The following is a 72,089-nucleotide window of genomic DNA, read 5'->3' on the forward strand; positions in this document are numbered from 1 at the left end:
GAAGATGAATGGAACCTTGAGTGGCACATGAACAGCAGCAAGAACATCAGGTTGAGCCACATGGCTTAATTCTGTGCCATATATCCTATGTGAAAGCAAGGAACAATCTGAAGTAGAACCTCAAGATTGAAAAAGGGTGAATTTCAGTGGGATGAACGAGTATTGAGGCAAGATAGAATGGAATCAAAAGTTAACAGGAAGAACTAACAAAAGTACAGGCATTCGTTAAACAAAATAAGGCTGTATGGTGCATGTCAGGCAAATCCTTCAAAAAGAATCACACCAAATACATTTAAGTTGAGAGAAGTGCAGAGAAAATAACACTGGCACAGGGAGAATATGAGAGCAGAATAGCAATTAACATAAAATGGATATCAAACTTCTTATATCAGCTTGTAACAAGTAAGCAAACTTGAATGGTGGCCTGGGTCTTCTTGTGACAAAAGAGGTGCAGAGCAAGGATAGAGTATTTAAAGAGTACTTCATGTCAATGTTCACTGGTGGTGACTGGTAAAAGCAGTTAGTAGAAGTAATCGATTGGCCAAAGATTGATAGGTGTCTGTGAAGGTGAGGTAAGTCTTTGAATCATCCTCCTGTGCCAGATGTCCTATGTGAAAGCAAGCAACAATCTGAAGTAGAACCTCAAAATTGAAAAGGGGTGAATTTCGGTGGGATGATCGAGTATTGATGCAAGATTGAACGGAATCAAAAGTTAACAGGAAAAACGACATTCTTTAAACAAAATATGGTGCATGTCACATGAATTCTTGAAAAAGAATTGCATTAAATACATTTGAATTGAGAGAAGTGGTGGCACGATGGCTAAGTGGTTAGCACTGGAGCCTCACAGTGCCAGGGACATGGGTTCAATTCCTGCCTCAGGTGATTGTCTGTGTGGAGTTCATACATTCTCTCTGTGTCAGCGTGGGTTTCCTCCTGGTGCTCTGGTTTCCTCCCACAGTCCACAAAGATGTGCAGGTCAGGTGGATTGGCCATGCTAAATTGCCCATAGTGTTAGGTGCATTAGTCAGAGGGAAATGGGTCTGGGTGGGTTATTCTTCGGAGGGTTGGTGTCGACTTGTCAGGCCAAAGGGCCTGTTTCCATACTGTAGAGAATCTAATCTAATCACTATCCCTGGATATCTCCTGTCCCATTGGCAATTCAGACCCAGCAGAGGTGATGGCATAGTGGTATACAGTCAGGAGAGATTTGCTCTGGAGTCCTCAATATTGACTCCAGATCCCATGAGTCTCATGGCTTCAGGTTAAACGTGGACAAGGAAACCTCCCATTGATTACCATGTCTTGTCTTCCCCAGGCTGATGAATTAGTGCTTCCTCCATGCTAAACATCACTTGGAGGAAGCACTGAGGGCGGCAAGGGTGCAGAATGTACTCTGGGTGGGAGATTTCAAAGCTCTGTATCATTGTTGCCCTACGACACCATATTTACTCTTCTTTAAATAGTGCTTCTTGCCTTTAATTGATATTAACCTCGCATAAGCTTGGGGCTCCTGACGAGAAATGCAGCCCCATTGAATACTGGGTTGCACAAGACTATTTTTTGAACTAGTAAGTCTCAGGGAAGTTTGTGTGCTGCCTGCATCACTATTATTGGATGCAGGTTAATTGTGATGTGCACTTTATCTCCAGGAGGATACCTTTACATGATGCAGCAATGCGTATGTTATCGCTCATAATTTAAGAAACTGGGACATGGGTAACATAGTATTAAAAGAACCAATGAATGTTTATTACAGCTCATTAATACAGATGCCAATATTACGTTCACAGGGAAATCCATGCCTGGACAAATAATGAACTGTTCAGTTACAGGGGACAGCATACTTCCACCAATAGGTCAAACTTCAAGTGACTCAGGTTAAAATGGGGTATGTGACTTTTATACCCTAAGATCATATAGTATGATATAGATTGAGCATGTCTCTTAGGGATATACTGACTTGCTGTCTACGACACATGACATAGCAAATTGCACATTGTGATCCCAGTGCCTGATATTGGTCCGATTTTCCCCAAATTGTCTATTCCCATTTGTTCCATGTTCATTTACTGCCCACTAGTCTGTGCTATTGCAGCATTAATTGACTACAGTAAATCAAACTTTCTTATATAGCTGCAAAAATGCAACACTTCTCTGTGAATACCACAATTTTTTATGAGCTTTAAAATAATGAAGTAACTAATTAGAAGCCAAAATTCTTCTTCAGCGAAAAACAGAAAAATCCTTTTATTGCAGGAATCATGATCATCAGCAATCCTATTTCCATGAACTATATTTCAAAGCTGCATATCTTTATGATTTGATTATCGATTTGTAATTACTAAGAAGGATTTGCATTGTCCTGTTTTCTCATTCAAACAGATAACAGACTTAGTTCCTTTGCTTCCAAAAATTCCCAACTTCGATCACAGGTCAAGCTAAATGGGTTTAATCCAGCAATTACAGTTGATCACAATGCTTGTGGACCAGAGGAAAGGAAAAGAAACCTGGGTTCCTGATCAATAATCCTGCCGGTGAGGGTGCATATCATCTCTGGCTGAGATCTCTTAACCAATGGAGTATCTGTGCTGTGTCTTTCTTTTTCCCAGCAGGGGTCTCTGGGTACTGCTGGAAAGCAGGACATATGCCAGACCCAACCCAATTTCCTGTTGCTCTCTCACTATAGAAACCAAGCTTTACATTCACCAGTCCAGTAGAGATCAGAAACAAAAAGAATGTCTTGTGTTCATATCGCCTCTTACCATGGAGTTGAGATGTCCTGTTGTGCTTCACAGCCAACAAAGTACATATGAAATGTAGGGCTGGATTTTTAGGTGCCCCACCCCCACCAGGTGGGTTATTGGCAGGGGACATGTTAAATGGGTCAGGTGATTAACCCACCACCTTCCCACTCACCTCAGAGCTTCACCCTTATAATCAGCTAAGTGGACTGGTGCCAACATCAGCAGCCAAACTGACAGGTTTAAACTAATTATTAAAGGTCGAAGAGCCTCGTTAACAAGCCCATTGCCCTGAATAATAAACTACCATTGGCATGGGCAGCCGGTCAGGAGTGAGCAGACCATTTCTAAAAAACAGTTTTCATAAAGGTGGGTGGGAAAAGGGGTGACCATCTTTACCGGGATGTGCTTTGCAAATTGCACGCAACCCCTAGTGGGAGCATAGAAGATAATGACACCCTTTCTTCCTGACCACTTGCTCTCCAAACCATTCCTCTACTCCGCTACCACCCACTCCAAATGCCTCAACTCCTCCCTGTGATAGCCAAACCCTCTGCACCCAATTCCTGAAATACCTCACTTTGTAATCTATTGAACCTTTTTCACAGGGCTAGGCACAGTCCTAGCAGTGCCTATTATGGTGATCATGTCCAACTAGACACCTCAAAGGGTGGGCTTTCTCCCCCCGAGGGGAAGAGATTGTGTTAACAACAGGCAGAAGTGCACTTCCACATGGTCATCTAGCTGCTGAAAATCCTGGGTGGGGATGCAGAACAAGCAATCTGTTTCGCGTCCAGAGAACTCTGCCTGTCATCTGTGCTGTAACACAGGCTATATGCCAGCCACATTCAGTAATGTGACATTGATCAGAAATTCAGGGCTGGTTGAGAGTCAAACATTGATCAAGAGAGCAGAGAAAACCCCTGCATTTCAGGTAGTCAGCATAGTCCACGATTAACCTGAGACAACTTTTCATGGTGCAGCTTCACAGCCAGTTGTTGACCAGCACCTTGGATATTAAAGGTGGGGTTTAGGAGGTGGGAGGCAGCCGAAGGCTGTGCACAGCATTTATTTTTCAAATGCACATGTTTGGGTACAGAAGTAGCTTTGATGAAACAATTATTGTTGGTAAAATATACTAATATTTTTACTTCCACTTCCACAAAATACGTTACTTTGTAATCTATTGAACCTTCTTCACAGGGTTTGAATTCAGAAAAGGTCAATTGAGGTAGGTGTTCTCAAACTGTCAGTTGTTTATGATGGCGCTCTTCCTGAATATTAACTGAAGTATTCACTGTGATCATACCATGGAAATGTACCTGGCTTGCCAACTGGTACATTTCCCAGTCTTCCACACTCTTAAAGCTGTGTGGCAGGCTCCATGAGGACAATCAATTTGAGCGGACACGGCCAAGGGTGATGTGGTTCAGAGAGAATATGTCCAATCAAAAGTTCTCCAACAGAAGGTTAAACCTGCCCCAGTGCATTTATTAAACTGTTGGGAGATTGCAGGTCAAAGGACAGAAATTATAATTAAATACGGTGGGCTGAATTTAATGTTTTTTAGCCAAGTCTGTGTTGCTTTGCATTTTTAGGAGAGATTTTCATCATGAGATCTTACAGAATTTCTGTCTGTATTTTCCCACCCCACCTCATTAACTATTTACCCCATTCCCATGTTCCAATTCTACCTCCATCTTAGCATGTGCCATTCCCAGAACAACTTATCAGTTACCAAAAACTGCCAAGAGACCAGTATCCCTGGTGCCCCCGCCATCTTTAAAACTGCACCCAGACAAGCATTGGCATTCTGAAATTGGTCTGCTCGGTGAAAAACAGTAATAGAAAAGTTTGGAAAGGGGAAGATGGCACCACACTTCTCTGTTGGAGATCTGAGGTCGAGGTGGAGGGAGTGGCACAGAGGAAGAGCATCCTCTTCCCAAAGGACTGGCAGAGGGACCATGTTACCAGATGTTGGCAGCACTGTCTGAGGTCACTGTCCTTCATGGTGATGAGGAACAGTCATCAGTGCTGTGAGAAAATCATTGACCTGCTCTACTCCACCAGGGTAAATGCCACATTCTTCTCCCTGCTATCTATCTCTGTTACTGTATCCAGCTCCCACCAAGACTCATCTTCTGCCACTCTCACTGCTGCCTGTAACAATGCTTCCTCACTCTCTCTCAACCCGCCAACTTCCCACACCAGTAGTTCTGCATGGTCTGTGCGCTATCTCCTCACTCAAGTTCATAGATCATAGAATAAAATCCCTACAGTGTAGAAGAAGGCCATTTGGCCCGTCAAGTCCACAATGACCTTCTGAAGAGTATCCCACCCAGACCCACCATAACCCTGCATTTCCCATGGCCAATCCACCTAAGCTGCACATTGTTGGACTATGGGAAGAAACTCACGCAGACACAGGGAGAATGTGCAAACTCCACACAGTCACCTAAGGCTGGAATTGAACTTGGGTTCCTGGTGTTGTGAGGCAGCAGTGCTAACCATAGAGCCACCATACCTTTGAGTTACCAAAACAACATTTCCCACCTGCACCAGCTACGTCACCCACTTCTAGTTCTCAGTACTTTTCTCTCATTCCAGGTGAAGACAGCCCAGAATAGGGCAGAAAGATCTTGATGAGTAGTGGGGAATGCCCGACATCAGACTCCTTACTCCTAATAGAAGAAAACTCTGCAGGGTAGGAATGCTGATACATCCATATCCCTCTAACCCAGTGAGTACCTCTCTTTATTCCACTGCAGTTCTTACATTAACCCCACTGTCAGTCTCACTCATTGCAAACCATTTCCACCAGTTGTTTAGATGCCTTCTCTCCCCTGTGTCTTGTAGTTGCTGCCAGTATCTCCAGCACCACTGCGGTGAAATGGCCAGTTTCCTCCTTCTCAAGATTAGAGTGTTGAGGAAGCATTGGCAAGGCTACCTCTTTCTCCGCCACCAGCTCAGATAGTGACCCCCGTGGTGTGAACATTAGGATTAGAAAGTGCGAGGGTCCACAATCTGGTGAGCACCTCACCGTGACAGCTCTGCTGCTGGCTGAGGAAGGAACGCTCCAGGCAGCTGGCACTCGGAGGCTCACTGGAGACCAAGCACCTGCTCAGGCTCAGGCAGGAGAGGGCCCTGTGTGGTGTCAGTAATCAGAGAGCTGACCCCCAGGCACAGGGAGGAACAGGAGCAACAGACAGGTTGGTAAAACCCTGAATATCTAGATCCTCTTCCAGTTTGCCATTCCCATCGGCCATGCACCTCCCCAGGTCCCAGTCCAATCATCCACCTGAGCCTGCCCCTACCCACCTTGCCCTCCAGGCCTGGCATATGAGTTGATCATGCCATGGTATGGTCAAACACTGTCCCCACCCACCCTTGAAACTAAGGTGCTCCTGACAGCCAATAAACCCCCCTCCCACATTACCTCCTTCCCATTCACCCTTTATCGTATAGCTGCCCTTGCAGATACTGTAGGTCCTTAACAATTGCCATCCTGTCCCCTCCAGCATTGAGCCCCCAGAAGAATAGGTTGGTGAATCTCCTTTCCAGGGCAGTAGGCCTCCTTATCTCTCAGGCTAAGATAAAAGGTAGGGAGGAGGGACTTGGGGGAGGGGTGTCGGAAATCCGACGCCCCTCCCCCAAGTCCCTCCTCCCTACCTTTTATCTTAGTCTGCTGGACACACTTTCTTCATTCCTGAAGAAGGGCTTATGCCCGAAACGTCGATTTTCCTGTTCCCTGGATGCTGCCTGACCTGCTGCGCTTTTCCAGCAACACATTTTCAGCTCTGATCTCCAGCATCTGCAGACCTCACTTTCTCCTCCTTATCTCTCTCCAAGCCGCTTTGCCTCAGATTCTGTGGATGGACTGACCTTGGCTTACCCCTCATGGCTGTACATCTGCCCAACCATACTAACCCTGCGGCTCACCTCTGCTGACTGGGCACTTTTGAGCCATTGGACAGATGGTGACCCACTCACTTACTGCTGAGGCATGGGACTACACACTGAGAAAACTGTGACAGGGTGCCTGACTAGGCCAAGTCCAGGCACTTGGAACTGAGGCTGCCCTCGACTTACTTTGCTGGGACCTCCTGACTATGGGTGCCTCCATGATTTTCAGTAAGGACTACTCCCCTGAGCCTTTGCGACCTGGCTGTGTGCATGCTAAGTTTTCAGTGTGTCTGCCATCGGTAACATCAGGAGAAGATTGGGTTATTACCATGGACTCCTCACATCTCAAAATAAATGCCATGCTGCTGGACCAATAATTATCAACAAATCATATTTTAAAGTGATTTGATTCAGAAGTGCTATGATTCAGAAAGAAAATAAATCAGCTGTTGGAAGTTACACAATCTTCATTAAAATTGAAGACTGAACCAAAGTCAAAATTTCAGTGTGGAATTTTAAATCTACTGACTGAGTAAAAACTGGGTCAAAGGGCATTTCTAATCACACAGATCAATTATCCACACTGTAGTCACCACGAGCTGATGACTGGCAATTTTAACTGCAGATGGAACATAGAACATTGCTACACAGTACAGACCCTTTGGCCCGTGATGTTGCCATCCTGTGAAACCAACTGAAGCCCATCTAACCTATTCCATTTTCATCCATATATTTATCCAATGACTATTTAAATGCCATTAATGATGGTGAGTCCACTACTGTTGCAGGCAGGACATTCCCCACCCTTACTACTCTCTGAGTAAAGAACCTACCTCTGACATCTGTCTTATATCTGTCACCCCTCAATTTAAAGATATCTCCCTCATGCCAGCCATCACCATCCGAGGAAAAAGGCTCTCGCCCTATCTAATCCTCTGTTCATCTTGTATGTCTCTATTAAGTCATCTGTTAACCTTCTCTCTAATGAAAGTAGCCTCAAGTTCCTCAGCCTTTCCTCATAAGACCTTTCCTCCATACCAGGAAACATCCTGGTAAATCTCCTCTGCAGCCTTTTTAACGCTTCCACATCCTTCCTATAATGTGGCGACCAGAACTGCAATATTCCAAGGGCAACCGGCCAGAGTTTTGTACAGCTGCAATATGACCTCATGGCTCTGAAACTTAATCCCTCTACCAATGAAAGCTAACACATCGTACACCGTCATAAAACCCTACCAACCTGGGTGGCAACTTTCAGGGACCTATGCACATGGACACTGAGATCTCTCTGCTCAGCAACACTACCAAGAATTTTACCATTAGCTCAGCACTCTGTATTCCTGTTACTTCTTCCAAATTGAAACACCTCACACTTTTCCACATTAAACTCCACTTGCCACTTCTCAGCCCAGCTCTGCAGCTTATCTATGTCTCACTGTAACCTGAACATCCTTCCACACTGTCTACAACTCCACCTAGCTTAGTGTCATCCGCAAATTTACTAACCCATCCTTCCATGCCCTCATCCAGGTCATTTATAAAAATGACAAATAGCAGTGGCCCCAAATCAGATCCTTGCGGTACACCACTAGTAACTGAACTCAAGGATGAACATTTCCCATCACCACCACCCTCTGTCTTCATCCAGGTAGCTAATTTCTCATCCAAACTACTAAATCACCCTCAATCATGCCTCTGTATTTTGTGCAATAGCCTACCGTGGGGAATTTTGTCAAACGCCATACTGAAATCCATATACAACAAATAACCTTTTTACCCTCATCCATCTGTTTGGTCACCATCTCAAAGAACTCAACAAGGTTTGTGAGGCACAACCTACCCTTCACAAAACCATGTTGACTGTCATAGAGTCATAGAGACATTGAGATGTACAGCACGGAAACAGACCCTTTGGTCCACCACGTTCATGCCAACCAGTTATCTCAACCCAATCTAGTCCCAGCTGCCAGCACCTGGCCCATATCCCTCCAAACCCTTCCTACTCAAATACCCATCCAAATGCCTTTTAAATGTGCAATGTACCAGCCTCCACCACTTCCTCTGGTAACTCATTCCATATATGTACCACCCTCTGTGTGAAACAGTTGCCCCTTAGGTCCCTTTTATATCTTTCCACTCTCATTCTAAACCTATGCCCTCTAGTTGTGGACTCCCCCAACCAGGAAAAGACTTTGTCTATTTATCCTATCCATGCCCCTCATAATTTTGTAAACTTTTATAAGGTCACCCCTCAGCCTCCGACATTCCAGGGAAAACAGCATCAGCCTGTTTAGCCTCTTCCTATAGCTCAAATCCTCCAACTCTGGCAACATCTTTGTAAATCTTTTCTGAACTCTTTCAAGTTTCACAACATCTTTCTGATAGGAAGGGGACCAGAATTGCACGCAATATTTCAACAGAGGCCTAACCAATGTCCTGTACAGCCGCAACTTGACCTTCCAAATCCTGTACTCAAAACTCTGACCGATAAAGGAAAGTATACCAAACGCCTTCTTCACTATCCTATCTACCTGTGACTCCACTTTCAAGAAGCTATGAACCTGCACTCCAAGGTCTCTTTGTTCAGCAACACTCCCTAGGACCTTATCATTAAGTTTATAAGTCCTGCTAAGATTTGCTTTCTCAAAATGCAGCACCTCACATTTATCTAAATTAAACTCCATCTGCCACTTCTCAGCCCATTGACCTATCTGATCAATTCACCTGCACCTCCACACCTGCACCTCCACACACATCATTTACTGTATCCGCTGCACCCGATGTGGTCTCCTCTACATTGGGGAGACAGGCCACCCACTTGCGGAACGTTTCAGGGAACACCTCTGGGACACCCGCACCAACCAACCCAGCCGCCCCGTGGCTGAACACTTTAACTCCCCCTCCCACTCTGCCAAGGACATGCAGGTCCTTGGCCTCCTCTATCGCCAGACCCTGGCCACACAATGCCTGAAGGAAGAGAGCCTCATCTTCCGCCTAGGAATCCTCCAACCACACGGGGTGAATGTAGATTTCTCCAGCTTCCTCATTTCCCCTCCCCCCACCTTATCTCAGTCCCAACCCCTGGATTCAGCACCGTCCTCTTGACCTGCAATCTTCTTCCCGACCTCTCCGCCCCCACCCCCTCTCCGGCCTATCACCTTCACCCTCACCTCCTTCCACCTACCGTATTCCCAGCGCCCCTCCCCCAAATTCTCACCCCCCACCTTTTATCTCAGCCTGCTTGGCACACCAGCCTAATTCTTGAAGAAGGGTTATGCCCGAAATATCGATTCTCCTGCTCCTCGGCTGCTGCCTGGCCTGCTGGGCTTTTCCAGCGCCACACTTTTCAACTCTGGTCTCCAGCATCTGCAGTCCTCACTTTCTCCCATCTGATCAAGATTCTATTGTAATCTGAGGTAACCTTCTTCGCTGTCCACTACACATCCAATTTGGTATTTAGACTGTTCCTAATCAAATTATTCCTTTCTCGATGATTATAAATCCTACCTCTAAGAATCCTTTCCAATACTTTACCTACAACCAAAATAAGGCTCACTGGTCTATAATTACCAGGGTTGTCTCTGCTCCCCTTCTTGAACAAGGGGACAACATTTGCTATCCTCGAGTCTTCTGGCACTATTCTTGTACACAGGACGACATAAAGATCAAAGCCAAAGGTTCTGCAATCTCCTCCCAGCCCAGAGGAACTTATTTATTTTCACACTTTGCAGAATTGCTAACACCACCACCTTATGAACCTCAATCCCATCTAGTCTACTAGTCTGTGTCTCAGTATTCTCCTTAACGACATTGTCTTTTTCCAGTGTGAATAGTGACGAAAAATATTCATTTAACGCATCTCCTATCTTCTTGGACTCGACGCACAACTTCTCACCACTATCCTTGACTGGCCCTAATCCTATTCCTGACATGCCTATAGAAAGCTTTAGGGTTTCCTTGATGTTACCTGCCAAAGACTTTTCATGTCCCCTCCTGGCTTTTCTTAGCTCTCTCTTTAGGTCTTTCCTGGCTAACTTGTAATTCTCAAGCGCCCTAACTGAGTCTTCAAGTCTCATCTTTATATAAGCCTTCTTCTTCCTCTTGACAAGAGATTCAACTTCTTTAGTAAACCATGGCTCCCTCGCTCGACCACTTCCTCCCTACCTGACAGGTACATACTTATCAAGCGCACACATTAACTGTTCCTTGAACAAGCTCCACATTTCAATTGTGCCCACCCCCTGCAGTTTCCTTCCCCATTCTATGCATCCTGAATCTTGCCTGATCGCATCATAATTGCCTTTCCCCCAGCTATTACTCTTGCCCAGCGGTATATACCTATCCCTTTCCATCATTAAAGTAAACATAACCAAATTGTGGTCACTATTACCAAAGTGCTCACCTACTTCCAAATCTAACACCTGACCTGTTCCATTACCCAGTACCAAATCCAATGTGGCCCCACCTATTGTTGGCCCCACCATTGGACAAAAACTGACCCATCTAAAGTACTCAAACTATAGCATTTCCAGTCAATATTTGGAAAGTTAAAGTTCCCCATAACATCTACCCTGTAACTCTCTTTCCTATTGAGGATCACTTTTGCTATCCCATCCTCTACATCTCTGGAACTATTCGGAGACTCCCAATAGGATGACTTCTCCTTTCCTGTTTCTAACTTTAGCCCATACTACCTCAGTAGACAAGTCCTCATCAAACGTCCTTTCTGCCACCATAATACTGTCCTTGAATAACAATGCCATACTTCCCCTTCTATTACCACCTTCCCTGTTCTTACTGAAACACCTAAACCCCAGAACCTGCAACATCCACAAAAAGTTGTTGGCATCATTTTTGACATTTGCGTGTCAGGTCCAAGCGATTGCAATTTTTTATTTTTCCTGAGTAGGAAACTGAGTAGCCTGCCCACTGACTGAAGATCATAGGGAAGCAGATTCAGGGTCAGGTGGTTCCTAAATGGGTATATTACGTTTTTAACTTTACTGGCAGTGCCCGGAGAATCATATGTGCCTCTTCGAATCAAACTCTGCTGCCAAAGAGCTACACTCTCTTCCTGATTGCATAATGAGACCTAGCCACCAACCTCCCCCCCACCCCCCACCCAACACTGGCATACCCCTACAATCAATCCTACCTGATACCTGCCATCAACAGAAGGTCTTAAGGCACAGCTTTCTGCTACGCCCCACCAACGTTCCCTTTGAAATAAGTACCAAGTCTGAGCCTGAGGCCCAGAAGGTTTTCATTCCCAGCTCCAATTAAAAATGCTGACTTTGATTCCTATCAGGAGCTAGTGAGGATGGTAACAGTATTCTTTTGTGGCCAATCACGTGTATGTACCAGAATAAACCAATTTAGCTTGGGTTTGACTTTCCATGTGCTATGTCTTGTGTCTGTCCTGCAAAGAATGTTGGCACTGAGGTGGGATCATGGTTGTCCCTAACTGGAGAAGCTTCCAGCAAAATGAATTTTGAGGCTTTCTTTGCTGAAAAAATAGCCTAGTGCATCTGTTGTATGTGATAAATCTGCTCGTACCTGTGAGTGGACTGACCTGTGAAGGTGACTGTGTTAGGAGACAATGATGACCAAATAGGCTTTTGGTGTACATCTGGAGTGACTTGAGACATTTTTCACCATTAATAAAATACTTAGTGTTCCTGATAATCCAACTGTTGTAGTGGGAAGAAGGAAAATGGTGATATTTCTGATGCAACAGATATAGAAATGTATGAAACGCTCAATAATTCACTCGCTTCTGCTAAATAAAAGGACAAGTTGCTGTCAGGCTGTTTCTGTACCCTGAAACTGCATGACAGCCCCGAGCCACTCAAAATTGCAGAAAACATTAGTTTGGAATAAGGAATTGGTTACCCGTTGAGGGTATTGGAAATTTTGTTGTGGCTTAAAAAAAACTGTCCATCCATTGTAATTTTGAAGAATTTCAAGAGATAGATTTGTGGGCAGTTTAACAGTGAAAGCAATCACAGTAAGGTGCTGACATTGCCAGAGATAACTTCCAATAGTGCTTGCCAAACAGCAATGCCCATGAACATGGCGAAGCGTGATTCAATGAGAGTCAGAGTTAACAACCACCAATGGTCTGCTGAAATAAATAAGCTGCAGCTGACTAAATCAAAGGCCACAACAAATGCAGTTAGTAGTAGCAGAGATACAGCATACTGTTAACCAGAGCTCAGGCAATGTTGGTCACGGAATTTGTTTATTTGCAAACACAGAGTGCAACAGTCGCAAAAAGAGCCATCTCACCATAGCACATCAGAGGGTGTGGTGGAGGGTTGATTTTCACACTAGAGACCTGTGACCAGTGGTGTGCCACAAGAATCAGTGCTTTTCGTCATTTATATAAATTAATATAATAGGATGTGAACATTGGAGGTGTGGTTAGTATGTTTGCAGGTGACACCAAAATAGATGGTGTAGTCGACAGTGAAAAAGATTATCTCAGAGTACAGTGTGATCTTGATCAGATGGGCCAATGGGCCAAGAATTGGCAGATGGAGTTTGATTTGATAAATGTTAGGTGTTGCAGTTTGGAAAGGCAAACCAGTGCAAGACTTATAGAGTTAATAGTAGGGCCCTGGTAGGGATTGTTGCTGGACAAAGCGACCTAGGGATGCAGGTGCACAATTCCTTGAAAGTGGAATCACAGGTAGACAGGGTAGTGAAGAAGGCATTTGGCACACACCTTTATTGGTCAGAGCATTGAGTATAGGAGTTGAGGGGTCATGTTGCAGCTGTAAGGGTCATTGGTAAGGCCACTTTTGGGTTTACAGCGTACAATTCTGGTCGCCCTTCTATAGGAAGGATATTATCAAACTTGTGAGGGTGCAGAAAAGATTTACAAGGATGTTGCCTGGACTGGAGGGTTTCAGCTATAGAATAGACTGAATAGACTGTGGCTCTTTTCTCTGGAGCTTTGTAGACTGAGGGATGACTTTATAGAGGATTATAAAATCATGAGGGACATGGATAGGGTGAATATCCAAGGTCTTTTTCCTAGCGCTGTGAACCTAGTCCAGTCTATCACATAAGCCAACCTTACTTCCTCTGACTCAGGAGAAACTAACAAAATCAAAAACCCCTCCCACCGTGGTTATAATCTCTTCCAACCTCTTCCATCAGGGCTCTGTTTTTGGGCCACTGTTCTTTATAGTTTTTATAAATGACTTGAATGAGGAGGTTGAGGGGTGGGTTAGTGAATTTGCCGATGAAGCAAAGGTTGGAGGTGCCATTGATAGTATAGAGGGCTATTGCAGGCTGCCGCGCGACAAAGACAGGATGCAGAGCTGGGCTGAGAAATGGCAAATGGAGTTCAACCTGGATAAATGCAAAGTGATGCATTTTGGAAGGTCGAACTCGAATGCTGAATATAGGATTAAAGACAGGATTCTTGGCAGTGTGGAGGAACAGAGGGATCTTGATGTTCAACTACGTAGATCACTCAAAGTTGCCACCCAAGTGGATAGGGTTGTTAAGAACGCATATGGTGCTTAATGGATAGAGTCGATAGCCAGAGACTTTTCCCCAGGGCAGAATTGACGAGGAATCATAGTTTTAAGATATTAGGAGAAAGGTATAGAGGGGACGTCAGAGGAAGGTTCTTTATGCAGAGAGTTGTGAATGCATGGAATGCGTTGCCAGCAGTGGTGGTGGAAGCAGAGTCATTAGGGACATTTAAGCGACTGCTAGACAGGCACATGGATAGCAGTGAATTGAGGGCTGCGTCGGTTAAGTTATTTTAGTTTACATTAGGATTAATGCTCGGCACAACATCATGAGCCAAAGGTCTGTTCTGTGCTGTAGTTTTCCATGTTCAATGTTCTACGTTCTATGTTCCTCACATATGTAATATATCTAAAAAGTACCATTTTTCCTTTTAATAAAGTTGTCTTATGGGGAAAATCACCAGCCTCGGAGTCAGAGTCAGGGTTCAAATACAGAGTTTATTGTACAAGGCAATACTGGAGCTCTGGTGAGAGAGAGAGACACCAACAGCATAATGGTCAGCTGTGAGTCTCCTTTCAACCTGGAGCACATGTCAAGATACTTTTATACGTTTTTTAATAATAGGTCAGGGATGAAGTTATTGTCTTTTTAGCATAGTTTGTTTATTGTAAACATTGCAGAACTGTTGATAGTTTTGGTGCAGTCGTTATCAGTTCCAGCACAGCCTTTGTTCATTTCAGCATAGTCATTGTCAGTTTCAGTGCAGACATTGTCAATTTCAGCGTCTGCGTGGAAGTCCATTGCTGTAGTAATGGGCGCTAATCACTCTTCCTGAGAAGGACGATTACTGCAGTCCTGGCTATTAGCTCTTTGTATTGAGTCCGTATCTATCAAAAGTGTTGGTTGGACCCAGACACTTTGGCGGGCTATATACGCTACTCGTGTGGATTCTCTCCCCCACCCACCTTAAACTAATCAATTAGATTGTGAGTGCATTGTGCTGGCATCCAGGTGGCCCCAAGCAGTATCTGTATTTGCTCTGCTGTCTCTCTCCATGTTGTGGTCCAGCGACTATCTTGTATATCAAGTGACCAACGTATGATCAGTGGCCATCTTGTGTGTCCATGTGCCTAGTGTCACCCTGCCCTGAGCCATCTCCCACTTAATCTTTCATTCTTTTTTCTTCATTTTTATTATATTCAATAAAATTGTTGTTTTAATAAATCCTAGGTATTATCCTATTATGTTCGGAGTATGGCTCCAAACCTAAGTGAAACTCTCTCGAACTCTTGTTGGAGATGGGGGTGGGAACATGTGATAAGTAGAAATCTGTCTTAACCACCTGGGCACAAGGTTTAACTGTTGGAATTCAAATTGGCTTGTTACCCCACCTTAATAAACACCATCAAAAGCCACTCAGAGTAGAGGGAATTTCTATACAATAGAACACAATATAATACAGCTCAGGAACAGGCCTTTCGGCTCACCAAGCCTGCACTGATTCCAGTCCTTATTTAAACCCGCTACTTATTGCTCATATGCAGTTTCTATCCCTCTGTTCACCTCCCAATCATGTGTCTATGATGATACGCCTTAAGTGTTCCTAATATGCCTACTTCCACCACCTCCAATGGCAGTGAGTTCCGAGCACCTTCCACCCTCTGTATGAAAAATTTTCCCGCACTTTTGGTGGTGCTATATATTGACTTTACATACCAAGGACCATTAAAAAAGATAACAAAAATACGGAACAGTAACCAATTTAAAAATCCTAGCGTCATGACACACAGAATGAAAGAAAAGGAATAAAATCAAATCATTGACAATCAAATTTGAACAGATCCCTGTCAGAAACTGCAAGAGCATTTGCTTTCAATGCAAAGAATAGTTTCCTTCTTAAGACAGGCAAGTTTATTACCTTCTGACATTGGCCTTATGTTACTGCCAGCATTCCCTTAATTTTTTAAGGTCTAAGTTCCTTCTCACTCTTTATAGCTGTCCCCATTTTGCAATCCCTCTCACCTCCCTCTAAATCTCCTCAAATGCTTTCTTCTCCTTCCATCACATGTGTACTTACCATCTTAGAGGAGGCTACTTTCCTACTCTGAAGTTGTTTGGGATACAGTCTGTTGTGATTTAATGTGATTGTTCTACTCCTGTGCAATCCCGTATTATGAGAAAGTTGTGTATTAGCAGCACCATTTAAACCATTGGGACTGGAATCGCGTTATAGCCAATACAGGTAAGGAAAGTTTGTGTTCTACAAATAACTGTCTAAATTCTTCAATCGCATTATAGCCAACTCGCATTGAAGAAACTTCTGTTATAGCAGAACCAACTGTATTTCATCATCATAAAGCTTCTGTTTGTTTGTAAGTTGATGTTTAAATGCAACTGATGTTAGTGGGTGCTTCAAGAATAGTGTCATTTGGTGTATATATGAACAGAGCTTTTTTGTCAGTCTGACCCAATAATACTTCATTTCCTAGCATAAAATTTGGGGCCAATGACGTTTACAGAGAAAATAGGCCATTCAGTCCAACCAATTTGTGCTGGTGTTTATGCTCCACTCAGGCCCTCTGCCATCTTTCCTCATTTAAATATTCAATTTGCAAACATCTGTTCCCTTCTCCCTCATAACCTTTCTTAGCTTTCTCTTAAGTGAATGTGTGCCCTTCAACCACTCCCTGCAGCTATGAGTCCCACATTCACAACACTCTGTGTTTATGGCTTCACTTTCCAACTATGGATGTTCTCTAATCTTGGGGAGTACTGGCATAGGCCAGAATGTGAAGATCACACTTTCCAGCCTTTGGAGATGGACTGAAAGCTCAACTCTTCCCCGCTGGCTGGAAAAAAGGGTGGTCCCTTTGGCTAGTTTGAAACACTGAGTTAATAATAGTTGCTGCCAGTACTTTTAACCTCGAGGCAGGAAACCGTCAGAGACAGTAATGTACTAAAAATGAGATATATTTCTCCAGACTGTTCTCCTTTTGATGCTGTTAGCACTTAATATTTAACAGCAGGAATATCTATAACCTCAATTTGGGCCCTGTTTTACAAAAGGGCTCTCAGCAGGAGATATTTCAGGCTCATGCACTGCTCCCTGGTCCTGTTGATTCCTGTATTAAACTTGAGGCAGAAATGCTTGCCCTTTAAGCCAATAGCCCAGAGGTGTCCTGTGTTTTAGCAGAGGGACACCGCAGTGAACACACACCACTGCCATATATCACCATGACTCCCTACTCCTGACATGTTTTTATTTTGTAAATAAACAATACAATTGGACCACAGAGTACAAACTCAGTTTAATTATTATACCCATATGTAGCACTTTTTAAAAAATGATTCCAGTTCTGGAAAATGTACGGAATTCAACTCTGACGCACTTTGCTCCTTCCTGAGTCAAAAGTTTGGAGTTTTAAGTCAAACATTCTGTGTTCCAGACAGGGAAGAGGAAAAGCCTTGAATATAGCTCTTTGTTTTCAGATCCTCCTGCTATGCTGAGAAGGGGGCTCCAGCTTTGGGTCAGTGCCTAAAACTACAAGCCTCTGACTGGCACACACGCACAGCCAATGCGATAAATTATTTAATTTTACACTTACATTTCTATTTTGCAGCCGCACTAACTGACAATGACATTATTCAGCCCAGGGGTGAGGCCTTGGATCAGGTTTCATGGCAGAGTGAGCTTGAGCATCAGCTCCCAGATGTTGCTGCAAATTGTCATCTTGCTCCAGGCTTGTCTCCGGTTTGTACTGTCTGGTATGAGGCTAGCTGGCTCGGGACATACACAGATAAATGAGCCAAGTTGTCGACAGCCTGAATGTTTGTAGATCTCTTGGGAAGCTTACTCTGCGTAACTGTACAATTCAGTAGCCCCTTACTATTAGCCACGCTCATATAAACAACTATAAATGATTCCTTGTTGTAGTGATCTAGTTTGTTACAAATCATGCCTTGTGTGACAGAGTCTCGCATATACTTTGCATTTCAGAGAATATGTGGCACATAAAAAAAGCTACCATATTTTCCAATTACTCCAGTCTCCCATGAAATAAGCAAATAACTCATTAGCCATAATCTGCTGTTCTTTCCTATTCATTCACAGAATATGGGAGCCACTATCAAGGCAGGCAGCTATTACTGATATCAAAATGGCTTCAGGGGTGGAGATGGGGTGCTGTTTTCCCCTTTTAGACAACTACGGTCAGTAAATTGACACTGCCGTTAGGAAGGGGGTTCCTGGATTTTGACCCAGTGATTGTGGAGGAACAGTGATATAGTTCCAGGTGTTTGTCTTGGTGAGAAATGTTGAAGCTGGTCCTGCACCCTCACCTGCTGCCCTTGTCCTTTCCAGGTGGTATATGTTGCAGTGTTGTCAAAGAAGCCTTTGATGAATCATTACAATGTATCTTGTAAGTGGTCCACACTGGTGCTACAATTCACCAGTGCTTGAATAAATGAATGTTTAAATTGTTTAAGGTTGGGCTGCTGATCAAACAGACTGTTTTGTCTTGGCCGATGTTCGTCTTCTTGAGTACTTATCCAGGCAGATGAAGAGTATTCCATCACGCTCATGACTTGTGTATTGCAATTGGTGAAAAGTCTTTGGGAAGACAGAGTTGTGAGTTACTTGCCAAAGATCTCTCAATCTCTACCCTGTTCTTGTAGTCATAATATGTATGTGACTGGTCCAGCTAAACATTTTGTAACTGGGGAGCCCTCAGGATGTTACTGATGGAGGATTTGACAAATGATAATTGCGTTGAAAGTCAAAGGAAAAAGATTAGACTCGCCCTTATTGGAGGTGGTCAATGCCTGGCTTTTGTTTACCATGAATGTTGTTTGCCACTTAATGCTACAAACCTGGGATGATGTCCAAATTATTGTTGCATACAAGACAAATGGTTTCATTTGTGGTTTTGTGAGTGAATCGGAAAAAAGTGCAATAATGAGAGAACATCCCTATTGCTGACTTAGTGATGCTGGGAAGGTTATTGATAAAGTAGTTGATTCAGCCTAGGATACTACCCCATGAACCCCTCCAGTGATGATCTACTGTTGTGAAGATTGACCTCCAACAAGCACTAACAACACAATCTTTTCTGTTTCCAGCTAGCAGATAGTAAACCCCAACCTTCTCCACTCCAATTCCTATTGACTTAGACCTTACCAGGTCTCCTTGTTGCTGCATTTGGTCAGGTTGGGCATGTATATGACATAAAAGCACCGAGCCAACCAGTAAAATGCACAAATATGAAGTGCTTCCACTCCCCATTGTCCAATTGTCTGTAACCAGATGAACTAATGTTCGTTCATGGAGTGTGGACATCACTGGTTGACCAACATTTATTGACCATCCCTAGTTACCGAGGAGAAGGTGGTGGTGAGCTGCCTTCTTGAACCGCTGCAGTCCATATATGAATCTTAGGGGACAATGGGTAACCATTGAAGATATGGCTAGACACTTTGTGTTCCCGACAGAAACCATAAAGTTGTTGCAACCAATGGCACCAATGCTTTAGGACAACCATTGAAGAAGTAATTCTAATATTCCGGACTAGTCAAGACAGTGCCTTCCAATATCTTTCATCAGGAGTTTCTATCAATGTAGTGGTCTGCAGCCTTCTTGAAGAAAGCTGAGTGGCTTGATAAGCCATTTCAGTGGGTGGTTAATCATACTATGGTGGATTTGGAGTCACATAGTGGGCCAGACCAGGTAAGGATGGCAGAGAACTTTCTCTATGAGTCTGATGGGTTTTAACTACGATCCAGTAGTTTCATGGACACTATTACTGATTCCAACTCTTTACTAACCAAATTTAAAGGACTCCAATGGCATGGTAAGATTTGGACTCATGGCTCTGGATCATGAGTCCAGACCTCAGGATTATGAGTCCAGTAACGTAACCCCTCTGCTGCTGTAGCCTCTGTAAGCATGAGCATCAAGAAATATTACTTGTTTGGAAATATGAGTAAATTTCTTTGGAAATAGCAATAGCAATTCACTCAATTATAAATGTTAAAAGGAAGTGTATCTTTTTTTATCACTTTATTCAATGTTTTATTTTCCAGCTGCCTTGACTGAATGTTTTGACTCTTTTACTAAAGTACAATTCCAAAGATGGTGGAATCTGTCCTGATCTGATGTCCATACAAAGTGAGCAAAGGTCACTGCAAAGGAACTTGCTTCGTACATAAATGAGAAGGTATTTCCAGTGAAAATGCCTGAACTGGGGATATCTTATGACAATGCTGTGGCTTTAAGAGGTTTTTTTTTTAAAGGGAGTTTTTATGGTAACTGTGTGGAGCAGTCTACCAGAACAACCAGAGTAAACAACTTGTGAGCCCTTGCGGATTTTTCTTTAGGCTGGAACAATAGAAGCAGCCTGAATGGGTGTGGTCAAACCCTCACAGAACCAGGATCTTTAGTTTAGTTTTCAGCAGTTGATGTTGGGATCTGGAAAAAGTGAAAGCTATTTTTGTCCCTCTCTCAGTTACAATCAAAAGCTAGGGGTTCTCTGCCTGCTACAGGAATCCCATGTGAGACAATCTATGTTCTGAATTTGTCTTTTGCCAAGGGGTGTGTTTATGGGATGTTACCATATTGGAACAGTTAATTAGTAATAGTACTGTCTCAATTATTTTTTCGATAGTTACTGTCTCAATAAGTTTTCAAGTACAATTAAGTTATTCCAATTCATTATTTCTTTTGTTATATTTTAAATTCAGTAGTTTGACCAATTGAATTGCATCAGGCGCACAACACTTTACATTTATCTTTAAAATAAGAAAAAGTTAGGGTCTAGACTACCTTCTGAATATTTTGAGGTGGTTTGGCCTGCTCCATCATAATCTGTAGCTGATATTTTCCCTGATTCAGAGGTGCTGAGGCCAGAGCTTGCATCCTTGCCAGAACTGAAATCAGCTCATAGTATAGGTCAGGCCTTGAAACTGGAAATGCCTGGTCTGTATGTCTCAAATTTGGACTTCAATAAGTGACTATTCATTTTATTATTTTAACCAATTTCTGAAAATGGATAAAGAATGACAACGAAAGCTAGGCACATTTTGGTAACAATAACTTTAATTGTTAAAAACAAAAAAATTATAAAAACACTGTTTTGTTGAATGTAACTCATGTTATGGCAATTGTTTACAGTATGAAATAATATCTTATGCAAAACCCTGTCAATGTCAGTGTCCCTAACACAATCTGAAGCAAGGTTATGACCGTACATGGAGTCCTGCAACAGAGTCAGCCATTTATAGATTCCGGTTAATGGATGAGAACATACGTAAAGAAAACAAGTGAAAATCTGCCATCCTGCTCATTAATAGAAGGGACTAAATTCTGCACATGAATACGGAAACAGTTCGTTTTTCCTAAGAGATATTTCCCATAAAATGAACCTGGAGAAAATCCCCAGTGTCTCCAGCCACTGAGAGCTTTAACTCAAGGCAAATAAAGTGCTTAAAGACAAAGTTATTTGGTCCATTTTCTCTGCTCTGTGTGTTCTACAGCAGTCAGAGCAGTCAGCAACAGGATCACAGGAATCTCCAGTTGACTGACTAAAGCTGTTGGAATTAATTACTATTCAATGAGTTCTGTGAATCACAATCTGCTGTAATTTAGAAAGTATTCTTTTCTTTTTCAATGCTCACCCATTTAGTGAGAACATCAAACATTCTCTGCAGGGCACAGCATAAACCAGATGCTGTTCAGTGCTCCAAATACTTGTCCAATAATTTATCCCGTTACCCTAATCTCAATGGAGCATCAAGCTGTTCCTGAAGTGTCCACTTTCATTGGGGTAGAAAGAATAAAGATAATGGAGAACAAAATACCTGAAGGAAACTTTTAAGTACTTTGCTGAGCAAGACTCTCAGTGGTTCCATGTAAAATACATATTATTGGATCTAAAATGATAAATCCCCCCTTCCTCCCACAACTCTCCCCTCCCTGTATTCCCAACTCAAGGTTTTAGCAGAAGGCAGATTTCACCCAGCTCTCAGAGTCAGACAGTTGCTGGCTCCAAAATAAAGTTGATGAAATTTGACTCAAATTTTATTTGAGTGACTCCAGTTATCCTGATATAAATGACTTCATTCTCACTTCAGAACCACCAGTTAGTCATCTCTGCTCATCTATGTGGCTCAGGGCCTGTGAACATTAAGAAAGGATTGTATCAGAATAATGTCAGAAAGTACAATGCCAAACATTGCATGTATAGACCCATACTATGCACAGGATAATCGTCACCATAATGTTTGATTGTATTCGTCCCACACCAAATGGGAAAAATTACAGAAAGTTAGAAGAAACATTCATTATATACTTGCAGTTCAACTGGCAAGGTTTCTTAAAGGCACACTACAACCTTTGATGTATTCTAGACTTTTCTTTATGAATTTTCTCTTCTTATTTTTTCCTCCTCCTGCTTTCCCTCTGTTTACTCCTTTTCTGATGGTGATCAGGTATTGTTTTGCAAATTACAGTAGCCTCTAGTAGTAGCTTATTTGCCACTGAAGTGCATGTCTCTATTATCCCAATTCCAATTCACTCCTGGCTTTTCTGTGGCATTCCACCCACTTTAACCTTGAGGTAATCCAAGATGCTACTGCCTTAACTCTGTGTCTTAACTTGACCAAGCCCAATTCACTACCAACTACAGGTATGTGCTCACTGGTCCACATTAGCTCCCAGTTAAACAAATTATCGTTTACAAATCTGTCCTTGGCCTCAGTCCTCACTCTCTCTGAAAGTTTCCTGTAGTCCTACCATCCTCTGAGATATGTCTCCATTCCTCTCTGCAAGTAGAATTTGGTCAATTTGCAGTGGCTTCAATTGTCATTTATCGTGGAACAGATCTTTCATTTCAATCTCAATGAAGAACAGTCTCATCTTTCCTGTCATATACAAGATCACCAATTATCTGTTCCTACAGCCATATATTCTCTAGAAACGTCTCCACTGCAGGAATGATGCTGAGTTCAGTCTCATCTCGCCTTTTGAGCATTCCTGATTTTATTTACTCCAACACTGATGGCCATACCCTCAGTCACATAGGTCCTACCCTCTGGAACATCTTCCCCACACCTGTCCACCTCTCCATGTCACTTTCCTCCTTTAAGACATTCCTTACCTCTATGAACAAACTTGTGAAGCACATTGGGATATTTAATTTTATCAAAGGCACTAGATAAATATCAGTTGTTGTTACCTCACCACTCTGGCCTCTTTAGATGTGTGAGGCTAGATGTTGGCTAGTGATGGGTTATACACTTACATTTCAGACAAGAGCGCTTCTGTCTTCATTCTGTGGCCACACATTAGCAGGATGTGCTCTTTTTGCACAGTGATCAGGAATAGGAATCAAGAATTAATCTTCTTCAGTCCAACTCAGAACTGTTGAAGCCAGTTGTACAATAGATTTCCTGCTGCCTCAGCTAATTCAGCACCAGACTTTCTAACTCAGGTGCCAAAGTAGCCATTGATATAGGAGAAAGTGAGAACTGCAGATGCTGGAGATCAGAGCTGAAAATATGTTGCTGGAAAAGCGCAGCAGGTCAGGCAGCATCCAAGGAACAGGAGAATCGACGTTTCGGGCATCAGCCCTTCTTCAGGAATGAAGAAGGGCTCATGCCCGAAACATCGATTCTCCTGCTTCTTGGATGCTGCCTGACCTGCTGCGCTTTTCCAGCAACACATTTTTAGCCATTGAAATAGCCCAGAAAATAAAATGTAGCTGAAACTAATGATTACACTTTTGTGTTTTGCTTTTTTCACATGTGATTTCATAGGATTACCATGCATATACAGCATAAACACTGGGCTTTCATCCCAACCAGTCTACACTAGTTTTTATGCTCCTTCCAAACCTTTCCCATCTCTCCTCATGTAGATCTACCATTCTCTCTCTTATATAGGGATCGAACTTCCCCGTAAATGCATCTATACTTTTCATCTCAACCCTTCCCTATGGTCATGATTCTATATTCTTATACAAATAAGCAGTTTCTTCTGAATTTCTTGAGGGATTTGGTGGCCTCCAGTTATGCATTTACTCATAAGAGGAAATGTTCTCCCTTATCCATTGATCAAAATCTTTCAACAGTTCAAAGACTTTTATTAGATCATCCTTAATCGATTTTCAAGAGAAAAGAGACTTACTCTGTCAATTCTTTCCTGAAAAGTATCCTCAAGCGTTCCTGGCATTAACTTTTTAAGTCATCTCTTTATCCACCCCAGTACCTCTACATTTCATTTTAGAGTTTGACAACTGCAACTCCATGTAGAACTCTTAAGTATGGTTCCAAGTAAGGTTTTATACAGCTTTAACATAAAGTCTCGCCATTTCAATTCTGTCCTTCTTGTAATAAAGACTCGAGCCTTCATGTCTATTTTCTCATGGCCTTGCTAACCTATGGAGCAGCTTATAGTAATTGGTGTATTTGTAGTCCTGAATTTCTTTTCTATCCCAACTAGCACTTCCCCTGTTCCCCCAATCAAAATATACATCTTCATATTTATTTGTGTTTAACTTCATTTGCCAATTATACACTTAATGGTAAGGTCCTAGGGAGTGTTGCTGAACAAAGAGACCTTGGAGTGCAGGTTCATAGCTCCTTGAAAGTGGAATCGCAGGTAGATAGGATAGTGAAGAAGGCGTTTGGTATGCTTTCTTTTATTGGTTAGAGTATTGAGTACATGAGTTGGGAGGTCATATTGAGGCTGTACAGGACATTGGTTAGGCCACTGTTGGAATATTGCATGCAATTCTTGTCTCCTTCCTATTGGAAAGATGTTGTGAAACTTGAAAGGGTTCAGAAAAGATTTACAAGGATGTTGCCAGGGTTGGAGGAATTGAGCTATTGGGAGAGGCTGAACAGGCTGGGGCTGTTTTCCCTGGAGCATCGGAGGCTGAGGGGTGACCTTATAGATGTTTACAAAATTATGAGGGGCATGGATAGGATAAATAGAGAAAGTCTTTTCCCTGGGGCTGGAGAGTCCAGAACTAGAGGGCATAGGGGCAACCTTTTCACACAGAGGATGGTATGTATATGGAATGAGCTGCCAGAGGAAGTGGTGGAGGATGGTACAATTGCAACATTTAAGAGGCATATGGATGGGTATCTGAATAGGAAGGATTTGGAGGGATATGGGCCCGGTGCTGGCAGGTGGGACTAGATTGAATTGGGATATCTGATAGGCATGGAAGGGTTCTCTATGACTCTATAATTATTTGATCATTCTGCAACTAATGTCCTCTTGTAGTTTGTTGCTGTCCTCAGTAGTATTGACCATCCACTTCCTGCCTCCAATTTGAGTTGTCTTTTTTAAGTAGGTGTTGTCAGCTAGCTACACTTATTATCTATCCCTAATTGCCCTTGGAACGGTTGTGAGCTGCCTTCTCCAAGTGCAGCGGTCCATGTGATGTACGTCGATCCACAATGCCATTAGGAAGGGAGATCCAGGATTTGGACGCAAGACACTGAAGGAACAGCGATATATTTCCAAGTCAGAATAGTGCATAACTTGGAAGGGAGCTTGTAGCTGGTGGTGCTCTAATGTATCTGCTGCCCTTGTCCTTCGAGATGGTAGTGGTTGTGGGTTTGGGAAGTGCTGTTTGAGGAGCCTTGGTGAATTTCTGCAGTGCATCTTGTAGATAGTGCACATTGAGCGTCAGTGGTGGGAAGAGTAAATGTTTGTGGATGTGCCAATCAAGTGGGCTGACTTGTCCTGGAAGGTGTCAATCTTCTTGAGAGTTGTTGGATCTTAACTCATCCAAGTAAGTGAGGAGTATAATGCCATACTCCTGACTTGTGCCTTGTAGATGGTGGGCAGGCTGTGGGGAATTAAGCAGTGAATGGCCCATCGCAGTAAACCTAGCCTCTGACCTGCTCTTGGAGATACTGAGTTCATATGTTGATCCTATTCAGTTTCTAGTTAATGGTAACCCCAGCATGCTAATAGTTGGGAGAATTAGTGATGGTGGTTCAGTTGCCTCTTATTGGAGATGATCATTGCCTGGCACTTGTATAATGTGAATGTTCCTTGCTACTTGTCAGCTCAAGCCTGAATATTGTCAGGATCTTGCTGCATTTGGAAAAGGACTGCTCCAGTATCTGAGGAGTTGTGAATGATACTGAACATTGTACAATCATTGACGAACATCCCCACTTCTGAGTTTATGTTGGTGGGAAGGTTACTAATGAAGCAGCTGAAGATGGTTAGGCCTAGGGCACTATCCTGAGGACCTCCTGAAGTGATGACCTGGGGCTGAGATTATTGACCTCCAACAGCCATAACCACCTTCCTATGCATCAGGTATGACTCCAACCAGCGGAGAGTTTCCCCCTGGTACCCACTGATTCCAGTTTCACTCGGGTTCCTGTTGCCACATTCAGTTGAACACAGTGAGTAGGTTTTGCTGATGAGATCCTGTCTATTAAAACACCTTCTATCAAATTTTATTTCTCGATGTTCTGTTAGGCTTGAAAGCTTTCACCTGTTGGAGCTACTTTGGAAGTCTTGTCCTCTGGCCCTTTACATATTTCTGGGAACAGCATCAAACAAAGATAGTTTCACTTCATCAAACAGCAAGGTACTTACGAGTATCCACCGGAAATTTTCTTAATGATGACAACAATAATTGTTAGGACAATGATCACAGCTACAATGGCACCAACTATTATCCCAATTAGGGTGAGCATTTCTAGGAAGTCCTTGCCTGCAAAGGAGAACAAAGGAACAATATTATTAGATAAATTAAACGGGGGGTCATAGTCTCAAAGCATATCTTAAGAATGAATTAGGCAGGATCCTGAACCACTCCAAGTGTTTCCTCTCTTCACTTGTTCTGCATCTTGCTGCTGGACTATGGACACAATTTTCCCCTCCCTGGAGTTGGTGAACAATGTACTGCAATGAGAAAATAATTGACCGTTGTTTTCTCTGGCAGAAACTTGCTCCCTTTTCGCCACATCAGCAGCTACATGCTGAGTGACAAGGCCAATGTGACCTTCTCATCTTGTGACCAATTATTTGATCAATTAATAACCACTTCAAATCCTCAATAGCCAAATGTCCTGCCTTGCTGGCAGGCAAGGTAAGTGGCTGATTTCCAAACTGGCATCTTGCATGCTGGGTATTAGGGGCTTGGTGATGGATCTCCAGCACTTTCTGATGTCAATCCTAAGTCCATGCTCCCTTGTGATTAATAGACATTTACTCTCTACCTTCTGAAGATATTTTGAAGAATAATATTTACCTATTTTTATTGAATGTACCTGTAACTTTCTGCTCCAATGAATAAAACAGTTTTTGAACTTGTGTTCACTATTTTAACCGTACATTTATATTGCACTGGGGGGAGATTGCAAAGCTGCAACAGAACTAGATTTTTATATTCTGTACCTCCTGTAACACAGACTAGTATCATATTAACTTCTTTTAATGGACCACATTGTATTAGGGAGGTCATTACGGAAATGTACCGTCGACATCATTAATGTCAAGTGTGGCATCCTCGGTTGAATTTGACTCTGCTGAAGATGTGGTGCTTGATTCATTGCTGTCTTCATCAATGTCAAAAACTTCAGTTTCTGGTCTTGAGGTTGCAAACATCATCGAATCATTTTTGTCTTCGGCACCTGCAAGTGTTACCAGTTCAACTTCATCTGAAATGTTATCTGTATCATGAAAAAAAGGGATATCAGTGGTTCGTAAGTGTCCTCCTTTCTCAATACTTGTCGAATCATCAAATACCTGACTCATTTCCTTCCCTTTCACACCCCATGTACAATCTAATACAAGTGCAAAATACTGGGGATGCTGGAAATCTGAAATAAAAATAGAAAATGTTGGAAATACCCAACAGGCCTGGCAGCATTGTAAACAAAAATAATGAGTTAACATTCTAGTTCTGATGAAGAGTCATCAACCTAAAACATTAACACTGTTTCTCTCTTCACAGATTCCACCCAGTTGATACCCTGAAGAAGCCCTGTCTCAAGGTGCAAAGCAAATACTGGATCATCGTTACCTTTCCACTTTTATTAAAACTGCTATATCACTCCTGAGTCCTCTATTTGCCAATGAATGCATATCTGATTCTAATTTTTTTTCACCGTTTTTTATTGTGAAATTTAGGAAAACAAAGCATACGGTAAAGTGAAGTGAATGGGTTGATGAGCTGCTGAAGATGGAATGTCCAAAATTGAATGCAGTACAAAGATTCCAACATGTCATCGTCCCTTACTTACCTGTAAAATGTCAGAGTAAGTTACATCCACAAATATTGAAAAGCCATTGAGATATTCAGAATTGGTAATAGCAGCTGCACTGGAAGCTTTCAGTGAGTCATCAATAATTACATCCAGATTCTATTCCGACTCTCAGTTTGCTAAGAGATGTCCTTTCATATAACCACATGTTGGCAATTTCATGTTCATGGTATACCCAGAATTGAAGTCAAATTCTGTTAGCTGTTTCTGCCAACTGCAAATAATTGGCCCAAATAACAAAGGGGTCACTACAGGTCTCATGGTCTTAAAAGCCCTTCTTGATACATTTAATTTAGCTGTCAGCTGCGGCTTAGTCTGTTGCACTCTTGTCTCTAAGTTAAACGATTGCTGGTTTGAAACTTGCACACAAAATCCAGGTTGACATTTGAGTACAGAACTGAGGAAGTGTTGAAGGAGCTGTCTATTGAAATTACACTGAGGCTGTATCTACTCTCTCAGGTAAATGTAAATGATCTCTTGGTATTATTCAAAGGAGAGCAGGGGAGTGAATTTGGCCAATATTTATTCTCAACATTGCTAAAATGACAAATCATTTTGTTACTACTTATGAGTGTTGATGTGTGCAAATTTCCCTCCAAAATTCAGCAGTGGCTATATTTACTTCTTTATCACAAAGCTACAAAGCCCTTAATGATACCGTGAGGTTTTAAAACGTATTACTTAAATGTCAGCTTATTTTTTTCATTTATGGATACAGACATCTGAACTCCTCAGAAATTGGCTGATCCACTTGCATGGATAACTGAGAAGGGAAATGCTGTTGTTTCCTACATAATGTTCAGGGATATTTCAAGGAATTTGGAACTACAATTTCATAGACAATAAATCTGAAGCCAGTAGAGGCACTGGGCTAGCTAAGGGAGATTGTGACAGGAGATAGCCACCAAAGATACAAAGGTATAATTAATATCTTAAATAAAAGCAAAATACTGTTGATGCTGGGAATCTGAAATAAAACAGAATGTGCTGGAGAAACTCAGCAGGTGTGGCAGCATCTGTGGAGACAGAAACAGGAGTTAAGGTTTCAAGTCCAATGACTCTTCTTTGGAACAATCAACTTCCACCTGTAGTATCCTTTTAGTAATGTTTAACTTTCAGTTTTTATTTTAGATCTCCAGCATCCACAGTATTTTGCTGTTATTGCCCTGCCATGATCTGATTCAATAATGGAACAGGCTCACAGAATTGAACAACTTGCTCTAGTTCCTATTCTTTTGACATTTCAAAGAGATGAATAAAAATAAAACTGTGATTGCTATAACATACTGTTTATGTTCAATACTATTCATATAATCAATCTATCGGATTCATAATCTTGAAGTCTGACTAAACATTATCATTCAGCCTACTGAAGACAAGAGATTACAGGATGATGCATGATATATTCCAAGAAACCAAGGGTAATGTCATGGTATTTACGCTTCACCCTTGGGTTTTACTGAATTTACCCAGATATTGGACTGGGCAAGCCAAACAGGGCTTGTAGAAGAAACGAAATCTGTCTACTGAAGAACTACTGAACCCGTTGGGATATCTAACATACAAACCTAAAATGTAACAATCTTACTATGGAATAATATCAATTTTGAGCCTTTGTTTCTAGAAACAAAGGTGCCTAGAAAAGCCGTTTGCAAGGGCCCACATACAGAGAGTGATTGACTCAGCAAGTTATTGAAAAGTGCAAGTGAAATCATACTCCTTCAGAGGCAGACACGGAGTAAATTGTCAAAAAAAGAGTGGAAGATTAGTGCTTTGTTGTGAAAATGCAAAACATCATTACAACTGTCAACCTAGTATATTTTAGTGGCACTTTTCCACTTTTACTTTCTGTCACTAATACATATTAGATAATGATCCCCTTGCAACTTGTTAGTCCATTCCTATAAATGAGAGGTTACTACAGCTTTCCAGTTCCATACTGAGACAACTTTCTTTTATCAGAGGCTGAGGAGATGGCACTCTGACAGTGGACAAATATTACCTCTAGTGACAGAGACGGCAATTATTTCTCACTGCCAAAATTGCTGACCCACTCCACACATCCCCAGGAGGCAGTTTTGCATCTATTGGGTTCGGCAGAGCTTGAGATGCCAAAATGAAATTGGGAATTATGATTTTACAAAGCAATACAATCACAAGCCTGTCTGTGATATCAACAGAGTGATTTGCACTGCTCCAGGCACCCGGGGTAACTGCTTCAGAGTATTCTCTTGAAGAAGTTTTTCGATAGAGGTAGGCCATAAATCAATCAAACGCTAACCAGTCAGTGTCAGAGGTGAAAACTGTTGGATTAGAGAAGAAAGGAGAGACAAACCAGAAGTGCAGACATAGAGTTCTGGCTATAAATCTTTTCCTAATCTAATTACAAATCCAGGAACAAAGTGTACTTTTTTGTGAAGAAGAATCAATGCAGAAAGGGAAGATTAAACAACGGCGTAGAAGTTTAATTTGGGCAGTTGAAAATGAGATCTGAATCCTGGCTGCAATTAAAATCCTGAACTCGACAGTTAATCCTTTGTTCTAGGTTCTGGCCTTCAGATGTGTACTTTCTGGTCTCTGCATTTCGTTCATCCTGAGGTTGGGGTTGCTTTAGCTATAGGTTTAAAATTTTAAAAGAGAACAGAAATTGCTGGAAAGACTCTGGCCGTATCTGTTCAGAGAAATCAGAGATAAGGCTCCACGTTCAGTGGTCCATCCTCACAACCTCCAATGACCCTCTGAGGAAGAGTCACTGCACCTGAGACATTAACATTGATTTCTCTCCACAGATGCTGCCAGACCTGCTGAACTTTTCCAGCAATTTCTGTTGTTGTTTCTGATTTTCAGCATCTGCAGTTCTTTCAGTATTTAATATGTTTAAAATTAGTCTTGCTTCAGCACTGTAACAAAACATTCTTTGAAGAGTTGAGAAGTTTCCAGCTTATGTGGACATAAAGAGATGGAGGAGGTTACTAAGGCCTATACCATGAAGAGAGGGAATATCGGGAGAGAAATGCATAATCTCTCCCAAAAAATTGGGGAATACAAATCCTTCTTAATAAATCCTTCCTCTGCCAATTCCCCATCCCTGTACCAAGCCTGGATGAGCAAAACTGAATGACCAATTCTGGGTTTGAATATTCTCATCCACATCCAAATGCACTATTTGACCAATGTTGACAATTTGAAGTGAACTCTACATCATTCAATGCAGTTGGGAGTTATCACAGAACTTATACCTAAATCTGGCTGCCAACACCTCTGCATTTCTCACAATGAGATGTAATAACATCAAATTCTCTTGCTGATCCTCAGTTTACAGAATCAAGCTACACTCCATCTACTAGTGAAAAGGCTCTGCATCAGTGACTATTGGGAGTTGAAACCTGTGCTTCACACCTTAACCTCAGAAAGGATGTTAGTGCCAGAAGAAATATTAGCCATAGCATTGTGAGTCTGAAAAATGATTGTGAATGTGATTTTCTTTTGGCAATCCTTTGTTTGATGTCTCAATTATTACAGACCAGAAACTCTCAGATAATCTCTTACTTGATTAGTTGATCAAAAAGAAATGACAATGGACAATACAACTGGCTTCACCACTTCTGGGTTGGGGAAAAGTAACAAGCAATGTTCTTTTGAATGCTTTCAGCCTTCTGAAAGTTCAAATCTGGAGATTTTGCTTGAGAACAGGGATTTGGCTTGGCTGCGATACCCCCTATCTAGATTAGAGTGGTGCTGGAAAAGCATAGCAGGTCAGGCAGCATCTGAGGAGCAGACACCTCCTGTGGTCAATAACCAACTAGTATTCATTGACAAGTTTCACAAAATCAATAATGGTATTATGGTGAGTTGGCAGCCATTGCCTTGCAACCCACCAAGGACCCAGTACTTATCAAGAGAGAGAACGAGGAAACTTAGCAAATACAATTGGTGATAGCAAAGTTGACTGGGTAGTTGCCTTAAATATCAAACACAAGCCGTAACCTCTTCTTTTCTGCTATTGAAATACACACAAATATACATGGAGTAGTAATCAGAGTAAAAATACATTTGCTGTTTGATTGCCTATAACCCAGAACTAATGTATTACCCTTGCTGACTGAGACCAGCCACTCAGAATGGATCAGAATTTGGGATTTTGCACACCCTACAATTCATTGGTCTATCAACCAAGCAAGGCACTTAACAGACTCATTCTGGTAGAGAACCTGGTGTCTGTATGCATTGCTGTGTTTAGGTTAACAGATTTCCGGATGTATATTTTAATATCTGCACATTCTCCCTGTGGATTTATGCTTAAGTGATAAATTTCTGGATAAACATACGCGCGTGTGTGTTTTGTGTGTTTGTGAGCATATATGTGTATGTGGTGTGTCTGCATGTGTGTGCTTGCGCTTGTGTGTATGCTTGTGATGTGAGTGTGCTTGTGATGTGTGTTTATGTAAACAGCCAGCTGAGAAAGCAAACAGAAAGCAGGATTTTTTACCAAAGTAGCTGTGAGGTGATAAATATATAAATATGGAAAATCTTCTTCCAGTTGCAGCAATAAATTAAATCATAATTATCTAATTTGGGATTTGTTCCAGTTACTCATATTTATTTTACTGATGTCTCATCGGGGATGTGGGAAAGTGAAGAGAGGTTTTTCTTCTCATCATCCCTCCCAGTAGTCAGTGTGCTTGAATCTCACTCGTCCTCTCTCTGATTGAAAACCTACAGTGATGAGGATGCTGAGGAGGGAAGGGCAGTGATGAGGCTGGTGAGGAGGGAAGGGCAGTGATGAGGATGGTGAGGAGGGAAGGACAGTGATGAGGCTGGTGAGGAGGGAAGGACAGTGATGAGGCTGGTGAGGGAAGGACAGTGATAAAGATGGTGAGGAGGGAAGGACAGTGATGAGGCTGGTGAGGAGGGAAGGGCAGTGATGAGGATGGTGAGGAGGGAAGGACAGTGATGAGGCTGGTGAGGAGGGAAGGACAGTGATGAGGATGGTGAGGAGGGAAGGACAGTGATGAGGCTGGTGAGGAGGGAAGGACAGTGATGAGGCTGGTGAGGAGGGAAGGACAGTGATGAGGATGGTGAGGAGGGAAGGACAGTGATGAGGCTGGTGAGGAGGGAAGGACAGAAATAAGGATGGTGAGGAGGGAAGGACAGTAATAAGGATGGTGAGGAGGGAAGGACAGTGATGAGGCTGGTGAGGAGGGAAGGGCAGTGATGAGGATGGTGAGGAGGGAAGGGCAGTGATGAGGATGCTGAGGAGGGAAGGACAGTGATGAGGCTGGTGAGGAGGGAAGGACAGTGATGAGGCTGGTGAGGAGGGAAGGACAGTGATAAGGATGGTGAGGAGGGAAGGACAGTGATGAGGCTGGTGAGGAGGGAAGGGCAGTGATGAGGATGGTGAGGAGGGAAGGACAGTGATGAGGATGCTGAGGAGGGAAGGGCAGTGATGAGGCTGGTGAGGAGGGAAGGACAGTGATGAGGCTGGTGAGGAGGGAAGGGCAGTGATGAGGATGGTGAGGAGGGAAGGGCAGTGATGAGGATGGTGAGGAGGGAAGGACAGTGATGAGGATGGTGAGGAGGGAAGGACAGTGATGAGGCTGGTGAGGAGGGAAGGGCAGTGATGAGGATGGTGAGAGGGAAGGTCAGTGACGAGGATAGTGAGGGGGGAAGGTCAATGATGAGGATGGTGAGGAGGGAAGGTCAGTTCTGAGGAAGGTGAGGAGGGAAGGTCAGTACTCAGGATGGTGAGAGGGAAGGTCAGTGATGAAGATAGTGAGGGGAGAAGGTCAATTCTGAGGATAGTGAGGAGGAAAGGGCAATGATGTGGGTGGTAAGGAGGGGAGGGCACTATCTGAGGATGGTGAGGAGAAGGGATAGACTCTACACCCAGCTGCTGCTTGATACAACTAACTGCTGTGATCTTTTTAACAATGAAATAATAGGATGTGGGCATCACTGCCAAGGCAAGTATTCAATGCCCATTTCTCATTGTAGAGGTCAGCTGTTTCTGAATCACTGGAGTTAATGTGGTGCAGGTACATGCTCAATGTTGTTAGTTGGCAGTTGTGACCCAGCGACAATAAGGGAAAGGTTGGCAATACGGTTCCAAGTGAAGATTTTGGTGCCTTGGAGGAGAAGCTGCTGGATGTGTTCCCAAGTGCCTCCTGCTCTTGTCCTGAGGTGTCAAATTTGGGGAACATTGTCAAAGAAGCCTTAGAAAGTTGCTCTAGCGTGTTTTGCGGGTGGTGCACAACACGAACAAAGTGTACTAGTGGTATAAAGTGTTGATTCATTCAAATGTAAACTAGATTTCTTTTAGAAAATGTGTATCTTATTTTCTCTTGAGGTTTTTGGCAACATTCCCAGCTCCCTTACGTACAGACAGCTGTGCCAGGTTTCATTTGTAAATAGTGAAGGGATTGCTCCTAAGCTTGACAGAAAACAGCTGGCCTCTTAATCCTTCCTCGGCAACCAACCTTGAATCACATTACCTGAGAATCTGAGTCCAGGTCAAAGTGTTAGAAGATGCTCTCCATGTTTATGGAGAATGAAGAAATGGAAACATTAAAATCACAACTCTGTAATAAAGTCCCTTTTGTCCGGTAACCTGACAGCATTTCAATGATAATTCCAACATATTTCTTTGCTCCAGCATTGATGATCATGTTTTTAGCAGCTTCTCTTGGGTTCCATTCTCTGGAAGTTCTTCTTTAATAATCTCTGACTCCCTATCTCCTCTTCTTCTAGGATCCTCCTTATGACCCAACTCTTTAACCATGCTTTTCATCACCTCTCCTAACATGTCTTTCTTTCACTTAGCTTCCACTCTTTCTTTACACCCCTATGAAGCACCTCGGTGCATTTTTCTGATGATAAAAGGGCCACATAAATTCAAGTTGTTGTTAACCCTTTAACCAGGCTGAAATGTTCCTCAAAATCAACTTGATAAAAAGTAATGGTAACATCACAATGCTCCAAGCAACTGGTGGCCAGAGCTGGAATTAGTTACTGTTCAATATGAGATGTTATAACATTGACTTTCCTGAGATGAAAATTTCCTTGTGTCAATGTGAAAAGAAAGGTGAAATAATAAAACATTTGTCCACCAAAGCAGACACATCCAGGCGACAGTGAAACTTTAGACACGATAAGTCCGCTGTTAAACCATAGTATTCTACCCCGAACAAACTGAGAAAAACAATGTCCAGAAAATTCACCACTGACTCCTGAAGACAATCAAGTCGTAGGATACTGCAGTGGCACTTAATTCCTTGTATTCACAGCAAATTGTAACTGAAATATCCTTTCTTAAGAGATTGCTAAATTCCCATTCATTCGATTATAGCAATTTCTTATCAATCTTATTTTTAGGTACCTTTTTCCAAACCAATCATATAATAATTACATACAAAGTGATTTTATTCACAAACATACCCCATCTTCTATTTTCTTTCCTATTCTGAAGATGTTAGCTTTTGCTAAGGTGTAACTGCCCTGTAATTGTGGCTCAGTGGTTAGCACTGCTGTCTCACAGCACCAGAGACCCAGGTTTGATTCCTGCCTCAGGCAAGTGTCTGTGTGGAGTTTGCACATTTTCCCTGTGTCTGCATGGGTTTCCTCCCACAATCCAAAGATGTGCGGGTCAGGTGAATTGGCCATGCTAAATTGCCCCATAGTGTGAGTTGCATTATTCAGGGATAAATATAGGGTAGGGAAATGGGTCTTGTTGGGTTACTCTTCAGAGGGTTGGTGTGGACTTACTGGGCCAAAGAGCCTGTTTCCATATTATAGGGAGTCTAATCCTTAAAATACCATATGGAAATTGAAAAGATCCTAAAAGAACAAGCACAGCAATTGATAAAATTAAGAGATTAGATCATGAGGAGCAATTCCATTCTTTTGATCATGTTTTTACTGAAAAAAAGTGAAGATTGTGAGTTGGCATGATTTGTTGTTAACATTCGACAGACACCAGATAATGTGGACAATGACTTATTGTGTCCAGTTCTTGTCACCCTGCTATAGGAAGGATATTATTAAATTGGAGATGGTTCAGAAAAGATTTACCAGAATGTTGTTGGAACTGGAGGGTTTGAGTTGTAAGGAGGGGCTGAATAGGCTGGGACATTTTTCACTGGAGCATAGGAGGTTGATGGGTGACCTTATAGAGGTTTATAAAATCATGAGGGGATTAGATAAGTTGAATCACAAAAGTCTTTTCCCTAGGATTGGGGAGTTCAAAACTAGAGGGTATATTTTAAAGGTGAAAGGAGAAAGATTTAGAAGGGGCCTGAGGGTAACTTTTTCAGAGGGTGGTTCATATGTGGAATGAACTGCTAGAGGAAGTGATCGATGCAGGTACAATTTACAACATCAGAAGATATTTGGACAGGTACATAAATAGGAAAGGTTTAGAGAGAGATGGGTCAAACACAGGCAAATGGGACTAATTTGGGAAACTTTGTCTGCATGGACAAGTGGGACCAAAGGGTCTGTTTCTGTGCTGCGTGATTCTGTGACTCTATGCTGCTTCATTTTTGTCCAGACTAGTAGAAGTACATGTGGCATGTCATTGAATGAGAAAAACTCAAAGCAATCAGTATAATATTTTAGCAAGCAAATTATAAATCAATGAAACAGGCTGCCTAGGGAGATGGTGAAAGCATAAAGTGTTGATTTATTTAAATGCAAATTAGATTTCTTGCAGAAAATGATATTTTGGGATGCAGCACAATGGTTATTTGAGACCTAGCTTTTGGTATGTGTGATTTGCTTAGTTCCCAAAGCTCTCCACCACTGTTGAATTTTCTCTCCTCACATCTGAGTCTGTTGCAGACTAATTGATATAGATTGATTGTGATGGCCAGTCAAAAAGTCCATTGTTCTTACAGCATGAAACTACCAGGATAGCACAAGGCAAACTAGACAAAAACCCTAATCTTTTATCACCCTGCAATTCTCATATTTGTAAATGGCCTCTCTGTGGCACCTCAAACAAATTGTTGTAGGAGTCATACACTAATCTCAAAAGTATCTGGTAGAGCAGCAGAAAGAAATCAGGGAGGACTACAAGCTGTAAACTGACGTCAGCAATAAAATAGCTGCTCCAGCCTTGTTCTCAGGGTTCACGATGTTATCTGAACTCTAGGATCGCCTTGAAAACACTGCCTGCTTCCTATTGCTTTGAATGTCATACTAACTATAGCAGTAATCTTGAGGTGTCGGTCCTGCTGTTAAATCCACAAATATTTTGCAATTTATTTGTGAAATTATTGAAAGCAGCTTGGGCGGCACAAATAATGTCAAGGAGCTTTTAATTATTCTAGTTTTGGGAGAGAATGTCTACACAGATTTGGGAAATGGCACACAAAATACAGTTGGCATGGATAGCTTTTGTATCATCCAACATTTCTGATGACGTGCTGCATTCTTCCCAGTAACTTTATCAATTTACGGGCTGATGATAGCTTTGGCAACTTAACGAGACAGCTTCTCAAGTTCACTGTCAGGCTTCAGTCGTGATGCTGACTGGATGAGTATTACACAAAATACTCTATCGTGAATTAACCAAATATGGTGAACGCAGACAGATGCTGTCCTGCCCAATGTTGAGTTTGCTACCATCAATGTGAAAGGTTAGGTGGCACTTTATTCATAAAGTGTTTTGTTCCAAGGAACTCAAAGAGCCTTGAAGATCCACCAGAGTTTCTAAATTCCTTTAGCAATAGAAGTTTGATGAGGCGTTACATGCCTGTTTGTGGACTCTTTTATATACACCTAACAAAAGAAGTGGACTTGCATCTTTCCAGCTCCTTTCCAAATGTCAGGACGTTCCAAAGCACAGTGAAACATTTGATGAAGTTTACTTACTGTTGTAATGTCGGAAATGTGACAGCAATGGTCCTACAAGCTGCAATGTGATAAATGAATTGACAATCTATGGCTAACAAATTATGGCTCAGAACAACTCCCTTGTTATTATTCAAATAATGTCATTGGACCACTATGTCCAGCTGAGAGGCAGGCATGTTAATGTCTCATTCAAATCTTTCTAGCAATCCTTTCAGTGCTATGCTAGATTGTCAGCCTGGATATCCTCACCATAAATCTCAATCCCTTCTCTCGCAGAAGCACATTCTTAAATCTGTCCCTTCCAATGATTTCCCATTAAATTATTCAGCATAGCAATTCACTTCAGATAAAAGACAGTTTTGTCTGAGCCCCTGTCTTACTTTAACCTTCTTAATGTTGTGTCAATTGACCTTGAACTTTTCAAACATGGGAGTGATATCCTGGTATCAACTTTGCTAATTTTCTTGAAAATCTCAGAATCATAGAAGGGTTGCATTGCAGATCCAATGGGTAGCTGCTGACTATAGGGAGACACCAATGGCTGAGCCAAATGGGTAGAAAATTGATGATTGGAATTCAGTTGAGAGAAAGTCAAAGTCAGGCACCTCGAAATGGAGTCACGTAGAAATTTCAACACAGAAGCAATCTGATCCATGTTACAGCCGTCATTATAATCCCATGCAACCTCTCTATTCACACGTGCCTTTGTCCTTCAATGATTCTGCGAAGGTTAACATTCTCTGCTACAATAACTCTGGTAACATATTTCACAGCCTCACAACTCTCTGCAAAAAAAAAGGTTCTCTCTCTTCTCCGTTTCTCACGTGTAACCTTGTAGCTGTGCTCCCATTGTACTGATCCCATTAATGGCACCCATCCAGAGCAAGCTTACCAGGGAGTGGTTGGGGTGGAGGTGACTGCTGGGAGAATTAGGCAGGAGCACTCATGTTAGATTCCCAATGTCAGGAAAATTGTACGCAGGGAATGGGACAGGACCTGGTATGATCTCATAACTGCCTGGAGTAGATAACCAATCTGTACAGATGTGTTGTGACACACCTCTGGAGCAGGTGGGACTTGAACCCAGGCCTCTGAGGCAGGGAAACTAACCCCTACTGTGGCAAAACAGCCCTAAAACTTGCAGGAAAGTGATTAAGGAGCCACTTCAGGACAATTATCCCAGTGTCCTTTGAAGACTGGTCAGTTGGTGGGCTTCCCTTATATGCGGTCACGCTGCTTGATCAAGGAACCCAGCATCAGGTGGAATCCCAAATCTTCCTCTGCCCTTTTCTCCTATCCTCTATTCCTCCTATCCTACCCTCACCCACCTACATCTAGGATCCAGTCTCAGTTCTGGGGCTGGGCAGCCAGTGGCATTATCTTCAATGCTGAAAATGTGTTGCTGGAAAAGCGCAGCAGGTCAGGCAGCATCCAAGGAGCAGGAGAATCGACGTTTCGGGCATGAAACCTTCTTCAGGAATGAGGAAAGTGTGTCTAGCAGGCTAAGATAAAAGGTAGGGAGGAGAGACTTGGGGGAGGGGTGTTGAAAATGCGATAGGTGGAAGGAGGTCAAGGTGAGGGTGATAGGCCGGAGTGGGGGTGGGGGCGGAGAGGTCAGGAAGAAGATTGCAGGTTAGGAAGGCGGTGCTGAGTTCGAGGGTTGGGACTGAGACAAGGTGGAAGGAGGGGAAATGAGGAAACTGGAGAAATCTGAGTTCATCCCTTGTGGTTGGAGGGTTCCTAGGTGGAAGATGAGGCGCTCTTCCTCCAGCCGTCGTGTTGCTATGGTCTGGCGATGGAGGAGTCCAAGGACCCGTATGTCCTTGGTGGAGTGGGAGGGGGAGTTGAAGAGTTGAGCCGCGGGGTGGTTGGATTGGTTGGTCCGGGTGTCCCAGAGGTGTTCTCTGAAACGTTCCGCAAGTAGGCGGCCTGTCTCCCCAAAATAGGGGAGGCCACATTGGGTGCAGCGGATGCAGTAAATGATGTGTGTGGAGGTGCAGGTGAATTTGTGGCGGATATGGAAGGATCCCTTGGGGCCTTGGAGGGATGTAAGGGGGGAGGTGTGGGCTCAAGTTTTGTATTTCTTGCGGTTGCAGGGGAAGGTGCCAGGAGTGGAGGTTGGATTGGTGGGGGGTGTGGACCTGACGAGGGAGTCACGGAGGCAGTGGTATTTTCGGAACGCTGATAGGGGAGGGGATATATCCCTGGTGGTGGGGTCCATTTGGAGGTGGCGGAAATGACGACGGATGATACGATGTATATGGAGGTTGGTGGGGTGGTAGGTGAGGACCAGTGGGGTTCTGTCCTGGTGGCGATTGGAGGAGCGGGGTTCAAGGGCGGAGGAGCGGGAAGTGGAGGAGATGCGGTGGAGGGCATCGTCGATCACGTCTGGGGGGAAATTGTGGTCTTTGAAGAAGGAGACCATCTGGGTTGTACGATATTGGAACTGGTTCTCCTGGGAGCAGATGCGGCGGAGACGAAGGAATTGGGAATATGGGATGGCGTTTTTACAGGGGGCAGGGTGGGAGGAGGTGTAGTCTAGGTAGCTGTGGGAGTCGATTGGTTTATAGTAAATGTTCGTGTTGATTCGGTCGCCCGAGATAGAAATGGAAAGGTCTAGGAAGGGGAGGGAGGAGTCTGAGCCGGTCCAGGTAAATTTGAGGTCGGGGTGGAAGGTGTTGGTAAAGTGGATGAACTGTTCAACCTCCTCGTGGGAGCACGAGGCAGCGCCGATACAGTCAGCGATGTAGCGGAGGAAAAGGTAGGGGGTGGGGCCAGTGTAGCTGCGGAAGATGGATGTTCCACATATCCTGCGAAGAGGCAGACATAGCTGGGGCCCATGCGGGTGCCCATGGCTACTCCTTTGGTTTGGAGGAAGTGGGAGGATTAGAAAGAGAAGTTGTTCAGAGTGAGGACCAGTTCAGTCAGTCAAAGGAGAGTGTCAGTGGAGGGGAACTGGTTGGTACGGTGGGAAAGGAAGAAGCGGAGGGCTTTGAGTCCTTCGTGATGGGGGTTGGAGGTGTACAGGGACTGGATGTCCATGGTGAAGATAAGGCGTTGGGGACCGGGGAAGTGAAAATCATGGAGGAGGTGAAGGGCGTGGGTGGTGTCCCGAACATAGGTGGGGAGTTTTTGGACTAAGGGGGACAGGACCGTGTCGAGGTATGCAGAGATGAGTTCGGTGGGGCAGGAGTAGGCTGAGACAATGGGTCGGCCGGGGCAGTCAGGTTTATCTTCAATGACCAACTCTGCTCTCCAGGGTCTTTAGTTAAAAGGCAGGTCCACACTGGCCAGCTAAGATCTGTGAGGCAGTAGTGCTAACCACTGAGCCACAGTGCCATCCATATGATGATGGGCCTCAGTGTCTGGACACTGGTGCACAATATCAGATCAGCAGTTGTAGCCTCCAAGGTTAAATCACAATGATTTCTCCCTTTCTAAAATTAGATTTCATTTTTTTTCCCCTTCTCTTCCTTTTCTTAAATGGCAGTGTAAGAATGCCAGAAATGCACAACAGTTTGGCCAGCATTTGGGAGACAGGAAGTGATGACAGGGTTGTCTGTAGGACAATTCTGACAGCCATCATGTAGCATCTTACTGTCTCCATGATGAATTGACCTGCTCAAATTTGCTATTTCAAAGTTCTGATTTCTAATATTCAGGATTCTACATTTTTGGGGCTCATTTTGTCAACAGCCATTGATGCCAGGGACCCTCACCATGGGGGGGCCTTTCCTTTATAAGCAGAGGACAGGAGCATCCCATGCTAATTTCCTGAATGTGCATTTCCTCTATCCAGTGTGACTCCCTGCTCGTGGCATTTCCTCCTTTTAGCTTTGTGCAATTTCAGCCCTTTCAACTCACTGTGCCCTTTGACCTGTCCAGGGGATGATGTCTTTTTGATCTTTGTCTACACGTGTCAGGGAGAGAGCTAAGTGAACAGCAACATTCTGTCCCACAGTCTGATTTAAAAGGAGTGAGGTAATTAGGCAAATGCCTAACACATGAAACCCATTTCCACAGACACTGTCAGCACAGTTTCCTTAGCAACAGCCCATGGCCTACCGCAGAAAGACTGACCAAATGAGGAAACGTTTTGGAAAGGACGAACGTTGCCAAGGAACCCGGAATGGGGCGGAGAGAAAACACATAAAAGGGAATGGAATGTTTAAATTGTGTCCCAAGGTGATTGGAAAAAGAACAAGTTCAAATTTTTCTTGCATGTGATCTGAATTAGACGCACACTTACAAAGTAAATGTTGCCATTTAGGAACTTCCTGCCTTATGTTTTGATAGTGCAATGAATGACCATTTGTAACACTGGAAACACAAGCACCTTCCTCATCTCTAAGGGTGAGTTCCACATGAGAGATTACAAGTTCCACCGAATCAGTCCAATTTCTAACAAAGTCTCCTGAGAATCAGTACAACTGTACATTTCAAAAGCACTGAACTAGGGCATATGATTGGACAAAGATGCAAATCATGCAGTTAGCCCATCAGTGATCAGCCTTCATTTCAGTGATATATAAATATCCCTCCCTACATCCTGTTAGGATCAAGGCATGAACCATCTCCTAAACTGACCCATTCTTCCTTAAATACTGTGGAACTCCCAGCTCCCTGGATTCCTGTTCTTCTCCAATCTGCAAGCTTTTAAAGCTGGGACTAGATTTTGGCTCACTGTTAACATTATGCTGTGTTCCCCTCCCGACAGTGATATGATAATTAAAAACAAAGTTCTGAAATAGCAGGGAGTGCAAATGACGAGATTGTGGAGCTTAGAATTCATGAACAAAAGGTATGTGTGTTAAACATAGGACTGGACAAGTGGAGCCAATGTACACGATAGATACCTATAATTACACAAACTCTGGTACACACCAGCATTTGTGCATTTTCCAAAACTTTGAGAACTTCTTTTTGCTTAGATATCATTTTATGTAATTTATGCTTGTGATGTTGTACTGTTGGTGTCACATGTATCTTCTCCTTCATTCATCACTGATACATGATTCTCAGTTAAGTCCCTTCAAAGGGAGAGAGGGGAGGTGGAGTTAGCTCAGAGAAAACAACATACTTCCACAGGGTTCTCAATCCATGTCAGGGATAGCTCAGGAGGTACAGGCATGAGATGCTGGGCTGGCAGAGTGCCAAGGCTGTAGGTTTTGAAGCAGGGACTTGTCCAAAGTAAACCTGACCTGCTTTATCAACGCCAAACAGCAGTTTAAACGTTGCCTGCAGGCACTGTTTACTGTTTCCCAAGTCTCATGATACATCCTGTGTTCAATCACATCTCCTCAGCCAAACAGAACTGTCCAAACTCCCACTCTTTTCCATTCAACAAGACTAATCAATTATAAGCAAGGTCCACTCCTCTGAAAATGACTGAGCAAAGAGAAAAGATCCTGTCTGTTTGATAGAGCTTTTCATGATGATGAGATGAAGACATAGGGAAATGATATCTTTTCCACCTCCCTGAGCAGGCAGATGGGGGCATCAGCCGAGCAGTTTAATCCAAAAGGCAGTAGTTCTGATAGTGCTGCTGTGTCAGCCTTGATGGTAATGTTCGAGCCCTGGAGTAGGAACCCTGTGAGTCATGTGCTACTGACTAAGCTGCAGCTGATACAAGAGGTAATGTCATTATGATACATGTAAAATGCTACCTGCTGGTCCTTCTGTGAAGAATCATAGAATCCCTACAGTGCGGAAACAGGCCATTCAGCCCATCAAGTCCACTCTGATCCTCCAAAGAGACTCCCACCCAGACCCATCCCACTATGGGGTGGCGCGGTGGTCAGTGGTTACCACTGCTGCCTCACAGCACCAAGGTCCCAGGCTCGATTCCAGCCTCGGGCTGTGTGGAGTTTGCACATTCTCCCCGTGTCCACGTGGGTTTCCTCTGGGTGCTCTGGTTTCCTCCCGCAATCCAAAGATGTGCAGGTCAGGTGAATTGGCTGTGCTAAATTGCCCATAGTGTTAGGTACGTTAGTCAGAGGGAATGGGTCTGGGTGGGTTACTCTTTGGAGGGTCGATGTGGACTTGTTGGGCTGAAGGGCCTGTTTCCAGGGAATCAGGCTGTAGGGAATCTAATCTAATCCACCCTATCACCCTGCATTTCCAATGGCTAATCCACCTACTCTACACATCCCTAGACACTATGTGACAATTTAGCATGGCTAATCCACCTAGCCTGTACATCTTTAAACTGTGGGAGGAAACTGGAGCACCTGGAGGAAACCCACACAGACACGGGGAGAATGTGCAAACTCCACACGGACAATCGCCCGAGGCTGGAATCCAACCCAGGGCCCTGGCACTGTGAAGCAGCAGTGCTAACCACTGAGCTACTGTGCTGCTCCAAAACTCTGAACAAATACATGCTCTAATGCTGCATGAATCCATTCACATCATTAATCGGGTTTTCCCATCCTTCAGCATTGTTTGAGAGTTTCCAGAAATGGAAGTTTAATCGCCAGGAGACTGATACAAGAGAAAAATCATCAAGGTGTTCACAAAAATGTCTTTAATTTCATATTTGTCATACCAGACATGTGGAGTTCGATTGTTCAAAGGGGCCATGAGATGGGAGACAGATGGTCATGGGGTGAACCCTCCAAGATTATCTCCAACTCAGAGTTGGCAATCTGATCAGAATGCAAAATACTGAGGATGCTGGAGTTCTGAAACAAAAGCCAAAAATGTAGGAAACTCTCAGGAGGTCATTCAGTTTCGGTGGAGAGAGGAATTGAATTGACACTGTGGTGGTCTTTCATTGGAACTAGCAAAAGCTGATTGAGCTGAAAAGCTATTTCCTAATCAATCTATACTGCACACAAAATCATCCCTGTCGTAGATTTGTATCCATTCATCTATCCAACAACTCAATGGTTCAGCTCGCTCCTGTCGCTCTTTACAGGCATTCTCTCCATCCTCCTGTCTCCCACCCCTTTGCAGCACAGGAATAGCAGCATCCCATAGCAGCGTCTCAGTTTGTATCTGTACCTACAACCTCCCAGTCATGTTCGCAAACGTACACTTATTCAAATATTTGTTAACATAGGGCTTATTGCTTCTTGTAGACTGTTAGTTAATGATAATTTGCCCAGTGGCACATCACATATGGAGAAATCATCAAGTTGAGGCTGACACCAAAATAAATGACTTCCATAAAAATAATTCCACTCATTCCATTCAGTTTTTCTTGAAGGCCATATTCTGGCTTTCTACTGAATTAGTTGTCTCAGGTCAGAACAATAATAATAAAGGGCAGAGTCCGTCTTGGTGGTGCTGTTTCCCAGTGACCCCTAGAGTGTGCCCCTCTATGTAGAGGGGTGTGTGTATTTGTGAGCCTGTGTCGGTGTAAGTCTGTGTGTGCGGCTATGTCTGTATCGCTGTGTGTGTCTGTGTGTGTGAGACACTGTTGGAGTGTATCTGTCTCTCTGGGTCAACATTGGTACATGTTGGCATGTGTATGTGTGTGTGTATGCGTGTGTGTGTGTGTTTATGTGTGTGTGTGTATATGTGCGTGTATGTATGTAAGCATGTGCGTGCATGCCTTTGTGTATTCGTCTGTTTGTATGTGTATGCCTATTATGGGAAGAATAAATACTATGAGTGCCAACTGGACCCAGAACATGATACCACATCATGAGTCATCACTTTGACGCCCTTGAGAATCTTGAGTTGGATGGAGTGGGGAACCCCTGTCGGGTGGACAGAACAGGCTTCCCATGATAAACCTTCAAAGTCCTCACTACAAGATTTGTATGAGAAAGAGGATACCACATGTCAGTGGCCTAGCTTTCAGCCTGCATGCTGTACTTGATTTATATAAATAAGCCAAGAATATATTTCACATATGCACTAGAAAACGCTGCAGGAAGTATTTCAGCAGTCTATTTGTTTATGGTTTTAAAACTATATTTGACACTAATGTCTTTCCTCAGAGGCATGTCTCCTTTCAACAGAGTTACATAAGCTCTCTGAACATATTGGCAGCGTTAGCGTTTAGATACAGTGTTAGGAGAGACTGGCACATCTGTAACCAGGATATATTGCCTCTGAAAGCTTTAGTGACTAGATCCGAGGGAGAGTTGGCACTGGCTCGAAGCTGGAGTCCAGAGGTTCACTGAAGTTGGACTCTGTGTCTAGTTTCGTTGTGATGATGAGGCGCTGTCATCTGCTGCACTGAGCTCACCACTGTGCTCCAGTTTGGTTTAGACTAGTAACCTCATGCAGAGGAGGTAGGCGAGGAGAATGAGGGGTGGGGTAGAGAGGGAGTAGTGTCTCTATATCAAATACATTTTTGAAATTAACTATCCCCAAGTAGCCCCTTTAAGCATGGCTGGGAAGGCCCCATTTAGACTAAATGTTCCTGAACAAACCATCAGAAATAGAAGCTGAAGTAGGCCATTCAGCCCATCAAGTCTGCTCTGCCATTCAATGAGATCATGGCTGATTTAATAATCCTCCACTCCACTTTACTGCTTTTTCACCACAGCTCTTGATTCCTCTTACTGATTAAAAATCTGTCTATCTCAGCCTTGAATATAATTAATGACCCAGCCTCTACAATTCTCTGTGGTAAAGAATTCCACAGATTCACTGACCTCGTTAAGAAGAAATTCTTCCTAACGCCCTCTTATCCTGGTGACCTTTTACTCTGAGATTTTGCCCTCCACTCCTAGGCTCTCCCACAAGGGGAAACAACCTTTCCACATCTACTCCATCAAGCCCCATAAGAACTGGGCATGTTTCAAAGTTTCAAATCTGCCACGCACATTGTTCAATGCTGTCTATTTAACTGGGAAGGGTCATTAAACAGTACGTGCCTCACTTTAAGGGCCTGGTGCCCATTTGAGATGGCTGCATGGAAATATGAAGGTACACAAAGCACAGGCCCTGATTGGTTATGGGACATTAAGCACCAAAATGGACTCTTTTGCTCAAGGAAAGCCTGGACCTGTCATACGTATGGTCATGCAACAATCCCCCACATTCCTTTATTATCTTGAAGGTGCTATATGAATGTAACTTGTTGCTAATGTTGCTGTCAGAGACACGTTGATACGTAATGATTTGTACCTTAACCTCATCCTGTCCTCTCCCAATATCCTCAAACATTCCCAGCCCATGTCTCCGACTGGAATGGCGGGAAGAATTTTAACCCAGTGATGCAGAGGTTGTTTGACTAATTTAACATGTTAAACTTTCCTATTTGTAATGATCAACCCCTCCCTGGATTAACCACTGGGAAATGAAATATATCTGAATTCCTTATAAAACTCATCAAACCACTCGGTGGGATTTGTACTTCCATGGACCTGACATTGGAATATAGTCATCAAGCCACACTGAGCACAGATAGAGAAAGTTTGTGATTTTTGAGAAGATTTGTAGCTCAGGTTGAGGTTCAGGTATTAAGTTTGCTCACTGAGCTGGAAGATTTGTTTTCAGAGCTCACCACGGTGGGCGGCACGGTGGCACAGTGGTTAGCACTGCTGCCTCACAGCGCCAGAGACCCGGGTTCAATTCCCGCCTCAGGCGACTGACTGTGTGGAGTTTGCACATTCTCCCCGTGTCTGCGTGGGTTTCCTCCGGGTGCTCCGGTTTCCTCCCACAGTCCAAAGATGTGCAGGTCAGGTGAATTGGCCATGCTAAATTGCCCGTAGTGTTAGGTAAGGGGTAAATGTAGGGGAATGGGTGGGTTGCGCTTCGGCGGGGCGGTGTGGACTTGTTGGGCCGAAGGGCCTGTTTCCACACTGTAAGTAATCTAATCTAAAAACATTTCGTCACCGTGCTAGGTTACATCATTGGTGAGCCTCTGGTGAAGCACTGGTGTTATGTCCCACTTTCTATTTGTGTGTCTTGGCCTCTTAAGGTGGGTGAAATAATTTCCAGTTCTTTTTCTCAGATGTTAGCAAATGGGGACCAAATCAATGTGTTTATTGAGAGAGTGTCCAACTCATTATATCATCTTGCTGCTGAGAAAGTGACCCTGTGTATCACTTTTGTTTATTTAGTTATTGAATCATACATGGGATGTGAGCATTGCTATCGAGACCAATATTATTGCCCATCCCCAATTTCCACTTGAACTGACTGGCTTGCTAGCATTAATTCAGAGGGCAGCTAAGAGTCAACCACATGATTGTGGGTCTGGAGTCATATGTACGTCAGGCCAGAGCAGATAAGGATAGCAATTTCCTTCCCTGAACGACATCAGAGAACCAGACAATCGACAATGGTCGCATGGTCACCTTTAGACTAACTTTTGGATTCCAGTTTTTAAAATTTAATTTAAATTTCACTATTTGCAGTGGTGGGATTTGAACCGATCTCCCAGGAGGGGTTCTGGATTACTTGTGCATTTTTTGTTTTGCAAGTACAGAATGAAGGTAATGGCGATCAGAAGGAGAGCCAGTCAGGGAAGATGTGAGGCATTGACTTGTCAATAGGTTTATTTAACCTGTGGCCTTGTCAACTGTCTGCAGAATTATTTGGCTTATGATGGGGAACTTTAGAATTTCTACAGTGTGAAAGCAGGCCATTCAGCCCTTTGAGTCCACATGGAGCCTCCAAAGGGCATCCCACACAGATCAACCCCATCGCTGTAACTCTGCATTGCTCATGGCTAACTCACCAAGCCTTACATCCCTAGACAATTTAGCATGGCCAATCCATTTAATCTAGGCATCTTTGGACTGTGGGAGGAAACCAGAGCATTCAGAGAACATATAAACTGTACACAGGCAATCACCCGAGGCTGGAATTGAACCCAGGTCCCCCGCACTTTGAAGTAGCAGTGCTGACCACTGAGCCACCATGCCAGTCATGGTCCCAGTAAGTTAGTTGATCTTAGTAGGTAGCAGAAGGTGCAAGTAAACAGCAGGGCAAGAGGCTATGTGTATAAATACAGGACAGATTGGTGTCCAGTTTGACATCCAGGTTCTGCTTGATAAGTTGGAGTGTATATGGCTAAATTGAGAGCTTTAATCCATAATATTGGAGTAAGAGGCCAAGAGAGAATTCTGTTCCCAGATTCATTGAGTGATGAAAACAAAACTGCCCTTTCTGGCGAAACTTTCAAGTGAAAGTAATTTCCATAAAGGAAGCACAAGAGAAGGCAATGGTGTAGAAAAACATAACCTTCAAAATTCAATAACATTCGACATGCAGCAGTGAAGTGTAAATCTAGTACTGCCACACAAATATGTAAATCAGAAGCGGAGAAGCTGAACACATGGAGAAAAATTTATGCGAGATTGAAGCATTAGAATGGTTTCAGAACAAAGAGTTGAAGATTTGGCTCATATTCCCATTCCTGAACACTGTCCAACACCCTCCATTGGAGGGCAAAGCACATTAACTCTTTTATAGGATGTGTTTCCGTGCGGGGTCAGTCACCTTCTGTATCCTCGCCCAGACAATTAAATTAGGTAAACATCTCAGGTGGGTATGATCGAGTCCTCATCGATCCATTGCAGGATTTCCCCATGTGCCTCATGTGCAATTAAATAGATGCTGCAATCATCAGTGTCAAATACAGCAGCAAATTTGTATAAATAAACTTCCTGCAAGCACTAAAAGTGATAATTGACCAGTTAATCTACGTATGATGGTTTAATTAAGCCTAAGATGATATTTTCATAGGATCTTTTAGAACATAGAAAAGTACAGCACAGAACAGGCCCTTCAGCCCATAATGTTGTGCTGAGGATTATTTCTAATCGAAAATAAAATAACCTAACCTACGCACCCCTCAGTTCACTGCTGTCCATGTGCATGTCCAGTTTTTAACCATTAGGCCAAGTAGATAGGGCCTTGGTTTAGGACCACAACCAACAATATAGCACTGTATCTATACTGCCTGAACTGTTATTTCAGAATAGATGCTGAAGTGTTAGAGTAGAGCATGAAGTCAGAATCCTCAGAGGCTGAGCCAGATTGTTACATATAGATCTAGAGATTGCTCTCATCAGATGATGTTCAGAAAACTAAACCTTTAACACGGAGGCAGGGGATGTGTACACCTTTCATCAAGAAATGCAACATTTTCTATTTTTGTTAAGGACAAACCAAAGATGATTTTTTACCCTTAATCAAAATGGGGTGAAGGCCTAACGTCTGTTTGAAACCCATTTCTGTGAAACTGGCCTGTCGCTCCACAAGGGTGGGGGACATTCTGCAATCCTGTGCATCCATCATTTTCTGTTAGGTAACTCATCACTCAATGTGATCATCACTATTAACCAATTTGGTAAACAATTGTATTTTTAAATTCTTTAATTAATATGGATTAGTGATGCAACATGTGTCCATCAGAATCTAGGACTCATTAGAAACTAGACACAGACCTGGATTGGACAAATCCGGTGTGAAAGTTGAAGTACTTTCAAAGTTGTAGTCTTATTTCACAGCGTTTAATTTTAGTGAGAATTCAATGAGGATATTGCCTTCGAAGCCTTACTATTTTCCACCTTCTTATTCACTCTCTAAAATATACAAGAGCTTTCAATAGAATAACTTTAGAAATCCTAAAAATAGATCTTCTATTCACTGTATACTGACTTACACAAAACCAATAATGCCTGCACGTCCAATATTTGTTCAACTATCTCCTTTTACTGGGTTGTAAATTAATCACTGAAAAGACAACTCGCAGTCAAGACTCCAAAACACCAGACAAAGCATTTCCAAAAGAATTAGGATTTTTAAAAATAAATGATGGAACTTGTCTCAATTCGTTTCTTCCAAAAAAAATGTTTATCTGTAAAAAGGCTGAACATTTTCAAATAAGTCTTTTCCTTCCAATTTCAGTAGTTTTAAATATTTCTGTATTTAATGTCATCATGATTTCCATGTAAATGGCATCAGAAATCTATCACATTATTAACACCGCACCCTTCCCTGCCTATCCGTCACCCAACCTCTCTCCCTCCCTCTCCAACAAATCTGAGTAACTGTTTCTCTTACCTGTTTGGGCTGAAGTACAGAGGAACACTGCCAGTGTCAGGAGAACAAGGTGTCTGAGTCCCATCTTATACATAATTCTTCCTTTTATTAAGGCAGATCTGCTCCTGAGCTTTGGAACAAAAATGCAGCAAGTTCCAGTAAATGCCTGAAAAGCTAAATTGCTGAGCAGCTTTTCCAATCAGACTCTGTCAAACTTTGCGAACAGTCTGGAAGAAAACAAGGAGCAGCTCCTAGCTACCAGACTCCTATATATTTGGATTGGAAATTCTGCAGAAAGAGGCACAGTTACGGCTTGGAGTGGAGAGGATTGGGTGTGGATCAGGGTGTGAGGGGCTGGGGGAGGAGGAGGCGGGGGTTTGGAATGATGTCAGAGTCAGGATAAGTTTGAGACTTAGTCTGCACCCACTTTAAACAGCGTGGACTATTGCCAACAATTAAGATCTTTCATCTGAAAGGAATTCAACTCTCTGAGATATATTTAGTGAGGAGTTCAATGGGGGATGGCAGAGAAATTAATGGCTGTGTGATTTGTGTGCTGGAGAAAGAACAACTTGATGGCTGTAATAAAAATATTTTTAGATTATTGATTATAATTCTTTTATTGTGCCAAATTATCTAGACTAAATCAAAAATCTTTGCCCTTGTTTCATTAATATTATTCCCTTCCAATTACCTCCTTTAGAAGTTTGAGCTCAGGTACCAGATGCTATCCTGAGCTTGTGCAAATTACTTTTTTTTTATTCATTGACAGGATGCAGGCATCTCTAAGTAGGCTAGCATTTATTGTCCGCCTCTAATTGTTGGGAGGGCAGTTAAGAGTCAACCATTCTGCTGTGGGCCTGGTCGAAATGTAAGGATGGCATTTTCCTTCCCTCAAGGACATTGGTGACCAGATGTTGTTCTTTTCCCCTAACAATCTTTAGACTCTTAATTCCAGATTTTTATTGAAAGCAAATTTGAACCCAGGTCCCTAGAACGTTACTTGGGTCTCTGGATCAACAGTCCAGTGATAATACCACTAGACCATCAACTCCATAGGGAAGATACAGTCAAGTCCAATCCTTGTCCTCAATAGTATTTGCATTCTGGGGCAATTTGCCTGCCTTTGGTGCCCTGCATATTATCAGTTCCAGGAGAGATGTGGATTAGAGAAAGAGTACTAATCCAGTACTAATCCAGGAGATAATCCTTAGCTTCATCCAGGTAATATGAGAGAGTGTATCACCCACATCATTCCCATCTGTTCAATTTAAAAAGAGTGAAATGGAAATTAGGGCGCAGGTTTAACACTTGGAGGGGGTGGGGGGGGTGGGGGGGAGGTTAGTCACTTTGTTTTAACACTGACGGGGGGGGGTGTTACTCTCTCTGTTAGATTATGGTTAGTCTCTCTGTTTTAACACTGGCGGGGGGAGTGTTACTCTCTCTGTTAGATTATGGCTAGTCTCTCTGTTTTAACACTAGCGGGGGAGTGTTACTCTCTCTGTTAGATTATGGTTAGTCTCTGTTTTAACACTGGCGGGGGGGTGATACTCTCTCTGTTAGATTATGGTTAGTCTCAGTTTTAACACTGGCGGGGGGGTGATACTCTCTCTGTTAGATTATGGTTAGTCTCTGTTTTAACACTGGCGGGGGGGTGTTACTCTCTCTGTTAGATTATGGTTAGTCTCTGTTTTAACACTGGCGGGGGGGTGTTACTCTCTCTGTTAGATTATGGTTAGTCTCTGTTTTAACACTGGCGGGGGGGTGTTACTCTCTCTGTTAGATTATGGTTAGTCTCTGTTTTAACACTGGCGGGGGGAATGTTACTCTCTCTATTAGATTATGGTTAGTCTCTCTGTTTTAACACTGACGGGGGGGGTGTTACTCTGTTAGATTATGGTTAGTCTCTCTGTTTTAACACTGGCGGGGGGGTGTTACTCTCTCTGTTAGATTATGGTTAGTCTCTCTGTTTTAACACTGACGGGGGAGGGGGTATTACTCTCTCTGTTAGATTATGGTTAGTCTCTGTTTTAACACTGGCGGGAGGAGTGTTACTCTCTCTGTTAGATTATGGTTAGTCTCTGTTTTAACACTGGCGGGGGGAGTGTTACTCTCTCTGTTAGATTATGGTTAGTCTCTGTTTTAACACTGGCGGGGGGAGTGTTACTCTCTCTGTTAGATTATGGTTAGTCTCTGTTTTAACACTGGCTGGGTTGTTACTCTGTTAGATTATGGTTAGTCTCTGTTTTAACACTGGCAGGGGGGTTACTCTGTTAGATTATAGTTAGTCTCTCTGTTTTAACACTGGCTGGGGGGGTGTATCTCTGTTAGATTATGGTTAGTCTCTCTGTTATAACACTGACGGGGGGGTTTTTACTCTCTCTGTTAGATTATGGTTAGTCTCTGTTTTAACACTGGCGGGGGGGGTGTTACTCTCTCTGTTAGATTATGGTTAGTCTCTGTTTTAACACTGGCAGGGAGGGGATGTTACTCTCTCTGTTAGAATATGTTTAGTCTCTGTTTTAACACTGGCGGGGAGGGGATGTTAATCTCTCTGTTAGATTATGGTTAGTCTCTGTTTTAACACTGGCAGGGGGGTGTTACTCTCTCTGTTAGATTATGGTTAGTCTCTGTTTTAACACTGGCGGGGGGGGTGTTACTCTCTCTGTTAGATTATGGTTAGTCTCTGTTTTAACACTGGCGGGGGGGGGGATGTTACTCTCTCTGTTAGATTATGGTTAGTCTCTGTTTTAACACTGGCAGGGGGGTGTTACTCTCTCTGTTAGATTATGGTTAGTCTCTGTTTTAACACTGGCGGGGGGGAGTGTTACTCTCTCTGTTAGATTATGGTTAGTCTCTCTGTTTTAACACTGGCGAGGCGGGTGATACTCTCTCTTGTTAGATTATGGTTAGTCTCTCTCTTTTAACACTGGCGGGGGGGGGTTTACTTTCTCTGTTAGATTATGGTTAGTCGGTGTGTGTAAAGGTGACCTCCTGCGCCACTCTCTTCCACCTTTACCCACCACTTCCCATGTGTAGGTGGATGGACCAAGCCCAAATCTCACTATCATATGTTCATGGCAAATACCATCCCTTCCCCCCAACCTAACCCTTTGTGAACCATTATCCCAGGTCTCTGCCAACGTAAAGGGGAGTCTGGGATCACAGCGTGCTATACTTTACATAGAACACATTGAAGGAAGCATGTCCAGGAGTTGGACAGCAGCTCAGCCTTCAAGTTGGCATACCTCACAATTCAGCAGGGAAACTGTCTTCACAGGGTCAGATTCAGAAAGGAGTGAGAGGATGAGCAGTGCCATGTGTTGCTGGGAGGAGCCATGCAGCACAGGACTGGCATGGCCAGTGACAGTAATAGCCAGCTGCAGCCTCTGGCCTGTCTTCACCACCTTCCAGGCACAATGATGGACAGAGTTTGCGCCCTAGAGTAGGTCTGATGGAATCCCTCTCCAAAACTATTTTGGGCAAAGTTATTTGCATTTTAACAATGGATAGAAAATAAAGTTTGGCTTGACTCATAAGCACAGAGTCAGAGTCATACAGCATGGAAACAGACCTGTTGGTCCACTTGTCTGTGCCAACCAGACATCGTAATCTGACCTAGTCCCATTTGCCAGCACTTGGCCCATATCCCTCTAAACCCTTCCTATTCATTACCCATCCAGACACTTTTAAAAGGTTGTAATTGTACTAGCCACCACCACTTCCTCTGGCAGCTCATTCCATACACGTACCACCCTCTGCGTGAAAAAGTTGCCCCTTAGATCTCTTTTATACGCAAGGTTTGTGAACGTTTGTAGCTCAGGTTGAGGTTTAGGGTGTAGGTTTGCTCGCTGAGCTGTAGGTTTGATATCCAGATGTTTCATTACCTGGCTAGGTAACATCATCTGTGGCGACCTCCAAGTAAAGCAAAGCTGTTGTCTCCTGCTTTCTATTTATATGTTTGTCCTGGATGGGGTTCCTGGGGTTTGTGGTGATGTAATTTCCTGTTCGTTTTCTGAGGGGTTGATAGATGGTATCTAGATCTATGTATTTGTTTATGGCGTTGTGGTTGGAGTGCCAGGCCTCTAGGAATTCTCTGGCATGTCTTTGCTTAGCCTGTCCCAGGGTAGATGTGTTGTCCCAGTCGAACAGGAAATGACATCATCACAAACCCCAGGAACCCCATCTAGGACAAACATATAAATAGAAAGTAGGAGACAACAGCTTCGCTTCACTTGGAGGTTGCCACAGATGATGTTACCTAGCCAGGTCATGAAATGTCTGGATATCAAACCTACAGCTCAGCGAGCAAACCTACACCCTCTCTTTTATATCTTTACCCTAAACCAATGCTCTCTAGTTTTGGACTCCCCCACCCCAGGGAAACGACCTTATCTATTTATCCTATCCATGCCCCTCATGATTTTATAAACCTCTATAAGATCACTCCTCAGCCTCCAACACTCCAAGGAAAATAGCCCCATCCTAATCAGCCTCTCCCTTTAACTCAAACACTCCAATCCGCATAATATCACTGTAAATCTTGCCTGCACCTTTTCCAATTTAATAATATCCTTCCTATAGACTGGTAACTAGAACAGTTTATTTGTCCAATTCCTTTAAGTTCCATGAAGAGCCTCGCAGAAATTACATGTTTCCCAACACAACCCGAGTATTTTTTTTTAAGAAAGGAAAGAACAGCGGATGCTGTAAATCAGAAACAAAAATAAAAATAGCTGGAAAAGCTCAGCATCTGTGGAGAGAAATCTGAGTTAACCTTTTGCGTTGAGTGACCTTTCCTCAGACCACAGGAAGGGTCACCCAACCAGAAACACTAACTCTGATTTCGCTCCACAGATGCTGCCAGACCTGCTGAGCTTTTCCAGCAACTTTTTTGTCCCTAGTTTTTTTTGTATTTCTATTAATCAATCTCTTCAGAATAGGTGAGACTTGAACCTTAGTATGCTGGCTTAGAGATATGAGCACTACCACTGCTGAACCAAAAGAACCCAGTCCAGCCCTGGTCTGCACCAGAATCTGATCAATAATCGTGCACACAATCTGGTGCAGAAAATATGATTGCTAGCTAGGTCAATGCAAAAGCCACTTCAACTTGATTTGCTCCAATAGATAAGCACTCAATAGGGGTCAACAGAGCGAGACAAAAAGCAGACTGATTTCCCACTCGTTCAATGCACAGATTAAATTTTATGACCTGAACATTGGTAAACCAGCCTCAGTAATTGAGGTATCAGGTAGCTAATTATTCTGTTCCAGTGATGGTGTAAAGGAGTTGTTTGGGCATCTTAAATGTTCTTTGGTACTGTCAACTCATCCTCACCTCCATCAGGCTCATTTGGCTCTGATTCAGAAAGTTGTGAGTTAATGCTTCACTCGAGAATGTTAGTGCACAATCCAGGCTGACAGTGCAGAACTGAGGGAATGCTGCATTGTCAGAGCTGCTGTAACTTTGCAGGTGACATGAAACTGAAGGCCCATCTGCCTGCCCTGGTCACACAATCACAGATGGCTACAACATAAAAGGGGGCTACTTGACTCATTGTGTCAGTGCTACATCTTTAAATGAGCAATTTACCTCACATCATTCCCCATTCCTCTCCCTCTAACCCTGCACATTTCTTTTTGGATAAGAGTATAATTCTTTTTTAAGAACATCCATTGAACCTGCCTTCATCACAGCTAGTGCATTCCAGACCCTAAATGCTCACTGCTTGACAGCATTTGTCCTGATGTCTCCATTCATTCAGTTATCTTAAGTCTGTGCTTCTCTTGTTCATAATCCTTGCACAAGTGGGAACAGCCTTTCCCCTATCCAAACCTCGTGTGATTTTGAATATCTCTACCTCATCTCCTCCAACGAAAACTGTACTCGATCCTCCAAGCTGAATGTGGTTTCATTGGATGCCAGTAACGCCAGTCATTATTTGAAGGCTGGCAGCTAATTCTGTACATAGAATCCTTACAGTGTGAAAGTAAGCCATTCGGGCCTTCCAGTCTACACCAACCCTCTGGAGAGCATCCCATCATGACATACCCCCCCCTACCCTACCCCTGTAACTCTGTATTTCCCATAGTCTCAGTCAAAAAATGTGGCGCTGGAAAAGCACAGCCAGTCAGGCAGCATCTGAGGAGCAGGAGAGTCGACGTTTCGGGCATAAGCCCTTCATCAGGAATGTGAAGAGCTTATGCGCAAAACATTGACCCTCCTGCTCCTCAGATGCTGCCAGACCTGCTGTGCTTTTCCAGCGCCATACTCTTTGACTCTGATCTCCAGCATCTGCAGTCCTCACTTTCTCATAACCCATGTAGCCTGCACATCCCTGGGCACTATGGGTAATTTAGCATGGCCAATCCATCTAACCTGCAGATCTTTGGATTGTGAGAGAAAATTGGAGCACCCGGAGGAAACCCAAGCAGGCACGAGGAGAATGTGCAAACTCCACAGGGATTGTTGCCCGAGGATGACAATCAAACCCAGAACCTTGGCATTGGGAGACAGCAGTACTAACCACTGAGCCACTGCGCCACCCCCATTCTCAAGCTGCTTTGACCAATATTCACTCATCATCCAATTAACTCAATTCAGCAGCAGGTCATGCATGCAGATTGGAAGCTTGATGTGCTCAAGTGGACAACTGCAGTGTGGAAATAATTCACTACACGTAAAGTGCTTTGAAACATTTCTGGAAGTTGTGACAAGATGGTTTATTGGTACTTTACAGGACCTTTCCTGAGTACCCTGAGTGATAGCAGTTATTACATGTTTAGGTTTGTTTGATGTGATTTCCATGGAAGGCAGCCAACACTTCCATTGCGTTTTTCAGATCTTGCAGTATCTGTTCACTTGGCTGCCAAGCAGCTCCCTACCTCTGAGGACAGAGAGCAGTCTGCACCAACAAAAAATAAAATCTGCAATCGCTCCTTACGCTGTACCCCTGTGTATACATTCGACTGCACTGAGCTAAACATGCACTAAAAAATCAAACCTTTTGCAGCTCCGTACAATTGCCTCCGGTAGCAATATTCTCAATAACAGCTGTGAGCCACAGCTGCATCTCTGTCATGTAGAAAAGCATTTCACCCAGGCACATGTGGACCCCAAACTAAAGGCAGCGCTGTTTGGAGGGGGAGACTCAAAAACTGGTCAGAATGTAGGGTTGAAGAGTGTGCTGCTGGAAAAGCACAGCCAGTCAGGCAGCATCCGAGGAGCAGGAGAGTCGGCATTTCGAGCATAACCTCTTCATCAGGAATGTGGGAGGGGTCCAAGGGGGCTGAGAGATCAATGGGAGTGGGGTGGGGCTGGGGGGAAGGTGCTGGGAAAACGATAGGTAGGTGAAGGTGGGGGATGATGGTGATAGGTTGGAAAGACGGGTGCAGTGGAGAGGTAGGTCGGAAGATGGACAGGTAGGACTGTTCAAGAGGGGGGCGCCCAGTTGGAAGGTTGGGGTGTTCAACGGTGTTAAAAGAAAGAGAAATGGAAACAGAATTTTAGAGAGAATTCCAGAGGTCAAGGCAGTTGAGGGGTGTGTTCACCAACATTGGGAGGAAGAGAAGGGGAAGTTAGCAAGAGGTTCCAGTCAGAGGCGTGGAATAATCAGTGGGGATGCAATTGTAGGCCTCACCGTTAGAGAGATATGGAAGGGCTGGGGCCAGGCATGAAGTGTGAATACCAAGCAATGTATAACAGGAAGATTCAGCAACAGGCATTAATATGCTACCATTGATATATGCTTTAAACAGGATAAGGGGAAAGATAAAAATTGATGTAAGGGCCAGTCTTTCTAAACATGGAAAATTGCGAGAGAAACTTAGCAGGTCTGACAGCATCTGTGAAGAGAGAAACAGAGTTAACATTTTGAGACCAGTATGACTTCTCAGAACTTCAGTTAATGCTGTTTCTTATCCCATAGATGCTGCCAGACCTGCTGAGTTTCTCCAGCACTTTCTGATTTTATTTCAGTTTTTCAGTATCCACTGTACTTTGCTTTTATTTGGGTCCTTGTGAATTGAATGAGTGAATGAATTGAATAAATTAGTTCCATTGTCACACCTACTCAAATGAGTACAGTGAAAAGTTTTTAAGTTGCCCACTTATAGCACCATCTGAGGAACAAAGGTGCCTAGGCACAGCCTTGTGTGAATTAGCAGAGGACTGAGGACTGGGGAGCATGAAGATGGGTTTTGAGCTTATTTTTAAAAAGTTGGAAAGTGGAGTTTTCAGGAAGCCTTCAAGGGGGTAGGTCAGTAGCAACTATAACCCGTGCTTCCTAAAAAGAGGACAGTGATGAGCAAAGGGCTGTGCTGAGAGCATAATGGTTGAGATTGTCCTGTTGGGCCCAGCATTTTGCAGTTAGAGATGAAGAATCAATAAGAGTTATGAGCCCTGAATGCTGTGCATATGCTCTGATGAAGACAGTTTGAGGGGTTGAGTCTGAGTTCCTCCATAGTCAGAGTCCACATGTAGGCATTGGCATCAATAGTGACCATAGGGTGAGGCAGCAGATGATATTTGGGATCTATAGACCAGTACCCAGTCAGAATCTATAAGAAAGGCAGAGCTGACCTATCTGCCTGACTTGGTGAATTCAGCAGCTCAGCCTCATTGATATATTGTGAGCAGGGTCCTGATACCCAACCCTGGGAAATAGCCTTTGCCGAAGGATTTCAGCACACGCCACAGCTTGAGGTACCAGGCATCATCCTGAAAGTGTTAGCACCCAGACAGATGTCACCAGTAAAACATTTCAGGGCTTTTCCCAAAAACAGTTGGTGTTTAGTCAATTAAAAGCTTCAAAACTGAGATAACTACTTTTTTGATCAGTAAAAGTGCTAAGGGATATGAAACCATTGAAGGTAATTGGAGTTGAGATAACAGATTCATCACAATTGAACTCTCCTGTCCTTTGTAATCTAACTGCCCTAAGCCTATCTTTGCAGACCTTAACCCAACCATCCTTTCTGTAATATTTTAGAAGAAGTTCTTCCTCTGACTATTCTATCTCATGCAGCCTAGCAATTTCTTATTATAATTAAAAACTCTGACAGGAGAGCAGGATTAGAGAGTGAGTTATATTTGTGGATAGTTAGAGGTTTTTTTTTAAATTTGAAACTGGTGTTTGGAAATCATGAGATCAAGGAATGCGTCTGTTTGCAATTTCAGACTCCGTTGAATGATCATTGGGAATCCCTCAGGTTGTGTGGATCTGAGTCAATCTGGCGCCATTCAGTGTTAATGGCTGTGATTATTGATGCTGAAGCTTATCAGGGTTGGTGTCCATCTCTGTTTCTTTGGGTGTTCCATGCAATGGGAAGACAGCCTGATGGAACTGCTGCACCAGGTAACGTGCACAAACTGCTTTAGGCAGTGACTCCTGTTTGAATCCAATCACTAGCTCTATGTATAGCACCCTCAGCCCTGAGTCAGAAAGTCATGCATTTAGATCCCACTGCAGCTACTTGAGCACAAAAGCTCCTGGCTGGAAAACTAGTGAAGTGCCGAGGGACAGCTGCGCTGTCGTCTTCCCAATTAAGAGCCAATCCCACAGCCCCATCGACCCTGTAGGTAGATAGATAATATCCCAGGTAGTACTTGGAAAAAGAGCCAGGAAGTTCTCCTGGTGCTCTTGCTAAAATTTGTTCATCAAATAGCATTTAGCAGATGGTCAGGTTAATACTGCATTGCTGTTTTTGGGACAACTTGCCTGCATCATTCTCCACATTACAACAATGTCTAATTTCTGAAGTTTTGAAGTTATAAAAGGCAACAGATAAATGCAATTCTTTCTTAATTGGTGCATACAATCTGTCTCAATGAATTGAACTGCGCATATTGTGTTTTGGAAGGACACAGCATAAATTGAGGCATCTCCAAGCAGGGGAGAGAAAATGAGGGTCAATAGTCCATACCTAGCTGGTCCTTGACCCACTAGTATCTGACCTCATGGAGCATTGACCATATTGTTAGACTCTAAACTGTATAACAGTCAGGCCAAAAGGTCAGGAGACAGGGACACCTCTGGCTGACCTCTGCTATTGCCCAGGAATCCAACCGTGGGGATAGAATCATTTACATAAAGAGGGCATGTGCCCGCATTGTCATGCCAGGATGTTTCACCTCAGCTACTCGAAAGACATCATCATTAACAAGCTCAGAAAACGCTGAGAGATTCAGCAGGTCTAGCAGCTTCTGTGGAATGTGAAAGAGAGTTAACCTTCCAAGTCCAATACCACTCTTCTTCAGAATTGAAGAACCTTTGGCAAAATCTTTGGTTACCTTACTTCAGGAGGAACAAATTTACATTGGACGCAGTTTAGAGAAGGTTTGCTTGTCAGATTCCTGGGATATAGGGGTGACCTTATGAGGAAAGGTTGGGCCTTATCTTTGGAGATTAAAAAGAATGAGGACAAATTGAAGCATATGAGATTCTAAGAGGGCTTTACAGCGATGAGAAATTTCCTCTCGTATAATCTCGAGCTAAGGAGTACAGTTTAAAAATAAGGGGCCTCCCATTTAAAGACTAGGATAAAGAGGAATTCCTTCTCTCAGCGTGTTGTTAGTCTTTTGAATTATCTTACCGAGGGACAGTACAGGCCATGCCACTGAATACATTCAAAACTGAATTAGACAGATGTTAAGGGTTATGGGGCACACATGGGAAAATATAGTTCATACCATGTCAAATTGATCATGGCCTTATTGACTGGTGAAGAAGGCTTGAGAGGTCTAAGGGTCTAGTCTGTTCCTATTTCTTGTATTTTTATGTTCTCCTATTTGTCATTGTCCCTCTATTCTATGTGTTGCTTAATTTGTTTAAAGTCAATCTTGCAGCTGTCATGTAGATGTTTTTAACACTTTGCAAATTATTTTTCTTTTCTATGACCTGGAATGTTAACACGGTTTCTCCGAAGGTGTTGCCTGAACTACTGGGTCTTTGCAGCATTTAAATCTCGACCTTCCGTCTGTAGAGCTCAGTCGAACCATGGGCAGTGAATTCACTCAAAGTTTTCAGCACAACTCACCCAGCCCTCTGGAATGACATAATGTTCAATGGGTCGCTACGTTTCTGTCATCAGAAGTTTCTGTGTGATACTTGGGACGTCCTTTATTGATTCCTGTGGAATCCTGCTACTCCGTATTTTAGCAAAGATGTAACACATTTAACTGACAGGAGCTAACACCACCACAGGAACAAAGAAGGGAGGCATTTCAGAGTCAAAAAGTCTGCTGCTGGAAAAAGAGGAGCAGGAGAGTCGATGGTTCGAACATAAGCTCTTCAGGCATGTCAGGTGAGCATTCATCCTGTAGTATCCCACAGGGACATATCAATACTTCTAGCAAGACAGTGTCTGACAGAGAGCACGAGAGTAAGAGAGACGTTGTTAGAGTGTCATAAATGCACGCTGTGATGTACAGGCAACCTACAAACCCAACTGTGGCTCCAAGCTGGTATTTATTATAGCCGGTACTCAAACCCCTTGGGTGTGCACTAGAGAAATACACAAAAAAGGTCGGAAAATCGAAAGAGAGATGTCAGGTCATCATCAGTAACAGGTTGTCTGCTGAGAAACAGTTTGAATTATTCTATGCTGGGTGTCCCTCACTGAAGGCTGATGCTTAACAGCGAATTGAGAGCTGCATAGCATTCATTAGACACGAGTCAAAAGTAAGATCCCCTTCCCTTTAATTCTCTGCTATAAATAGATTTCTGAAATTCCATGTAAATTTACAGCCCTTAACCGATCATTTGGGCCAAAAGCTATGACTTTTAAAACAAGATGAGAGGAATTAGTTTAACTGGGATTCAGAGCCAAGCCACAGATTCCTGATGGGGTGGGGGCTGACAGTGACTGGACAAACTAACTGAGGAAGAAGTCTCTAACTGATGTTTGATGCAGTCATTATTTCTTCCCTTTCATTATCCCCCACCATGATTGCTTCTCCTATTCAACTTTGTGACTACTATTGAGATCCAGGCACATGTGCTCCGGTCAATAGGACCCACTCTGTCTTGTGCAATACTTGCGCCCACACCTCCCCCCTCACTTCTCTCCAAGGCCCCAAAGGAAACTTCCATATCCGCCACAGATTCACCTGCACCTCCACCCACATCATCTACTGCATCCGCTGCAGCCGGTGTGGCCTCCTCTATATTGGGGAGACAGGCCGCCTACTTGCGGAGCGATTCAGAGAGCACCTCTGGGCCACCCGGACGAACCAACCCAACCAACCTGTAGCACAGCATTTCAACTCCCCCTCCCACTCCACCGAGGATATGCAGGTCATTGGACTCATCCACCGCCAAACCACAACAACCCGACAGTCGGAGGAGGAGCGTCTTATCTTCCGACTGGGAACCCTCCAACCGCAGGGGATGAACTTGGACTTCACCAGTTTCTTCATCCCCCCTCCCCCCACCTTGTCTCAGCCGGATCCCTCCAGCCCGGCACCGCCTTCCTGACCTGCAGTCTTCTTCTTGACCTCTCCGCCTCCATCCTACTCCGACCTATCACCCTCACCTTGACCTCTTTCCACCTATCACATTTCCAACGCCCCTCCTCCAAGTCCCTCCTCCCTACCTTTTATCTTCTCCTGCTGAACACTCTCTGCTCATTCCTGAAGAAGGGCCTGTGCCCGAAACGTCGAATCTCCTGTTCCCTGGATGCTGCCTGACCTGCTGTGCTGTTCCAGCAATAAAGTTTCAACTTTGATCTCCAGCATCTGCAGACCTCACGTTCTCCCCACTCTGTCTACGACAAGACAAGGAATGCAGCAATTTCATCAACAATGGGTAGTGTATATTATAGCTGGCCTGAAGCTGTTATCACCCAGCCACCATTACTTTGGCCTTTCCAATAGGCTTTTACCTTGACAAGGGTCATCCCAACACCTCCCCCATTGCTAAAATCAGGGATCAAACTTTCCCAGCCTTTTTGATATCCATTCATTACCTAGACATGTGCATGGAAGGAAATCATTTCAAATTTCGCCGATGATACAAAATTCTGAAATGTGGTCAACAAGGATATGAGCAGTCATGTGATGCAGTGCATTGAGTACCAAGCTCTAGGCCACATGCTCTGGGGCCAAGTCCCACCTCAGGACTTGATGGTCACAGATGGTGTGTCAGGACCCGGTGAAACATGTTGACTGTAAATCCTTCCAGTGGGGCAGGCAGTAAATGTGAGAGAGTTTCTGAGCAGACAGAACCATAGCAATATATTAGAACCCCATATTTAAACAGTCTACACATAGATTCTTGCTATAAGCAAGTCTCATATTTATTCTGAGACACTACCATATACATACACGCACACTTACACAAACAAAAGCACACATACTTGTATATACAGACACGTTATAAAACATATATGTTCACACATATGCACACACACATACACACGCATACTCACACATATTTATATAACACACATAGACACACATTCCTACATAAACACATATATATATACATATATGCATACATACATATACAAACATAGATACACACATACACACACACACACAAAATGAACCATTTTGTTCAGGTAAACGTGCAGAGGTAACTTTACTTACCATTTGTGGTTTGTGGACATTGCTGGCTGGGCCAGTGTTTATTATCCATCCCTAGTTGCCCTTGAGAAGTTGGTGGTAAGCTGCCCCTTGAACTGCTGCAGTCTGCATGCTGTAGGTTGCCCCACAATGTCATTAGGCAGTGAATTCCAGGATTTTGACTCAGTGAGAGTGAAGGAATGACAGAATATTTCCAGGTCAGGATGGTGAGTGGCTTGGAGGGGAACTTGCAGGTGGTGGTGTTCCCGTATGTCTGCTGCCCTTGTCCTGGGTAGTGGTTGTGGATTTGGAGAGTGCTGCCTAAGGGTCTTGGTCAATTTCTGCACAGATGAATGCAGAGTAAATTATACAATTTTAAAGGGGTGCAGAAGAAGGAGTTCAGCTGTCTTTCCATACAAATATTTGAAGGTGGTAGCTCGCATGGAGAAGGCTAATAAAATGCCTACTGGGAATTTTGGTAACATTGAGAGGAGTAGATTACGAAATGTAGGTGAATTAAAACTAAACCAGGCAAAAGTGAGGACTGCAGATGCTGGAAACCAGAGTTTAGATCAGAGTGGTGCTGGAAAAGCACAGCAGGTCAGGCAACATCTGAGGAGCAGGAAATGCCTGACCTGCTGTGCTTTTCCAGCACCACTCTGATCTAAACCCCCACATTAAAACTAAAGTAAATTAATGCTGATGCTGGAAATCCGAAATAAAAGCTGAATGTGCCTGAGAAACTCGGGCCGGTCTGGCAGCACGTGTGGAGAGAGAAACAGTGAAAGTTTCAAGTCCAATATGATTCTTCTGCAGAACTTGCACAGATGCTGCCAGACCTGCTGTGTTTCTCCAGCACTGAGAATGAAGGGCATTATTCTTGATCTCTGTAAAACATTGGTTAGGTCCAGCTACAGGATTGTGTTCAATTTTGGGCATCATCACTATCAAAAAAAGGTTGGCATGGGTACGGAAGAAATGTATCAGAAACTGGAGAAACTGGGACTGTTGTCATTAGAGCAGAGAAGCTTAAGGGGAGAGTTAATCTAATTTAATTTAATGTAATAAATACAAAGCCAGTGGCTGAAGGATCAGTGAGCAGAGAAAAAATAATCTAAAATGATTAGAAAAAGACAAGAGGAAGTAGGTTTTTATAACACAGTGAGTTGTTGAGGTCTGGGATGTGTTGTCTGAAACAGTGGTAGGAGATAACTTCAAACTTGGAAAGGAGAATTTGATAGATATTGATGGAATAGTTTCAGGGCTATGAGTGGGGACTGGGATTAGTTAGATATATCTCCCATTGACGCCATGTGCGGGTCATTTTGAGATGTTTGCACAATTGCTTTTGTAAGTCTCCAAGTCAGAAGTCAACCAAACCTTACAAACTGCTGCCACAATTTATTTACATTACTCAGGCTCAATCCACAGAATAGATTCAACAAATGGGCCGTTATGTATTTAAATACTTTAAACCTTGTGTCTAAATTTGAGAGCTGGGGTAATGTGCAGCTACGTTTCTATATTCACTCCATTCAGTCAGAGGACAGCTATTCTGTTGGACAAAAGGCTCCATTTCCCTCACTCGGGGCTCTGGGGAACGGTGGTGTAACGTTCAGTTCTATTAATATTACAGTGGCGTGCAGTATTGTGTGAAAACCCAGCAATCTGTCCCTCAGCTTCTCTGCAGACCCACGACAAGATGTCTCAAACTATGTTTTCATAACATCAATCTTCCAGTATCAGTGGTGATACAGATCCTCAGCTCCCTGAGATTACTAGGAGCGATCATTTATAAATGGCTTATAGGGAGGGAAAGATGGAGGCAGAAATATCCACAGAGACTAGCTGTGGATTTGTTCATGTAGTTTCGTCAGAGGGCGGGGGAAAGGACTGTGTGAATTTTCGGTGAGTTCAGCACCAGGTCTATCTGTGATGTGCTTCCGTCAATATGTCCATAAGACTGACCAATTAGGCCACACAGAGTGAGCTGGGACACAGACCTGACTCTGACACATGCCAGCACTTTCTGACGTTGGCAGCAACATGGGTTGGACTGATTGTTAAGTTGTACACATCGGAAAGAGATTGGAGCCTAATGCAGCTGCCTGTGAGTCAGGTATAGCTCAAACTCATAGAGTCAAGGAGGTCTACAGCACAGAAAAAAAGGCCGTTCGGCCCATAGAGTCTGCATCGGTCAAAAACAAACGACTTTGGGGCAGCATGGTGTTCACAGTGGCTAGCACTGCTGCTTCTCAGCACCAGGGACATGGGCTCAATTCAGACCTTGGGTGACTGTCTGTGTAGGTTTCCAGTGAGTGCACTGGTTTCCTCCCACAGTCCAAAGATGTGCAGGTTAGGTGGAATGGCCATGCTAAATTGCCCATAGTGTCCAGAGATGTGCAGGGCAGGTGAATTGACCATGGGAAATGCAGGGGTCGGTGGGATGCTCTTCAGAGGGTCAGTGCAGACCTGATGGGTTGTATGGTCTCCAGCTACAGGAATTCTATGATTCTAAATACTCCAATCCTATTTTTCGAGCACTTGGCCATATTTACCTTGGCCATGTTTTCTCAAATACTGAAACATTTCTTAAATGTTCTGAGGGTTATGTCCTGAGCCTCATTCTGACTCATCACTAAGTTCATGTCCGTCCACAAGCTCAGGTCAGTGAACACTAAAGATCCATCTGTAAATGCACTGGGGATTGGTGAAACCACACCTATGGGATGGTTTTTGTTTAAATTTCTTTCTTTAAAGAAGGAGATTGCAGACAATTCAGAAAAAGGTTCACTCAGCTTATTCTCCAGATGAAGCAATTGCCTTGTGGAGAGAAGCTGAGGAGTTTGGGCCTTTACTTATTGGAGTTTTATGGGGAGACACTGGCAGTGCAGTGATGTTGACACTGGCAGTGTGGTGACGCTGACTTTGGCAGTGCGGTGACGTTGACACTGGCAGTGCGGTGACGTTGACACTGGCAGTGCGGTGACGTTGACACTGGCAGTGCTGCGACGATGACACTGGCAATGTGGTGACGTTGACACTGGCAGTGCGGTGACATTGACACTGGCAGTGCGGCGATGTTTACACTGGCAGTGCGGTGACATTGACACTGGCAGTGCGGCGATGTTGACACTGGCAGTGTGGTGACGTTTACACTGGCAGTGCGGTGACGTTGACACTGGCAGTGTGGTGACGTTTACACAGGCAGTGCAGTGATGTTTACACTGGCAGTGTGGTGACGTTGACACTGGCAGTGCGGTGACGTTGACACTGGCAGTGCAGTGATGTTTACACTGGCAGTGCGGTGACGTTGACAATGGCAGTGAGGTAATGTTGACACTGGCAGTGCGGTGAGGTTGACACTGGCAGTGCGGTGATGTTTACACTGGCAGTGCGGTAATGTTGACACTGGCAGTGTGATGACGTTGACACTGGCAGTGCGGCAAAGCTGACACTGGCAGTGCGGTGACGTTAACATTGGCAGTGCGGTGACATTGACACTGGCAGTGCGGTAATGTTGACACTGGCAGTGTGGTGACGTTGACACTGGCAGTGCGCGACGTTGACACTGGCAGTGTGGTGACGTTGACACTGGCAGTGCAGTGATGTTTACACTGGCAGTGCAGTGATGTTGACACTGGCAGTGTGGTGACGTTGACACTGGCAGTGTGGTGATGTTTACACTGGCAGTGCGGTGTTGTTGACACTGGCAGTGCAGTGATGTTGACACTGGCGGTGCAGTGATGTTTACACTGGCAGTGCGGTGACGTTGACACTGGCAGTGTGGTGATGTTTACACTGGCAGTGCAGTGATGTTTACACTGGCAGTGCGGTGATGTTGACACTGGCAGTGTGGTGACGTTGACACTGGCAGTGTGGTGATGTTTACACTGGCAGTGCGGTGTTGTTGACACTGGCAGTGCAGTGATGTTGACACTGGCGGTGCGGTAATGTTGACACTGGCAGTGCGGTGACGTTGACACTGGCAGTGCGGTGACATTGACACTGGCAGTGTGGTGACGTTGACACTGGCAGTGCGGTGATGTTTACACTGGCAGTGCGGTGACGTTGACACTGGCAGTGTGGTGACGTTGACACTGGCAGTGCAGTGATGTTTACACTGGCAGTGCAGTGACGTTGACACTGGCAGTGCGGTGTTGTTGACACTGGCAGTGCAGTGATGTTGACACTGGCGGTGCGGTAATGTTGACACTGGCAGTGCGGTGACGTTTACACTGGCGGTGCGGTAATGTTGACCCTGGCAGCGCGGTGACGTTTACACTGGCAGTGCGGTGACATTGACATTGGCAGTGTAGTGACGTTGACACAGGCAGTGCGGTGATGTTTACACTGGCAGTGCGGTGACGTTGACACTGGCAGTGTGGTGACGTTGACACTGGCAGTGCAGTGATGTTTACACTGGCAGTGCAGTGACGTTGACACTGGCAGTGTGGTGATGTTTACACTGGTAATGCGTTGATGTTGACACTGGCAGTGCGGTGACGTTTACACTGGCAGTGCGGTGACGTTGACACTGGCGGTGCGGTGACGTTGACACTGGCGGTGCGGTAATGTTGACCCTGGCAGTGCGGTGACGTTTACACTGGCAGTGCGGTGATGTTGACACTGGCAGTGTGGTGACGTTGACACTGGCAGTGCAGTGATGTTTACACTGGCAGTGCGGTGATGTTTACACTGGCAGTGCGGTGATGTTGACACTGGCAGTGTGGTAACATTGACACTGGCAGTGCAGTGATGTTTACACTGGCAGTGCAGTGACGTTGACACTGGCAGTGTGGTGATGTTTACACTGGCAATGTGGTGATGTTTACACTGGTAGTGCAGTGATGTTTACACTGGCAGTGTGGTGATGTTGACACTGGCAGTGCAGTGATGTTTACACTGGCAGTGTGGTGATGTTTACACTGGCAGTGTGGTGATGTTTACACTGGCAGTGCGGTGATGTTTACACTGGCAGTGCGGTGACGTTTACACTGGCAGTGCAGTGACGTTGACACTGGCGGTGCGGTGACGTTGACACTGGCGGTGCGGTAATGTTGACCCTGGCAGTGCGGTGACGTTTACACTGGCAGTGCGGTGATGTTTACACTGGCAGTGCGGTGACGTTTACACTGGCAGTGTGGTGACGTTGACACTGGCGGTGCGGTGACGTTGACACTGGCGGTGTGGTAATGTTGACCCTGGCAGTGCGGTGACGTTTACACTGGCAGTGCGGTGATGTTGACACTGGCAGTGTGGTGACGTTGACACTGGCAGTGCAGTGATGTTTACACTGGCAGTGCGGTGATGTTGACACTGGCAGTGTGGTAACATTGACACTGGCAGTGCAGTGATGTTTACACTGGCAGTGCAGTGACGTTGACACTGGCAGTGTGGTGATGTTTACACTGGCAATGTGGTGATGTTTACACTGGTAGTGCAGTGATGTTTACACTGGCAGTGTGGTGATGTTGACACTGGCAGTACAGTGATGTTTACACTGGCAGTGTGGTGATGTTTACACTGGCAGTGTGGTGATGTTTACACTAGTAGTGCGGTGATGTTTACACTGGCAGTGCGGTGACGTTGACACTGGCAGTGTGGTGACGTTAACACTGGCAGTGCGGTACGTTGACACTGGCAGTGCGGTGACGTTGACACTGGTAGTGCGGTGATGTTTACATAGGCAGTGCAGTGACGTTGACACTGGCAGTGTGGTGATGTTTACACTGGTAGTGCGTTGATGTTTACACTGGCAGTGCGGTGACGTTGACACTGGTAGTGCGTTGATGTTGACACTGGCAGTGCGGTGACGTTGACACTGGCAGTGCGGTGACGTTGACACTGGCAGTGCGGTGACGTTGACACTGGCAGTGTGGTGATGTTGACACTGGCAGTGTGGTGATGTTTACACTGGCAGTCCAGTGACGTTGACACTGGCAGTGTGGTGATGTTTACACTGGTAGTGCATTGAAGTTTACACTGGCAGTGCGGTGACGTTGACTCTGGCAGTGCGGTGACGTTGACACTGGCAGTGCGGTGATGATGACACTGGCAGTGTGGTGATGTTGACACTGGCAGTGTGGTGATGTTGACACTGGCAGTGCGGTGATGTTTACACTGGCAGTGTGGTGATGACACTGGCAGTGCAGTGACGTTGACACTGGCAGTGCGGTGACGTTCACACTGGCAGTGCGTTGATGTTGACACTGGCAGTGTGGTGATGTTGACACTGGCAGTGCAGTGATGTTGACACTGGCAGTGCGTTGATGTTGACACTGGCAGTGTGGTGATGTTGACACTGATAGTGCGTTGATGTTGACACTGGCAGTGTGGTGACGTTGACACTGGCAGTGCGGTGACGTTGACACTGGCAGTGCAGTGATGTTGACACTGGCAGTGCGTTGATGTTGACACTGGCAGTGCGTTGATGTTGACACTGGCAGTGTGGTGACGTTGACACTGGCAGTGCGTTGATGTTGACACTGGCAGTGCGTTGATGTTGACACTGGCAGTGTGGTGACGTTGACACTGGCAGTGCGGTGACGTTGACACTGGCAGTGCAGTGATGTTGACACTGGCAGTGCGTTGATGTTGACACTGGCAGTGCGTTGATGTTGACACTGGCAGTGTGGTGACGTTGACACTGGCAGTGCGTTGATGTTGACACTGGCAGTGCGTTGATGTTGACACTGGCAGTGTGGTGACGTTGACACTGGCAGTGCGGTGACGTTGATTCTCTGAAAACATAGATTCAAATTCCACCCATGGAGTTTTTGAAATTCAAGTTCAATGAAAACAAAAATTGCTGGTATATCTTTAAAAAGCCAGTCATAATAATGGTGACCCTGAGTGTAACCTTCCTGAATCATGGGAGGTCAACACTAAGGGGATTCCTGATGTCAAGATCACAAAGTCCCATTTTCCAACCAAGTGTTGAATAGTCAGATGAGATCGCCCCTAGTGAGGTATGAGAAGCCTACTTACATGGATTAGTTTACATAAACATCCTCATATTGTGTCATCATGTCTCACTAAGATGCAGGTTCCCATTCTCGAGTGGCTGATAGAAACCAAACTGACACATCCTGATGTGAAAGTCAGAATGGTCACCTGGTGGGACCAAATCGCTGCTTGTTCATCTTGCCCTCTATCTCAGACAGCAGACACCAAAACTACAGGACACACTCCTTAGCTGTGACCATAGGCATCCCTCTATCCACCAGGACATCCTGTTCCCCCCCTCAGTAAAACAGAGCCAATTTCTCTCTGTCCAACACAGT

At 43.9% G+C, this 72,089-nt stretch overlaps 1 protein-coding gene and 1 long non-coding RNA gene across 2 annotated transcripts; one reads left to right on the top strand and one right to left on the bottom strand.

Moving 5' to 3' along the window:
- The first annotated feature begins 5,270 nt into the window (after positions 1-5,270).
- On the top strand, positions 5,271-29,703 carry LOC122540240 (uncharacterized). Its single transcript, XR_006309259.2, has 3 exons — positions 5,271-5,484; positions 20,214-20,347; positions 28,118-29,703. It is a non-coding gene; the product is annotated as an uncharacterized LOC122540240 (long non-coding RNA).
- LOC122540239 (uncharacterized) lies at positions 21,208-51,546 on the bottom strand. The gene is made up of 4 exons (XM_043675649.2): positions 51,258-51,546; positions 27,639-27,833; positions 26,755-26,872; positions 21,208-22,302 (listed from the first exon to the last, which is right to left on the bottom strand). The coding sequence occupies exons 1-4, from the start codon at positions 51,328-51,330 to the stop codon at positions 22,296-22,298; spliced, it is 393 nt and encodes a 130-aa protein (XP_043531584.1). The 5' UTR covers positions 51,331-51,546; the 3' UTR covers positions 21,208-22,295.
- Positions 51,547-72,089: the final 20,543 nt, after the last annotated feature.

Source organism: Chiloscyllium plagiosum, unplaced genomic scaffold (genome assembly GCF_037043375.1).
Source record: "Chiloscyllium plagiosum isolate Xiang-an unplaced genomic scaffold, Cpla_swu_hap1 HiC_scaffold_37, whole genome shotgun sequence".
Taxonomy (NCBI): domain Eukaryota; kingdom Metazoa; phylum Chordata; class Chondrichthyes; order Orectolobiformes; family Hemiscylliidae; genus Chiloscyllium; species Chiloscyllium plagiosum.

Excerpts from the sequence above, each read along its gene's own strand:
- LOC122540239 (XM_043675649.2), bottom strand. The coding sequence starts at position 51,330 with ATGTATAAGATGGGACTCAGACACCTTGTTCTCCTGACACTGGCAGTG. Across the intron at positions 27,834-51,257 it reads CTGTACTTCAGCCCAAACAG|ATAACATTTCAGATGAAGTT; the intron begins GTAAGAGAAACA and ends TTCATGATACAG. Across the intron at positions 26,873-27,638 it reads TGACATTAATGATGTCGACG|GCAAGGACTTCCTAGAAATG; the intron begins GTACATTTCCGT and ends TCTCCTTTGCAG.